This window comes from Manis pentadactyla, chromosome 3, assembly GCF_030020395.1.
Source record: "Manis pentadactyla isolate mManPen7 chromosome 3, mManPen7.hap1, whole genome shotgun sequence".
In the NCBI taxonomy this organism is placed as follows: domain Eukaryota; kingdom Metazoa; phylum Chordata; class Mammalia; order Pholidota; family Manidae; genus Manis; species Manis pentadactyla.
The window spans coordinates 134,695,282-134,767,198 of record NC_080021.1 but is presented as its reverse complement, the minus strand read 5'-3'; the positions used below and the strand labels follow the sequence as shown (position 1 = coordinate 134,767,198).

Genomic DNA, 71,917 nt, shown 5'->3' with positions numbered 1-71,917 from the left:
CTGACTTTGGCATCCTATCCAAAAAACCATTGCTGATGCAATGTCATGAAGTTTTCCCCCAAGTTTTCTTCTAAGAGCTTTATAGTTTTAGCTCTTATATTTAGGTCTTCAATCCATTTTTTGGCTAATTTTTGCATATGGTGTAAGGTAAGGATCCAACTTCATTCTTTGTATGTGGATTTCCAGTTTTCCCAGCACTGTTTGTTCAAAAGACTATCCTTTCCACATTAGATGGCCTTGGAACCCTTGTTGAAAATCATTTGACCACATATGGAAAAGTTTACTCTCAGGGCTCTCTATTCTATACAATGTTTGCCTTTTACAGTGACAAATCATAACATTTGTGTTGAAGAAACGAAAGTGGTGTGCTCTACTCCAAAAGAGAAATCACTCTCCCCAATAATTATAATGAACTTCCATTGTGAGAAAACACATTTTTAATTATTTATTTTCCTTTTCAGAAATTTTTTTTCAACAAGCATAGGTTCACAGGAGATTGCAAAAGTAATACCAAAGTCCCATGTACGTCATCAGTTTTACATGCACTTGTGTGTGTGTGTGTGTGTGTGTGTGTGTGTGTCTATGCTCTTTTAGTAACAGTTCTGCTACCGTAAGTATTCTTTACACCACCTCTTTATAGCCAGTCCATCCCCCTCCCTCTTCTTCTACTCCCTAACCTCTGGCAACCCTTAATCTCATCTCCATCTCTATGATTTTGTCTTTTCAAAAATGTTGTAATCATACAGTATTAAACTTTTTCCCACTCAGCACTATACCCTTGCAATCCATCTCACTTGTTACATGTAGCAATAGTGCTTTTTTTATTGCTGGGTGGAATTCCATGGTATGAATGTTCCAGAACATTTAATCATTGATCCATTGAAGGACATTTGGATTGTTTACAATTTTTGGTAATTACAAATAAAGTTAATATGAACATTCCGGTACATGTTTTTGTGTCGACATAAATTTTAATTTCTCTGGGATAAATGCCCAGGGGTGTGATGACTATACCATACGGTATGTTTAGTTTTATAAGAAACTGCTCAACAATTTTCCAGCATGGCTATACTATTTGACACCCCCCAAGAATGTCTGAGAGAAAGCCAGTTTCTCTGCACCACAACCAGCATTGGGTATTGTCATTGTTCTTTATTTTGTCACTAGCAGAACACACCTGTTCTACTAGGTGTGTAGTAATATCTCATTGTGGTTTTTCAGGAATGGTTTATAATTTGCTGTATATCAGTTCAACTACTTTGCATTACATCTCCTTCCTCTCAGTCCGACTTTTTTTTTTTAGATAATTATTTTTTATTGAAGGGTAGTTGACACACAGTATTACATTAGTTTCAGGTGTACAACACAGTGATTCAACATTTATATACATGATAATTCTAGGTACCAGCTATCATCATACCAAGTTGTTACAATATTTTGACTATATTCCTTATGCTATACATTACATCCCAGTTACTTATTTATTTTACCATTGGAAGTGTGTACTTTTTTTGTGTGTGTGTGAGGGCATCTCTCATATTTATTGATCAAATGGTTGTTAACAACAATAAAATTCTGTATAGGGGAGTCAATGCTCAATGCACAATCATTAATACACTCCAAGCCTAATTTTCGTCAGTCTCCAATCTTCTGAGGCATAACAAACAAGTCCTTACATGTAGAACAAATTCTTACATAATGAATAAGTTACATAGTGAACAGTACAAGGGCAGTCATCACAGACACTTTCTCATGCATTATGAACTCTAAACAGTCAGTTCAAATATGAATACTCATTTGGTTTTTATACTTGATTTATATGTGGATACCACATTTCTCTCTTTATTATTATTATTTTTAATAAAATGCTGAAGTGGTAGGTAGATACAAGATAAAGGTAGAAAACATAGTTTAGTGTTGTAAGAGAGCAAATGTAGATGATCAGATGTGTGCCTGTAGACTATGTGTTAATCCAAGCTAGACAAGGGCAATAAAACATCCACGTATGCAGAAGATTTCTCTCAGAACAGGGGGGGTGAGGTTCTAAGCCTCACCTCTGTTGATCCCCAATTTCTCACCTGATGGCCCCCCCCCTGCGATTGTGCCTGTCTTAGGTTGTTCCTCCCTTGAGGAATCTTACCGTCTCTGGCTAACCAGTCATCTTCCGGGGCTATACAGGGAAATGTGAAGTTGGTAAGTGAGAGGGAAGCCTTATTGTTTGAAAAGGTTAGCTTTTTACTTCTTTGCATATTTATGCCCTGTGGCTTCTATGCCCAGCATTTGTCTTGAGGTGTCTTTACCACTTGGAAGAATTATGATACTCGGTAAATTCGATATGAGGCACGAATTCTATTTAAGGGTTGTAGTTAGGAAGGAAGAAGAAAAGCTCTAGAAGTAGCAGGCGGAAGAAAACATGGGAAGATTGATTATTTCTTTGACATATCTTCTTGTAGAGTAACTTCAGCATGTATAGGTTTTAAACTACTAATTAAATTGCGCACACACATTAACATAATAGGAGTACAGTTATGTAACCAAAGCATACCTGTAATTACCAGCCATCTCCAGTGAAACCAAGAAAACTAGTTAGGCACCTTAGGCATTTGTGAAAACTTATCTATGATATGGTGGATATTGTCCAACTGAACTTGAACAGTCTGAGAGAAATCACACAAATTAAAACAGACCATTCCTGGGGACTGTTCACATCCCACATGTTCTTTTAACAGTAAATAGTCTGTAGTTGTAAGATTTTAGAGAGCTACAATTTGCAGTTCTCCTAATTCTTGGTTGAGTTCCAACAGTATAGATCCAGTCAAATTTGTTGTTTTACTATATGCACAGGCCAGCTTAGATATCTCCTTCTTCATTCCCATGGCAAGTCCATCAGTCCCACTTTTAACAGAGAAACTCTTTCCACATTCCCTTCCCTTCCTCATTACACCTCATGGACTGAAGAATGGAGACAAGTGTCCCCATGTTCCCATGGACTGCACTGTCCTAAGGAAGCCCCAGTTACTGCCCTTCCTCTGCTTTCACTGTTGGCCTTGTAGTCAGTAGGGAACGAGAGAAAAAAGCAGCCGACCAGAGGTCTTGGAGGGGCAATCTGTTCTCTGGACCTGTGTTTATTCATTGTCCAGATCAGGTTATCTCACTTTCTGCTGCTTGGAGAGGGAAATGGAAATGTGGTCCCTTTAGTTTAAGCCTCCTGGAGGGGAAACACAAGGCAGCCTACTGCCTTTTCCCTACACACTGTCAGATAACCCCTTCAGAACTCTTCAAAGACAATTTGCACATTACAAAGACCTTTGAAGTTAGAAGGGGTCCTGAGCAAGACCCTCAATAAACATCGATTGTGTGCCTACTGTGTACCCTGCTCCAGGAGGGGTGCTGGGCTAGGATCCACATACTGGTAAGCTGGGTTCTCTGTGGAGTGTCAGTGGTTATGAGAAGTGGACAAGGCACTTTTTCAGAGAGGAACAAGTAACTGTTGGGACTCACAAGGACCCCACAGCTCACTGCCCAGAAACTGGGGAACTCACCCAGAGCTTCTCAAGCTGGGAGGCTGAGAGTCATGTGGGATGCCTGCAAAGAACACAGTTCCTGGATCCCACTCCCGACAGACTGAATAAGACCTTCTAGAGGAAGAACCCAGAGAGCTGTGTTTTAAAACAAACTATCCATTTGTGCTGTGAACTGAATTGTGTCCCCCCAGATTCATGTGCTGAAGCCCTACACCCCAGTGTGATGGTGTTTGGAGATGCAGCTTTTGGGAGACAATTAGGTCTAGATGAGGTTGTGAGGTTGGGGCTCTCGTGATGGGATTACTGCCCTTTATGAAAAGAGATACCAGACATGCTCCTGCACAGATAAGCGGCACGTGAGGACAGAGCAAGAAGGCAGCCATCTGCCAGCAGAGCAGAGGCCTCTGGAGGAACCATACCTGCCCCATACCTTGACCTCAGACTTCCAGCCTCCAGAGCTGACATAGTGAGAAGGCTGCCATCTGCAAGCCTTCTTACAGACAAACACAGTGTGCTTCTTAGAATCAGTCCATCAACCTAATCCAGCCCTCTCATTGGACAGGCAAGGCCCCTGAAGCATGGTGAGGTTAGCACCTCATCTGGAGTCCCCATACATAGTTCCTGGACCTGTCACGAGTCAGTCCACGTTCTCTGAGTTTTAGAACAGTGCCTGCTCCACCAACTTAAAGATGACAAGTGGGTTTATCTGCGTGTCAGCTCTCATTGGTGGCTGGTGGCGGCCAAAAGGATTGTGTCAGGAAGGATTCTGAGGACCGGTCCAGGCTCAGCTGATGTGGCACCATGACTGGCAGGGAGAGTGAAGGAGGAGGAAGCACCATGGCATCCGTGGGAAACCTGAACTTAGAATCCAGGCTGAATACAGGCTCTTGTCCTGAAGCTCACCAGGACAGTGCATCTCTCAGCATGTGGTCCATGGCATCAGCAGCCTCTCCGCGAGCTGTTAGAGATGCAAAGTCTCGGGTCCTACCGAGCCTTAGTGGACCAGACCTCTGCACGTGGGGTTCACGTCTGTCCCGAGGCTTGTGCACACCACAGTTTGAGAAGCCCTGCACTGGACAACAGGGACAACAAATCAGTGTCTCTGGGTGGTATCAGCAGAGGATTATGAACTTACAAGCGCTTTGCAGATGTAAACTGGTCTCCCTCTTCTCAGCAGGAGGCCTATTTCCCGGGGCTCACTCTGCACGTTGGTGGAGGAGTGCCTGCTCTCCCCAGCTACCCTGGGCTGAGTGTTTAGCAGGGCACCTCCCCATCTACTCATCTGCTTGCCTGCAGAACAAATAGAATCCCTCAAGAGACCTCTGGTGAATGCCAGGCTGTTTCTTGCAGCCCTCGTCCCTCATAACCAATGAAAAAATGCCAGGACTGTGTATTTTTAGCTCAGGACATGTGTACTTGCCTCCTTGAAGCCCACCTCCTAACCACGTGGCCATAATTGTGCAACTTCTGCCCACCCACCTTTATTACAACCCCTTCCATTTTCTGTGAAGTAATGTGTTTGGAAGCCTGAGTGAATAGAGACAGTAAGCATTTGATTGCTTACATTATTTTGGTTCAAACATGGCTCAAAGCCCAGGACTAATTTACTTATTTTTGTGTAGTACATTTCTATTTCACTTGGGAATTCGCCACCCCCATCCTCTCTTCCAGCTGCTCCCCCTTCACCCACACACCCCCTTCACCACTCTTCTACACCAGCCTGCCCCTCTTGTGTGGCGGAAAGTTTGTGTAAAGATGCTCCATCAGCAGCCTCCATGCCAGAGACTGGGTTGCAGGCCTTGGCTCACCCATCCTTTCCCCTGCCCACCCCAGCCTCAGATGTGACAGGCAGAGACCACAGGCCACCAGGCAGCAAAGGCATGCACTTTCCACCAGCCAGGTGGCCTCCCCTTTCTGGGTCACACCGAACCCTGTGCGTGTGGGTCTGGGCTCCTACAAAGGGGGAGCCCTTTTCCCAGGAGCCACCACACCCAGACATAAAGATAGGGGCAGGTCTTTGCTCACCGTCGCCCTGGGGAGGAAAGCCAGCAGGCTGGACCTGGCAGAATCAAAATCTTATTGCCAGTCTCCTGAGCCGAGCTGTCCCCTGCCTGCCCCCACCCCCATTTGCAAAAACAGCCTGTTATGCATGTGGGATGGAAACTGTGTCCTGGCAAAACACAGAAAGTAAATATTTAAAGGGAAAAAAAGCACACACAAGGAAACAAAATGCCTTGTGTTTATGTTTCCGTGCTCTGCTGCCAAGTACCTCCCAGCCTCTGGCGGCTGGTGGCCGGTGCGCCATATGGCTGGAGACCCAGGGATGCAACCTCACCACGGTTGTGAAAAACATGAGTCCATCTGGTCTGCCCTTTCTCTCCCTGCATTTGTTGTTCGTTTGTTAGTTTCTCACATCCCTCGCCGCCGACTGCTGTCAGTGTGTTTACAGGTTTTAGGTTTCTGATGGAATCTGGGACCCCCTGCCACCAGAGCCTGCTGCAGACTGCCTCCAGGACGAAGCAAGCAGAGCCCTGGGACATGTGTGACCCACACGAAGCTCCTATTTTGATGCTTCAATGATGAATAGTTTCCTCCCAAAATTCAAGCCAAAGGAAGTGATTTTGTATGTGAACCACACCTTAGCATCCTCCTGGGATACTGCTGACCCAGAAGCTTGAAGGGGTGTCCTGGCCGAGCATGGGCTGGAGCCCCAGACAGTGTTGGAGGTGGGGCTGGAAGGAGCTGGAATGATGGGGGTCCAGACCACCTAAGCAAAGCCTTGTCCCCATCACACACCAGGAAGGAACTGGACCCCTAACTTTTCATTTTGAGGGTACTGCAATAAATTGTCTTAAGAAATGAAATTAAACTATCCTCCACAAGGTCTGGCGTTTCCTTACCCCAGTTCTGAGGGAGGAAGCGCAGAACCGACATGATGACTGGGGGAGACAAGGCCATGTACAGGAAGCCTTTCCTGCTGAAGCTCGCTGAGCAGATGGACCATGGTTTGCATGTCCAGATCAGCTTCCAAGCCTTGCAGCCATAACCTTTTCCCCCTGCCTGGTGACACTTCTAGAGACAGAGCCACATGGAGAAAACTCTGTTCTTACTTCTCACTCGGTTCTATACAGTTCACACTGGGATTCTGTTAGGCTCTGGCCCTAGAGCACATTTAGTTGGCTGTGGGAAATTATTTAGCAGGATTCATAGGTGCCTTTTGGCTGTATGTATACAGGTAGGCTAAGGGACCAACAGATGTGTTCGTTTCAAAGACAAGGGAAGACATAATACAAAACTCAACACATGTATTTTTTTGCGGCTTCTAGCCTGGGTTCACAGAGAGGTTGTCACTATCCTGATTTAGAAGTTTCCAGATTTGGAATGATACCAGCTCCCTTTCTTTATCATAATAGATCATGCCTTGAAGTTGCCTGATTATTGGAGCAAAGGGCTTTAGGGACCTTAAGAAGTCATTTCGCCTCCCCAATCCCACCCTCACCCCTGGCCCTTTGGGTATTAACTTTCAGCTTGGACTTTTATAGTTCCCCTGATTTGATAAAATGTCCTGATGTGTCACAGTAGATCTAGAGTTACTTGCATAAATGATTGCTGTTCATGTGACCAAAGACACTGGCCATTAACTCTTGGGCATGTCCTAGTAAATACCAGGTAAATACCCAGTAAATACTTGTCCCATCACATGCCAGGAAGGAACTGGACCCCTAACTTTTCAGGTAACATCATGGGTCAACCCCACCAGCATAGCTGTGTAAGAACAGAACACACCCCAGAAGAGAATGAGCCCAGAATGAGAGACACATAAAAGAAAACTCAGAAGAATTGTCCCCAGGTCTGAGAGGAAAGCCCCCTTTGACCCAGCCAGGAAGCAGAATCCTCTGGACTCACAAAGAGACAAGCGATCTTAATTGTGAATCAAATAAAACTGAAGAGGAGCATGACATTCTTTTGAAAAATGATAACATCATTTGAAGCCTACACACTTTCTTCAGTTAACTGGTCTGACCGTAACTCACAGGTTTTGATATGAAGTCATTTTCTTTTCCTCAATTTTGCAATAATTTACCACTTTAAAAATGCCACTCTTCCTTATAGGTACCACCAGACTATTCCCCCAAAGTGGTTGCCAGTTCAGAAGATGTGAGGGACAAGCCCCCACACCTTCCCTGGCTCTGACTTGCATCACTATTTTTATTTTATGCCAGCCTGACTAGCAAACCCCCGGATCTCCTTAGTGCTGCATAACATTCCCTCAACTGCTGGTGATGTTGGCCATATTTTCAGATTTTGATAGTCATTTTTATTTCACCTTCCGTGAATTGCCTACTTTTTCTTTTTTGCTTAATACTTTGTAAAAGGTTCTCAATATTAGAGAGATTAATACTCTATCCCATTGTGCTTCAATACTTTCTCTAGTGCTATCGTCTCTCTGTCAATATTTTTTGCATTGTCTCTGGCCATGCAAAAACACTTAATTTTTATTTAGTCAGATTTGTCAAACTTTTTCCCTCAGACATTTGGGTTTCCCAGCTTACTTAAAAAGGACTCCCCTCCTAGAAGTTAAAAACCATCATCCCAAATTCCTGATTAGAATGGCATTAAATTAGGTATCAATTTAGGAAGTTGTGTGTTTATGATGTTGTTTGTCTTGCTCCACAGCAGAGTTCAGCAAGTTATGGCCTGGGGGCCAAGTCCCGCTCATGGCCAGTTCTCCTAAATCACATTTGGCACACAACCACACTCATTTATCTACATGCTGTGTTCTGCAGCTTTTGCACCATAGCAGCAGAGAGGCACGGTTGTACCAGGAACCTTGTGGCCCATATCACCTAAAATAATCAATCACTACCTGGCTCCTTACCCAAGAACCTGCCAGCCCTTACACTGTAGGATCTCTGACTGTCTCTCCATTTCTTCAGAACCTATTTTATTTATTTCAACAATGCTTTATAATTTTTCCTCATCTTTAAAAGGGGGTCATCATCTTGCCACTGTGAAGATTAGTTAATTAACATGAAATGTTAGCACAGTGTCTGGCTCCTAAAAATCTCTCAGGAAAATAGACACCATTCTGAATCCCTGGACACTACAGACTTTGTTTTTAAGTCATCCGCTGGATTATTACTTTTCTTGATTGTAATATTAATACACGTTTTTTCTAGAGATTTTGGAAAAGAAATCAGAGGAGGAAAATTTTTTTAATTAGGAACTCCTCTGACCCCCTACCCAGAGAAACCAGTGTGACAACAGTGACATATATCTGTGTGGTGGAGTTCCTGTGGGCACGTGTCCAAGCATCAGGTGCTAACAGTTCCATGATACTGGAGCACTGCGTCACATTTCTTTCTAAATCAAATCTCAGTCAGGCTGAGCCTTGTGCAAAGGCCACAGTCGGTGACTTCAGGGCTCCATCCTGTGCCTTAAACTGGCTCAGTTAAATAGGACCTGGGCCACGGTGCTTCCTGGGATGGGGCAGGCCCGCTCCTCGCTGCAGGTGGTCACCACTGTCACAAGGCACTGCCAGCTAAAGCTGCTACAGTAACCGGCCAGGCCCTCAGAGCCCGCCTCCCTGCTCTCCACCTGCTGTTCCCCGAAGACCCTTGCTGTCAATCCAAAGCTACAGCCCGGTGACTCCCCCACCCCGCCACCCAGCCACCCAGGCAGCCACCCACCCGGGATCATGCCTTGGAGCAAGGTGCCAACCTCTCACAAAGCCTCAGGCTGCCTGCCAACCAGCCTCTCAGCTGGACACCCTGCCCCTCTCCACCTGGAGGCACAGATGTCCCTTCCAGCTTCTCCTTCAAACACTGAGCCCCTTTCAACAGAGATCCAGGTTTTAAAAGACTTTTAAACGTTAAATTCCCCTGTGGAAGGGCCTCACCTCAAGAGGAAGAAGGGAGGTGGCTTCTGTGTGTCCCTGATGCATCTGCAAGAACCAACATAAAGAGACACTAGTTGATTTTCAACTTGAGATGATTATCTAACAGTTCTGCAGCCCTACGGTTATTTAATGAACATAATGTAGGCATAGTTCCATGTCCTTACATAATCTTTAAAATATTATTTTAAAATATTATTTTTAAATAGTTCCATGTCCTTACATGACCTTTAAAATATTATTTTTAAATAGTTCCATGTCCTTACATGACCTTTAAAATATTATTTTAATGGATATATATGTATGCACATATAAATATACACATATGCAATAGTTTCCACTAAAATGCAGAAAGCTCCTGCATTTGGGCTCCACCTTGCATTTTTGCCAAAATCTACTGTTCAGCTTGGGCCCTGGCCTTGGGAAGGCCAAAGAGCTAAACCATGACATGAACATTGTTTCTGGCACCCCAGACCTGGGTGTGGCCAGTGACTGGGCGAGCACTCAGATTCTCGCCGTGTCCAATCACCAGAATATGGGGTAACATGAACCAAGCATGGTGCCCTTGGAGTTAATTTCTAGTGTCTTCTTATTTACTTTAAGATCTAGGTTCACATTCTGAATGTAACATGGAGTAAAGTCTCTTTTTGTGTTTTATATGTTGAAATTCTGTCAGTCAATATATAAATAAATAATAACCAATCAAGAGTAAAATGATGGAATAAACAATATAGATTGTGAAAAAATATAAATTTCATAAGTGAAAGCAATTATTTACAAATTTCCAATGATTAAACAGGAAAATAAATGGATAATACCATAACTGGTAAATATTAAGAGAGCTTTTTAGCTAACTAATTTTAAGGAAAAACACTGTTCCTTTTTAGAACCAATAATCACTAATAAAAATTCAACAATATAAGGAAAAAACCATTAGATTTTACTATAATTCTAATATTTAGAGAATTATTTGGCATGAGAACATTACTAACATTAAACATTAAACAGCAAACTTAAAGAACAATACTTAATTTTTGATTATTTAATTTCACATAGGCCATGAGACTTTCAAGGAAAGTTCCTATTTAGGAATTTATGAGGATGAATTTAAGGCAGGATTTCATATTTGTCACCCCAAAATTTCTTACAGAGGAAAACAAATCTAAGATCATGTCCATCAACCTACACGGCCTCATAAAGAATCATTAATCTGGATATAATAAAGAATAAAAATTAACAGAGAAAAGAAAATGCTACAGGTAGAAGAGGACCCAAAAGCATATATTTTCTCTAGACAAATGTCAAAACAACAGACTCAACATAAATTCTTTTAGAAGATAATTCCTTATGGTTTGGGATCTAGGGAAACAAAAAGCTTGTCAAGGCATTGTGCTAGTGAAAACTGTGTTCACTAGATGGATAAAGGACTTTGTGATCTATTCAAGTAATTGGATACAAAGTTCCCTCCAGGGAACATTATAAGAGCTTTTCTCCTGAATTATATTCTGCTGTGTGATGCGAAACTTACAAAAGTAGCACAATATGTGACTTTGGTGAAATATCAGACTGCACATTCAGAGCACATGTCTGAGGAGAAGCTTCCTGAAGCAGGCCAGGGACCAGGGCGACAGCAGGCACCCTGATAGGGGCTCAGTGGTGTCGGCTGAATAAGTGAGTTGGTTGACAAATTCTATATGGCTGAGCACTGAACGCACTTGCAATATGTTGGTCTTATGGATTACTTTGCAAAGAACTTTCTTCATTAGAAAGCTGTGAGGTCCTATTTAATTTTCCTCTTCAAAAAATGTTCTAGAAGTGGAATTTTGGCATCAAAAAGTCTGAGCATTTTTATGCTTTCTTATGCCTATTGTTGCGTCTTCCAGAAAAAAAACATTTACACCATCAGCCATGAGTGCCTCAGCAGACCTCGGGTAGTAGTATCATGTTTCCAAAGGTCTTCACTAATATGATAGGGGCACATTGTATCTCTTTTTGTTTCACATTTCTGTGGTTTAAGAACAAACACCAAAAACTGCAGAGCATCAAAACAACCACTGAACTGACCGCTCTTCCCTTAGTAGAGCCCCTATGATCGTGGGTTTGCAGTGAGGACGCATTAAGCATGCAGCAGACGCGTCTTTAAACCCTCCGGCACTCAGCCTGCTGAAATGTTTGTACCATGAGGCAACAGGGAACTGAGACCCACCAGGGAGCAGCAGATGCTTATCCCCCAAATGTTCACTGAGCAAAGAGTGAATAAACTCTAGAGATCTTCAAGCTGCCTTGTTTGAACAAGATACTCAAACAAGCTGGAGCCACCCACACTTTAACTTTGTCTCTTCCCCCACTTTTTCGCTGCCAAGCATGGATAGTGGAATTTGCAAATTTGAACTCACACATGATGTGGCTGATCTTTGATACCTTCTGAGTTGCTGTCATGTCTCATGGGTGTCGTATTATCACATTCATCCTCTGAAACAATCTTGCCAGGTAGTTGCATCTCTGTGCTGTAATTATAGGAACTGAGGTTTAAGAAAAGGGCCTGAGCTCCAAGATGAGTGAGCGCACGGGCTGGAATTCACCCCGAGTTCTGCCTGACTCCCGAACCCCTCCTCTTCCATCCCTGTACCACGTGGGGCACTACTATCAGCCCCAAGAACTCATGTTTCCTCATGACTCCCCTTGAAAATGGAAAGCCCGTGGTTCTCTCCAACTTGAGATCTAAGAAATCTATTGAAATTCATTTTGATGACAAGGCTACATGTGGTACTCTTTCACACTGTTCTATGACAGTGGAGAGCAGGTGGGGCTGTAAGGGAATCAAAGTGGTCTGAGGTTTCCAGTGCAGCCATCGCAGCGGATCACAAAAGGAAGCTGACAGTCGCTTGTTCTCCTCCAGATCTCCTCAGGTGTTCAGCTCCGGGTCCCCACCACATCATGGGGACAGAGCTGCATCTCCCACATCTACAGCCCAGGCTGTATCCACATTCCCACTTGAACATGATGGAAAGAGCAGTCATGTGTTTATTCTCTCCAGCTGGACCTTCCCCACAGGGGACGGGCTTCCTGGGTGACAATCACTTAGACGCCATCCTTGTGTGGTTATTTCTGTCCAGCCCTCGCTGGCCCTTGCAACTAAAGAGGCTGTTATGGAATGGCCCTGATATTCAAACTGAAAAGCAGGTGGTCTCGCCAGCTCTCCAGCAGAATCCCAGCCTACAGGGGAAAGAAAATGAGTGGTGTGGTCCAGTCTCCACCAAGTAAGAAAAGACACAGGTGTTGGAGTTGCTGCTCATTTCTTAAGTTAGAAGGGAAGGACCCCCCCAACCCCCTGTGATCTGTAGTCTAATTCCAGAAAAGCCATTTTTGATTATGTGACCCTGGGAAATTTCCTTAACACACCAGGCTATTTATTCTTGTGAAGATCACAGAATATATATGTCCTGGCCCAAGGAGATTATGAAGCCTCACACAAATGTCCATTACAGTACATTACTCATCAGAGCACTTCCCCATCCAACTTTTGTTCTGTGTGTTTGACTTGTCTTGTTTCTTTTTTTATCCTTACGTTTTCTCAACTAACTCCCCCACCCCCAGTTAGAATCTAAGTGCCATGAAGGCAGGGATTGGGATCTTTTATTAATTATTGTATCCCTGGAGCTCAGGAAAAGGCCAGGCACAGAGCCAGCACTCAGTAAGTATAGCCAGCACTCAAATATTTGTTGACTGAATGAACTAAATGATGATAATCCCTCTGGGGAATCACCAGTGGGATCCCATAAAACTTTATTCCCTAGAAAACCTTAAGAGAGAGGCAGGCAGGGACCGATCCAAATAAGTTCAACAGAAATACTGCCTGGAGGACAAGGGCAGAACCAAGAGACTCCGACAGTTACTTTGAGTCCTGATTCTATGTTTATGGTTCCCTAATTAGCAGTGGTTCTAGTGGTGCAGACCACTGCGACATTCAGGTCAGGCTTCGAAGGTGACCATCACCTTCCTTTAAAATGTATAGAACTCTGGCTCAGAAAATCTTAAAAACTTGTTATAGACTGATCCCCTCTTCACCTGTCCCAGGGGGGAAATTGCGCTCACTGATCAAAGACTGAGCTACTCTAATACACCCGCAGACCCTAAGCGGCCCAGGCCTTTCCCAGATAGCCTTCAACTGGATGGGCTGGCGAAGGCCTTTCCTGGACCAGGGTGACTAGCCACCCGTGGAATCTGGGACTGCAATATTTAGTCAGCATTCAGCTTGGACATTCTGTCCCCTCTTCCTCCCTCCAGGAAAACATATGGTGAGAGCTGCTTTTTTTGGAGCAAACCCTTAAGGGAAAACAAATTTTTCATCTTTAAAAAGTTCCAGTAAACCCTTCGAGCTGATTTCTAAGGAAATCACTTCAAAGCTTAATTTTGCTGTTCCCATCAGAGTGATCACTTCTGTTGGGAAGAAGGTGCAGCTGACAAGGGTTTGGGGACAGTAGCAAGTGTCAGCTGGAGGCCCTGGCACGCATGTGTGTGTGCACACGTTACATGTGCGTGCAAACTGATGCACGCAGTACGCTATTGGTCACTGAATGCAACCCCTCAAGAACAGTCCATTCACTTTTCCAAAAATGGCCAAATGATGACATGTTGACAGCCCAGCTAGGCGGCGACTGGTGAAATTTCTGGCACTGAAGACACCAATTGCTGATGGCTCCAGGCTTCCTCAGTGCCTCTGAACACTGAAAGGGCTCTGTGTGCATCTGGAGGGGCAGAGAGTGGGCATGCAGAGGCAGAGGGAAGACAGGTGGGTTCTGTGCTCTTGGCTTTCTTTGCGTCTCTTAACAAAGGCAGGCGTGAGGCCCCAGCAGCGGAAGCCAAAAGGCCGCCCTGAAGGAAACATGTTTGTGATCCATGCAAATGTTAATTGTGCTGCAGCAGAATCAGGCTCCCTTCTACCCCACAGGAAAACCCTGTTGCTCTTTTTATCTACAGTGCTTCATGCAGGAGTTAATTTTTCTCCAGAAAAGGATGGTAGTTTAAATAACACTGTTTTCTTGTTCTTTCCCCAAATGCCTGCAATGCCCAGACTCACTCAGAGAGGAGGAAATTCCGTCAGCTTTCAAAAGCTAAGGCTTCTGCTCATGAGTCCAGTGTGCCCAGCTCTGGGAGATGAGCTGGGTGTCACCCCTCAGTCACTGCCTGCTGCCACGCTCAGCCCGGTTCTCTCTGGAAGCCCCATCTGCTAGGAAGTGCAGCTCTTGTCGAAGGAGAAGCCTGGATTGCTGGGCTGGTGGCTCCCTAGGTCCATGGGTGGGGAAGGGTGTTGGGTGCTGCAAGCCTTGGGAGCTGAAGAGAAAGGTCCATGTATTTAGCAATCCATCTCAAGCCCCAAGAGGAAGCACTCAGTAAGTGATCGTTCAATTTTATCGTAAGACATTAAACATTTTGGCCTTTCTCATAGTTTTCCCCCAAATAAAAACACTGCTGTTTTCCAAATAAAATATAGAACCAGAGGTCAGAGAGGGGAAGGTGCGTGTGTGTGCATGCACATGTGTGCATGCATGTGTGCATGTGTGTGTACATGTCTGTGCATGCATGTGCTTGTGTGTGTGTACTGTGTGTGCATGCATGTGTCTGTGTGTGTGCTACATGTGTGTATGTACTGTGAGCATGCACACACATGTGAGTTTGTCCTCGACATGGCTTTTGAGAAAGCCCAGGAATGTCCAAGGTCTACACTCAGTCGTCTGCCTCAGGTAACACGGGCATGTCGTTTGCTCCTTTATCTACTTGTCCAGGGTTTCTCAGGTAGCTGGTCTGGCAGGGACCTTCAGCAGATCAAATGCACAATCACAAACCTGTGGGGCCCTCTGTGAGAATCCCAAAGAAGTGCCCTGAGGGCAGACACAGGCACATAGGCCCTGCCCTGCGGTGGGGGCCTATATATTCACTGAAATTGTGCATATATACAGCACTCACCAATTTGAAGTTGAGCTGAGGAAGGGAGAAAATACACTTTTCCCTTAGCTTGGAATGCTCCTGGCAAGGATGACTCCACTGGCGCATTTCAAAGAATTCCAAAAACAAAAAATTGATCTTTAGTTACCAAAACAGCTGTGGTCTTCTTCAGAGTTTCCTGGCTCAGGAATCAGTGTCTGCCTGGCTTTCTCTTTGTACCTGTCTTGTATCCATCACCTAACACTTAGCAGAACTCTGGTACCCCCATCTAACATCCCCAGGCTACCCCCATCTAACACCCCCAGGCTAACAGTTAACAGAACTCTGGTATACAGAAAGTGCTTGCTAGGTGCGAGGCACTGGCTGAATGGCCTCGCTGACCCAGCCCTCTCAGAGGATGTGAACATTTCCCTGTGGACTACTTTCCTTGCCAGATTCCTTGACCCTTTTGCTTCAGAGGACCACATGCGGGGGTGGCTCTCTGAGATGCATCTCGGTTTTCATGAAAAGCCACAAATAAGAGCAATGACATGGTCTTCACACCACATACTTAGCAGAGCCCAGACCATCCACACTCCCAAACAGCAGGGGGAAAATTACATTAAAACAACAGACCTAGAGTGAGTCAAGTTCATTTCACCTTGGCAAGACTTCTGAAGATGCAGTCAGCAGAGAAATAAATGTCTCTAAGGCAAGAAGTCCTGGCAGTGAGTCAGCCACAACTCAGGAGCCTTGTCTCTACCGCTGCGCACAGCCTCTGCCTCGGGAGCCTTCAACACGATTGTAGTAGGTGTTTGCTGCGGTTTCCTCTCCAAAAAAATTAAGTTTGGATATGAAGGGACTAAAATACAAAGACATCTATTGGCTGCAGTAAATAGGTTCCTCTTCTGCTTAGAGCAGGTCTCTAATTATTAAGTTGTTGATAGAAATCACTTCAATAAAGGTGGCTTTTCCAACAAGCCCATCTGCGGGGAGGCAAGCACAGACATTGGTACCTGAGCTATATTAAGCCCTGAGCACACTGCTTATCATAGCTTTAAATTTTAAGCCACACTGAAATCTGACTCACCACTTCAAGGTTATACAAATTTGGGGGCCACCTAACATCATTGTGCATAGAGAAGCAACTCTTTTCTTCCCTTGGGAATGAAGCCTTATTTTCGTAGTATGCTTAAGACTTCAATTGCTAAATATGCTGGTTTAGTGTTTTAGATAGAAATGGCTACCCAGCGATCATCTCTTGGCCCATTGTCCAGCCTCTCCCTAGCCTCCCCCTCCCCCTGTGGTCAGCATGGACAGAGAGGTTGCTCACACCACTGACACCCGCGGGGCCCTGAATAAATGTTCCAGGGCATCTTCTGGTATGAACTCTCCCTGAGAAACACAAGAAGGCTGGGGACTGTGTTGGCAAGACCACTGCTGACGGGATGGGCCAGCACCTTGGACCAGGGGAGCTTCATCCTGGGGTGCTGGCGAAGCAAGAGGGCCACAAGTGAAGTATACCCACAACATGCAGACATTGTCTCCAGCAGGTATGAGCTCACTGAGATGTCCAGGATGAAGCCAGAAGGTGCAAGTAGCCTGACTCTCAGGTGGGATTGTCTATCTATCCTCAGAAACCTCTGACAACTAGTGAGAATGGCAGAGAGAAAGGCAGAGAGAAGTCAAGCACAAGCAAGAGAGAGAAAGGAAGGTTGGACGGGAGGAAGGGAGGGAGGGACATACAGGAAGCGATGGGTGATCCCATTTTCTCTGTCTCATGTTATCTTCATACAGCCTGCTCCCCAAAAGATGCTCTCTCCCTTTTTGCATCTTCTTGTTCATAATGGCGTGTTTAGAATACATTTTCCTATAGCTCTTGAGCTTAAGTCTACATGTTTGATCTAAGGCCTCACCTATACAGATTGGGCAGGTCCATTTCCAAGAAAAGAATTAGATGAAATCCAGGGAAACATCTAAGAAGGAAGTTAAGGAAGAAGTCTTTATTGCACATAAATGGAGGGCAGAAATTCCTAGCAGAATTTTTGTAGATTTCTTGAAAACCCGTAATGCTTTCATCGTTTATTATTTTTGTTGATCCCCGTCTATTCCCAACAGTTACAAGATAACAAATCTTGAAACAGCAACAATGGCAAAAGGATTATGGGATCTACTTTGGAGGGGAGAGAGATATGTCTTATCTTGTTGCTCTTCTGTCCAAGCAAGAGAGAGAACCCTGGGAAAAAAGCAGATGAGGCAGATTGGAAAGAAAGGAAACCCCCTAAATCCTCTGGGAGAAAAATAAGCAAAAAGAGTTGATTCAGCTTAGGAAATCTACCTCCATGAAGTCACTTGCCTCCTGACATCAAGTCATAGAAACTTTCCGATGGATTTTGTTGAATGCTGAGTGTGCACTGGACTCTTCAGAGCTGGGCCCCTCACACCTCAGTCTTCAGGACAGCCGACGGCTCTCCGAAGTGACGCCAACATGCCTTCCTTCCCCAGAACACTGAGAATTTTCAATGAAAGCTACGAATTTCTAACTGCCACTATCAACCAGCTGTCTGTCTTTCCTTCCCCACTTGTACACATTAGCTAAATGCCTCATCCTCATAAAATAACAGTAGTAATAATGATAACAATCACAGTAATAGTAGCCAACGTTTGGGAGCATTTGATAGGTGCTAGGCACTGTTTTTCGTGCTCTGTGTGTATTAAATCACACCTCACCATGCCTGTGGAGGAAGGACTGCTCTGATTGCCACATGATACATAGATGAGGAAATTGATGCTCAAAATGTCTCAGCTACTTAGCAGGGGAACCTGATATGCTCACAGCAGTGATTCTGAGCCCCTAAGCTGGTAAATGCAGTGCATCTATGTGCTAAGCCTCCCCCACAGATTACAGACTCCAGGTTGGGTTTCCTGCATACTGGACCACCCACAGACCAGTGCCTCCAAAGTGCTGAATCCACAGACTCCTTTTTTTCAAGCAAAATCTTGCACAGAAGCCCCGAATGTACATTAAATAGACAAAATGGGGTTCCTTAATTGGATTAGGAGGGGATACAAGGATTCTTGCCCCTCCCCTTCTCCAATCAGCCCTTCCTGGGGTCCCAGAAAGTTCCCCAAGGCTTCTGTGGAACAGTCGGAAAGCCCCTGGACCAGTCTCTAGCTGGTCTCCTTCTACTAGAAAAGTTGCCAATGCCAGAGTTTCTTTCCTGCTTGCTTCCAAAGCCCCAAGGTTTCCTGTTGCTTCTAGGGTAAGTTTCAAAATCGTGCCCTGAGATTTTCAGGTTTTCCCAACCCTGTTCATACTGCACGTGCCCAGGAGTTCCCTCTGTGCTCCCATTCCGGCTGGCTGGCCTGACCTCCTGGCCATCCCCAGTCACCATGCTCTGAGCCATGTGGAGGGACCTCTATTTTCTTCTCCACCTCTGCAAATTCTAACAGCAGAAACGGAGAGGCGTGCAGCTCCTCTGTAAAGCCTGAGACTCTGGTCCTGCTCATCTCAGGACAGTTGGTGCTCACTGAGGCCCTGCCGCTCCCGTGGTAATTAGTGACAGTCTCTACTGCCAAAGCAGAGTCCCAAACAGTGACTTAGACAAGGTACAAGTTTATTTCCATTGCAAGAATTCATTGAGCGCATGCACCCTGGGCTGATATGACAGTCCCACAGAGCAGGACCCAGGCTCCTTGCCTCTTATTGCTCTGTTGCGCCCACTGGAGGCCATGGCTCACCACAGCACGTCTGGGCTCCACCAGGAGGGGGTGGAGAGGACACATCCTTCCTTTGAAAGGCATCACCCTCTACATATCCCACTGACAAGATGAGAATGGGCATTTGGAGAACAACTAGCCATCTCTTTCACATTAACCATTGCAAGGAAAGAGGGTGGAGGGGCATTTTCTCTCATCTCCCTTCTAAATTCCTAGAATAAAAGGACCCTGTTCCACATATTGTATACCCCACAATGCCTGTCTAACCTCAGCATCTTTCTGTATACCTTCAACGTACTCGGTAAATATTTAAGAAGGAATATATAGGCACAGGTATTAATGAATGAGAAAACAGATACAGGGAGATTTTTGGAAACTGAAGATAATGTTGAATTTCTTAATATCAGTGCTGAATTGAAAGTTTCCAGCTAGTGGGTCCTAAATCTAAAACAGTTTTATGTAGTTACTTTTAGAAAAGTTATCTAAGAGAATATCTGAACGGGTGAGTTTTTCAAACTGCCTTCCTCCTGCCCTCCCAACACACACTCACACATCCAACTGACTCAAACACAGTCTGAGAAACTACTTCATTGATACTCATGTCTCCTTCCTATGATAGCTAACACAAAATTAATGAAAGGCTTGGAAAGCTGGAGTTTAAGACACAAAAGTGTATGACCAAACTACCTTCACAGGTCCTGCTCTGTGGTGGTAAGATCTTAGATGATTCATTGGGCTTTACCAGATGACAAGAACTTTGACAGTGTTTTGACCTAGGTGATGTTCCTATGTTCAGGAGCAGGCATTTTTGTCTATCTTCTTTTTCAACAGAATTTATGGTCAAATATTTATTTTAAGAAGCTTTACGGCAGTGATAGTTAAGGGACAGTAACTCCATGTACCCTACTTGCTAGCTGTAGAACGTTGCATCTGTTCGGACTTCCTCAGCCCTGCATGAAGCCTGGGAACTAACAACAGGCTTGAAAACGATGAAAGCAGCTTCTCTATTGTACCTACTCTGGGCCAGATATTGTGCTATCACAGGGATCCCCAATCCTGTAACAATTCTATATAGATAAGAACACTGAGGCTCAAATGGAGTGACCATTATAAGTCCTTTAGAAATGGATTCAAATTAAGCCCATTTTTATCCAAACTCCTTTGCTTTTCCAAATACAGAGAAATAGAATGAATAGTTGCCATTGTTCTTCTCCATGTGTGCATGACATGGAGTCTCTGCAGCTGTTTACAAGATGGCACCAACTTGTGCTGAGGGCAGTCGTATGCACATCCTTTGGCACCATCAAAGCAGTTACAAAGAGTGCATCCACAGAGGCCGCACCAACGAGCTTGCCCAGAAAGACCCCCTGCTGGCTGAATCTCAGGAGACTCCGAGAACCCGTGGGGGTGCCTGCTCCTGCCAAGGCCCTGGTGGGACAAAGCAGAATCAAGATGGTGACCCAGAGCAGACACAGAAGGAGGCACGTCCTCTAGGGGAGCTTCGCTGCCCTCCCACCCACTCCTTGAGGCCACGCTTCCCTCCAGGAGGCCCTCCGTTCTCCCACCTGCCTTCCCCTTTGCCCTGGCCTGGGTTCTCGCACAGGAGTCTAGGCTTCTTGTGCACAACAGGTGAAGGCAACCCGCTCCTCACTGGCTGTCCCTGCAACGGAGTAGTAACAAAGCTATTCTGTTCCTTCAATTTGATGCTTCTGGCAGGGGAGGGACTGCTCCTCAAGCAGAGGGGCCTGGCGAGGGCCAGCCACACACAGCAGGAGTTGGGAGCGTGCCAGCCCTTGGGCTCCTCCACGGCGCTCAAGGAAGTAGTAGGGGATTTTCACTTTCCCTCACTGCAGAAAAATCACCCGATCACCTTCAAATGACCAGGCCGGGAGACATTAGTTCACAGGCTCACATGCAAGAAAACATGCTAGGATTTAGCTCCCCCTGATGCCAGGTCTGCAGAGCAGGCCACGGGCCAGCACATCCTGCAGACTCAGGTGGCTCGTGTCTGCAGCGCACTCCTCCGTGGAAAGGACTCCTGCACAGACCTCCATCATGCTGGCTCTCCAGCTGATCTTTGTCCTGAAGTCTTTCTCAAGAAGCTTCTTTCTCTCTGTCCTAGCCCAGAGTTGCTCAACAGTGGCACAATCGACATGTTAGCCTGGATGATTCTGTGTTGTTCAGGCTGTCCTGTGTAGCACAGGACATCTAGGAACATCTCTGGCTTCCACTCACTAGATGCTCGTGAGACCCTGCCCCCAGTGTGACAACCCATAGTATCTCCAGACTTCATCCAGTGTCCCTGGGGAAGCAAAACCGCCCAGTTTGAGAACCACTGGGTCAAGGCTTATCCAGTTCTGATGAGCTTAAACTGCTCTTCTCTGGGGCAGTAGGCACACCCGATCCCATCAGGGTGTCCAACCTAACCTTCAGATACTAAAATCCCTGCATGTCTGTAAACACCTGCAATACAGATGCCCTGAGCTTTCCAGCTATTTGCGTTCCCACTTCCCCACTGATATGCACATTGCCGCAGTCGAAGTGTCCTTCCTGGAATGACAAGACTAGCCTTCCCCGGGCCTTGCGGCAGATGGCGCACTCTCTTACTCCCCTGCCCGGCAGCACTGCCCTTGCTGCTCCAGATGGACGCCCAGATTACCCCAGGGCAGGGTGTTCCCTAAGCCAGCATAGAAGGGGAGGGGATAGACACGTTCAGTGGTCTTAACCAGCAGCTTTGAGGAATTGCAAGGGAAAACAGGCATTAGATATTTGTCCTCACTGCCCCTAAGCACCACGGCCATGCCTCTGTAAGGGAGAATCCTCTCCCTGTTTCTTTCCTCAGCCACTAGCCTAGCACACTGTCACTTGCATGTCCTACCTCCTTGCCCCACCAACCCCCACCACCAGGGTGGTCAGAAATCTCTGCAGAGATGCCCCTACTCCAGAGAAGACCAGCAGTTCTCCTCCATTAAACAGAATGTGGAACATTCTGGTCTGATATGCACACCAGCTGCCTTTGGACGCCTCCTCTGGCAGGAAAGACTCCCACAAAGATGAAGAGGCATTTGCCCAGCAGTTTTCTCATCTCAGTCGTTGCCGTGTCTCAAGCTTCACGAAACCACAGTCAGAAAGCCACCCACCCTGCCCAGTGTTCAGGACCCTGTTCCTTCTCAGCATCACACCAGTTCCCAGAATCAAAGCTGACAGCCTTAAAACAACTTCCAGCTTTAATTATTCTTCCACACTCCAAGGCTAAGAAGCCAGTTTTGATCTTTGTCCCATAGACCATCCTGGTGGGGGACACAGATCATATGAGCAGCAGGTACTCATTGCCAATCCAGGAACATCCCTACTCTGCTGCTTCCAAAGAGCAAGTTAGAGCTGGAGGCTTGTCAGGGATGGTTTTCAAACTTCTCCCAGCATCACAACCCTTTCGTCGCACAGTCTGTGGAGGCTCCAAGTGGGGCCACACTGGCTGACACAGGCCCTGGAGCCCCTGGACACACCTTAAGCATGGATGGCCTGAAGTGTGATCAGAATAGCAATGCCCTCAGAGCTTGGTATCAAGAAGTCTGGTCTCGAAGGCTAAAGAAAAGGAGGCAAGAGGTCATGCCCCCACCTGCATGACTCAAGTCAGATTTCAAGTTCACCACAAGGAAAGAGAATCAAGTGTCTGGCAGGTGGAGGAGGACTGCCCTGGCTGGTGCACAAGGAGGCAGGAGGGAGCCCTGAGGAAGAGCCCACAGTCTACAGGGTAAGGGTAGCTCATCTAGTTTATCAGGCATGACTCGCTAGGAGGTTTGGCCTCCCTAGGCCGGGGTTTCCGACCCTGCACACTGGCATTCGGGGCCGGCTGACTGTCACAGGCTGTCCTGCTCACCGTGGGATGTAGCTATGCCCTTGGCCTCCACCCACTAGAGGTCAGGAGCACCTCCATCCCATGGTGTGCAAGCCATGACCACTGGAAATGTCTCCGTTGTCACATGACCACTCGGGAGCAAAAGCACCTTCAGTCAGGGCCACCAGGGTCTGCGGAGCGCACAGGGCTAAAACCTATGGGAGGTGAAAAGCCTGAAATCCATTGTCTGGTCCTCCAGAAACTTAACATCCAGCTGGAAGGAGAAGTAAGCATGCCAGACCACACAGGGAAACATTTAAACAGCAACAGATCAGGTTAGGGAGTCAAAGTGGAATGTAATCAGGATCTTATATAACACTGTCACACTGTATTTTCTTGAAATTATATATCTGTCTTCCTTAATGTAACATGGAAATGCCACAAATGTGGATGCTGCTTTGTTTTTGACCACAGACATCCCTCCCCCAGTGTCTGACACATAGTAAGTGGTCAGTACATGTCAAGGGACAGCTTTGTGTTGAGCCAGACTGGTCGGGAGGGGGGCATTGACCCAGACCTTGTCCAGGTGGCTTCAGACACTGGTTGTGGTGGGCTGGGCCCCTCAAGCACTTGGCTGCATGTGGTCAGGGAGTTCTGGGGTAATTTAATGTAAAAAATATGTATCTTCAGTCTCGAGACAGAGTGTGTGTGTGTGTGTGTGTGTGTGTGTGTGTGTGTGTGTATGAGTGTGTGAGTGTGTGTATGAGAGAGTGTGTGTATGAGTGTGTGAGTGTAAGAAAGTGTGTGAGTGTGTGTGTATGAGAGAGAGTGTGTGTGTAAGCCCCGCAGTGTGAAGGAACTCTGTGGGCAGGCAGACTCCGGAGGCAATCTCAGAGGAGACATTTTCTTTAAGTCCCAGCCATCTTCTCCTTCGTTCCCCGCCTTCGTGCCTTCAAGCCCCTCAGAGAGGCAGGTGGAGGGCAAATCCCGTGACAAATGAGGGGGCCCCTGCTGGGACAGACGGGCTGTGCGTGCGGCAGGGGCAGAGGTGAGCGCGCCGCGGGAAGGCAGAGGGAATATGCCCACCGGACCGGCCTGCGCAGGCACTCCCGTGCTCGGTATAAGACACACTGAGCCGTCCCAGCCGCGCACAGGACAAACAGGAGCCCTGGCCCCGCTCGGGGAGCCCCAGGCCCAGCCCCACTCCCGCTCTCCCTGCCGGGTGCTCGGTGCCCGGAGAAGTGCCCCCGCTGGCTGGGCCCCCTTCCCGGTGTCTGACCCTGCAGGCTGTGGGGCAGGGCCCCGGGCGGCATTTCTAGCAAGTCTCCGGCGGGGCAGCCGCTGCAAGCCCATGGGCCACCCTTTGGGGAGCCTGGACTCCAGCCCCAGGAGTGGGCGGCCGAGCAGCGTTCGGGGCGGCGGGAGCCCGGGAAAGACCCCAAGGGAGCATCCGGAAAAGCCCGGCGCGGGCCGCAGCTCCTCCCGGGGCCTCGGGACAAAGACGGGGCTTCCCGTTCTCCCGGACTGCCCGCGGGGCACGGCCGCCCGCAGCGCTCCTGCCCCAGGGACACACACGGCGGCCGGGGCCGGGGCAGCTCCGAGGCCGCGGAAGGGAGCGCAGGCCGCTCCGAACGCGCCAGGGACGCCCGCCGAGCCCTCCTTCCTCCCCGGGTGTAAGCCTCCTTTTTTCCCCGCTTTCAGAGTTTTCATTCTTATCTGCAGTGGTGATAAAACAAAGCAGATAACTATGTAACTTATTCATTATGTAAGAATTTGTTCTCCATGTAAGAACTTGTTTGTTATGCCTCAGAAGATTGGAGACTGACGAAAATTAGGCTTGGGGTGGATTAATGATTGTGCATTGAGCATTGACTCCCCTATACAGAATTTTATTGTCGTTAACAACCATTTGATCAATAAATATGAGAGATGCCCTCACAAAAAAAAAAAAAAAAAAAAAAAAAAGGACAGACTTCCAATGGTAAAATAAATAAGTAACCGGGATGTAATGTATAGCATAAGGAATATAGTCAAGATACTGTAACAGCCTGGTAGGGTGATAGCTGGAACCTAGAATTATGTATATAAATGTTCTAGCACTGTGTTGTACACTTGAAACTAATGTAATGTAATACTGTGCGTCAACTACCCTTCAATAAAAAATAATTATTAAAAAAAAAAACAAAGCAGATAAAAAGGTTCCGGAAAAAAGGAAAGAAAATGTAAGCTTTCTCCCTCGGAAGGGAAAAAAGGGTTGAATAAACAGAATGTCACTGGAAAGACACACAAACAAGACCACTCGGAAAGAACCAGATGGGCGTCCAAATCGCCTTGGGCTGCGGGGCCAGGCCGCCTGGGAAGCAGCGGGGGTCGGCAGGGCCTGGCCTAGGGTGTCTGTGGGGTGGACAGGTGGGCAGGCCAGCTCAGGAGCCTGTGACAACGTGGGCCATCTGGGAAACCTCGAACCTCTCTGATGAAACAAAATAAAGCAAGCCCTTTGTTATCCTCCATTCGTTCTAGCATGTCCTGTGTCATTCTTTCTTTCCTGACAGGTCACCAAGGTCTTGACTAAGGACCTGCTGACCAGACTTTTCCCTATTGCAAAGCTGAGGGAGGGCTGGGTGTTTGTTTTTGTTTTCATTTTTCTAAAGCTTTCCCAGACTTAGCTGAATGGCCATGTGCACAGTTAGATGGGCCAGTTTGGCTAGCCTCTTCTCCTTATCTATTTAATTTGTCCTTTACCCACTAAATCAACTATGTTTTTAAAAATGATATCTGACTGATATCCAAATTCCTCCACTAATTCCCAACAGCAGTGTGGGTGAAATTGTAGTATTTCCAGAATATCTCGCCTAGCTTTAGCACACCTGCGTATCAACAGGCGCTCAAGGGTGGAGAGAAGTTTGGTTTCAGTGCATTTGCATCATTCCTCAGGGGTGGAGAGAAGTTCATCTCCATATCAATGGATAATTACCTGGGCAACGGAGGGCTTACCTGTATCTGAGAGGTGAGGGGAGGGCCGGTTTTGCTTCTGCCACAGCAGGAGAAAGAGAGATGGGCCGGACTGCGGTTTGTAAGCAGTAAACGGATTTTAAACTTTATTTCTCGTTTGACTGATTTTGGTTTTTAGAGGTATTTTGCCCTGGAATTTCCTCTCCCTGGACATACAAGCAGGGTGATGCATGCTCCACAGATTGAAAGGGAAAACATTTGTCTTATAAGCCATTTTTTTCCCATTCTTTCAGGAGAAATTCTATTTTTTAAAGCAGAATTCTGAAAGCACTTCAGGTTCACAGCAAAACTGAGAGGTGCAGAGATTTCCCATCCACCTCCTATCCCCATACATGCACAGCCTCCCCCACTATCAACCACCCGCACCAGAGTGGTGCCCTTGTTACAATCACTGAACCTACAATGACCCACCATTATCCTGGGCCCAGAGCCCACAGGTCACAGCAGATTTCACTCCGGGTGTGGTACGTTCTATGTATGGGTTTGGACACAAGTATAATGACAAGCCTCCCCATTATAGTATGATACAGAGTCATTTCACACCTAAACTTCTGCTGTGCTCACCTAGATAACTTCCATGTTTCAAAGAGAATCAAGTTGAGTGTATGAGGTATCACCTTTTGACATCTATATGCCACTCAACTACTGGGAGAGAAATTTCTTCTGTCCAGTATTTCTTTAACTTTGAAAGGTTTGAGGAAGGGCAGAGCTACTTCAATACTGGAATAAGCACTGTTGAAATTTCCCCAAAGGAAAGTCTGAAACACATGCCACCCATATAATTTGGGATGGAAATGCAGATCCGGGTCATCAGTGGAAGCTCAGGACTGCTGGTCTACCGGGCCCACCCAGTTCTGAGAAAGGTGGCCCAGGGTCCTCAGTGTCCCACCTGATGGCACGTCCTTCCCTGCTGTGGACTCCCAGGTCCACCTCCAGAGCCTCCTCTGGCAGCACTTTTGACTGGTAACTTCAAAAAGATGAGATAGGAGGCCGCACCCAAGACAGTAACAGGGTGAGAGCCAACAATAAGCTACCCAGCATGGACTGGGTTCTCCTGGGCACAGGTGAAAACAGGCCAAGCAAAAGGTGTGTGTCACCTAGTGGGCACGATGAGGTCGGAAGGCAGAAATCTGGTCCACTGCCATTGACCGCCCGGATCCAGGGCAGATGGCACTCTACCTTGCAAACCTCAGCATCCAGCCTGCAAAAGGGAAGAGGCAGAAGGCTTAGCTTGTTGTGAGAATTTGGAAAGCCAGAATCTACCAAGTTCCTCTGCATGGTATGTGTTTTAATAAATGTTCATAATGAATGTTTATAAAGCAACTCTACTCCTTTCTTGTCTCTCCTCTATAGAAGAAACCGGGTGTGTGAAATAAGGTTAGAGGACCACCTGACAGTGGAGACATCCCACCAGAATTTAAATGTTTGATATAAAATAAGAACAGAAGGGGAGGAGGGAAGAAGGCAGAGAAGCAGGAGGGCAAGAAACAGAACCCAAAACTACACTGGCCAAACTTCAGTGACAAAGGCATCCTCAGCCATGCCCTCGGTGTTTGTGGAGGAATGCCAAGGAGCATTATCTTCTGGGATCAAAACTCCATTGCAGGCTGCAGTAGGAACTAGAGCAAAGAGCAAAACTCTACATCAAGCCTCTTAAACTTGTTCACAGCAAAATTACACCATGACATCATGGCTTACCAATTCCAGAATTTCCTAATATGTGGCCTAGCTTCAAAGGACATGGTGACATTTCATCAAAACATAAATTCATCATTTCCTCCATGTGGCCTCCTTTTATTGGTTTGGCAAATCTAAAGGATTTTTCTGAGCAAGAGTTTGTCAGACACACTTTATGATCTCTACCACATAAGAACAAAGCCACCAAAACCATGCCCAGCTGCGCCATCCGCTTATCTGTGTCCCATTCCTAGAACAGTCACTCTTTGTTTTTAAGGTTGCTTCAGAAACACCTGGAGGGCTTCTTAGGACAGGCCCTGGGCCCACTCCCAGGGTTTTGGGTCCGGCAGGTCATGGGTGGGCCTCTGAGTCATGTGTTTCTCACAAGTTTCTGGATGATGCTGAGGCTGCTCTTCCGGGGACCACCTCTGATCCCCACCGGCCTCAAACAAGACCCAGTGTGCAGCAAGACCTCAATAAACACATGCTGCTTGCATGGAAAGGCAGCTTCTTGGACTGCCTGCCTGCTAGTGAACAGTGGGTGAGGCTTAGTGCTTGGGGTTGCATTGCAGGGTTTCTGGAACTCAAGAAGAATCTTGAAGGTCATTCAACCACAGCAGAGGCAGAGGTTTCCTTAGGGCCAGGTTTTATTCATCAAATCTGCTCAATGCCTAAAAGAAAAGCAAACCTTCCAATAGGTTTTCAGTTCACCCTGTCCCCCTTGCCCAAGGTGAGTCAGCCCCGAGTACTTCTCCAGGGTTGTCATCTTATTGTTCTGATTATCTTTCCAACAACAGCTCCAGAACAGGGCTGTGTGGGTCTTCACAGCCAAACTTGCATTCATTCTAATTTTAGGCAAGTTTCCTTGACTCCTCTATTTAAGGAACAAGGAACTGAGGCAGCCAACTGAGACTTTGCTGCTCATCCAAAAGCTATGCTCAGAACTGGTGGCTCTCAAGCCTGTGATGGGATTATCTGCCTATATATGGCCAACAGCTCTTTCAATAGTTGGCCTGCTGACTGTCGAGTACACACAAGTTTGATTACCTGCCGAGTACAACCAGGCAGCCTGATTTTATGATAAAACACAAGGTGCCCCATTTAGATTCACGAGTGATAGAGATCCCACTGTGACATTCCTCTGGGTATTCAGATAAAGGCACCATGTCTCAGCCTGCCCAGGCAAGAGGAGAGCTCTATCATCTCTCAAAATATGTTAATATTAAGCAGTTGCCCCCACTGATTGGGCTGGACCACTTCCAGCAAGGAAACAGTGCTGAACTATTGATTTTCCAAGCCCCTATGATTCTCAAAGTCCACTAGGCAGAGGCTGAAGGAAGGAGTGGTCGAGGGCGATGCATGAGGGTCTCCTTTGACCTACATTGGATCTGACTGTGCCATTCAAGGAGCAGATCTTTGACGTTCTGAAAAGAACCTGAAAGCCTCAATGGTCAGGAAAGGAGAATAGGTTTAAACTTGGTAGAAAGTCAGAGATTGATCTTCCACCAGGCCAGGGGTGGCTGAGAAATGGCTGCTGTAAACAGAATACCTCTTTTGGTTACACTCAGGTAGCATATGATTAACATATTCAGGGAAGATAAGCCCATCAAGAGCTGAGGAGAAGAGTGTGTCCTTCATGGAAGAGAACCTATAGCTTTCATATTCCATAAATAAATACATTTCATCAATGAACCTAATAAGCTACAACTCTAACTGCAATAGAGTAACAAGATAAAGAGTCTAAAACATGGAATTGGATTATTTAGAGCCTTATTCTTCTTAGGTACATCAAGAGGTAAATTCCTACTCCATGACCAGCTTTGTGCCCTTGGGAATTCACTTCACCTCTCTGAGCCTCAGCTCCCCTGTCAGTCAAAGGAGGGGACTGGATTCAGATCTTCTACAGGCCCTCCCCCATCACAGTCCATGACTTTCAGGAGCTATACCATTGTCTGAAGGACAATAGTAAATCACAAGAGGGCACATGAGGGGGTGGATAGTAATGACATAAATGACCACAGAACTCCCTCCTTAATTCACATTGTTTCAAAATAATAATTTCAGCCTTGATAAAGGAAATCTCCTAAACATCCAGTTCAAGGTGCAGAGCCTATCTAAGAGGGCAAAGGCAAAAGGCAGCTGTCCCCATTAGGGTGACACCTTTGCCTCCATTGCCCACGTCCAGCAGCTGTCTGTCTGTTTTAAAGATGATCATTCTGACATGGTGCAGCAGAACCTAATGGGTGAAGAGCGGAGATCAGGGACTTCAGCTGACAGAGTGACACTAATGATAAACTGACACATTACAGAAAGTTTGCCTTTCATATTTTAATAAACTAGGTCTTGTCTGTAGTGGAAACCACCTCTTCCCAGCAAGTGAAAGTCAACACATTATGCCCCAGAGCTGCTCAACAACAGAGGTTAGGATGTGATAGTAACAATGTCAGAGTTGTCAGCTCAGTCTCTGCACGGCCGTGCCCATCTGCTTTTTTCACCACTGCATAGCTGTGCCTGCACAGAATAGACCCCCAACGTGTAGCTGTTGAATGAATGCATTACCTGTTTTACAAGACTGCCCACAGTGTACTTGAATCTCCAGTGCTCAAGAAATAAGATAACTTGAGTGGCTAACAGAGTTGAAACCTTTCTGAAGGATGAGAAGAAAATGTAAGTTCCATTTAAATAACATCTATGGACTGTGTCTATGGCATTTTTAGACTAAAGAAAATGGAGGGTAAGTAGGGTCTTGCCTGAGGAGGATTGCCCCTGGGCAAGTTCATTCTGGATTCGGTGAGATCGAGAAGGTTGGGGGTAAAACGGTTTATACTAAAATTTATTCTCAGGGTGGCAGGTCGAGTGCTGGAATCAAGTCTGCCTCTGGGGCAGTAGCAGGCAGCAAGCCCATCTCAGTCTCTGCCTCTGGGCAGAGCACTGGGCTGAGCTCTTTATATAGTAACACTGACAATAACAGCTTATTGCCCACGGGAGTGGAAGCATCAGCCTAGCAGTAGGCCAATTACATCATCAAGTAGATTAGGGTCAGGGGAGGATTCTGGCCATAGGAACTTCCATTTTCCCTGTAGTAGCTAACTCAATCCATGAAAGAAAAGGAGCCCTTAGAATTCTTGGAATGTGGAGATAACTAATCAATTCTTTTCTGAAGCAGTCAGTGAAAGATTACCCAAGGACATTTGAGGATCCCTCAGAATTTTAAGAGCTGCAAGCTTTGCAAATCTATAGTATTGAAAGTGAAAGGAAGACCTAGAGATTCTTCATTTTAAACAACATAGGAAAATGAAGGGGGAAGTAGTAATTGAGATCTGCACCCAAGTGCTTGTACTCCTTTAAATCTTGCTCTAAGATACATTAAACTCTAATTTAAAAGGCATTTAAACATTCTTTTAAGTGCCAATATTGGTAAACATTATGGTTTTAGTACATTTTATTTGATTAATTTTTTAAAAAGTTTAACTAAATGGAAAAATGCTCAGTGTGCTATCACCTCAGTCAACCTGGACTATGGGAAGCCCCATCCTTGGACCACAAAACTTGGTGCAGGAACCCCATTCATGTGCACCAACACACACAGGAAAATAAAGGTCTCTCCTGAACAGGTCTTATAAAACTAAGGATGGTGAGAAATGTCCCCAGAGCTTCAACATGGCTTTGAAACTCCCATCTAAACTCTTATCTTCTTGGCTCAGTAAAGAAGTCACATTCTCAAGGCAAGTATAAGATATGATTCAAATAAACATCTACTGAGTTTCCGGGTTTACCTAGTATTTGCTGAATGTCTACTGTGTACATAGAACTTGAGCATTTCTGGGGAAACAAAGATGACCAACACATGGATCCTGATCCTCAGGAAAGTTACAGCTGCCAGACAAAAACACATGTGCACAGACAGTATCAAAGGCACGAGTAATGAGAATTCTTCTATATTCAGAACCATCTTCTTCATACTCAGAAGATGGCTTCTAGATGGGAGGCTCAGGGATGAAGCATAGAGATGCTGTCACTTAAGCAGGATCTTGAGAAGCAGTTAGGGAAAGGGGCAGTGACACATGCAAATGGAGTTTATTGGTTAAAACCAGAAATCACAAACTGCAGCCCATGGCCAAGTCCAGCTAGCATGTGTTTTGTTTGGCCCAAGCAATGTTTTTCTAAAAATCTCAATCAGTCACCAGCATTTCAAAACTGAGATTGCACACTTATTTCTGGATTTTGCGACCTCTCTTGAAAAGATCAGATGTTAACACTGAGTCCACAACCCACGTGGTAATAAGAGTCAGCTGGAGCTCTGCAGCAGCTGCTCACTTCAGTAAGGGCATCACACGCTCCATGCAGCCGACCGCCTCATCCTTAACACATCCTATGGGTCCCATGTGGGAGATTGTCTTGTGACTCCTGATTTTAAATGTGAGTGTGGGTCAGACCAGTGATAAGCTGGTAAGAGTTTAACAACAGACTTTCTAAGGGAAAAAATGCCCTGAATATAGCATTTGCCAATTTCTGTGGTGTAAATACTCTCACCGTGGCCAATTTCAAGCTACCAGCATTACGCCAATAAAAGTGGAATTGGAAAGAGATGCACACAGTGGACTCTCACAAGCTGCTACCACCCAGCCCGGCTCCCTGCTCAGTCACAGACCTGACTTCAAAGGCAGGCTCTCCCGAGGAAGTTTCTTATCTTGGAAACACCAATGTCTTCCTGTGTTAACAAGGGGAAACAATTGCTGCGTCCAGTGCTATTGCGAGGTTTAAATGATTTCCCCAGGTCTTCCTATTCAGCAGCTTGCAAGTGTGACTGACCTCCTGCTTAATCCCTGAGCTGAGTATTCTTTGTCAATGCTGCATTTTTTTTTTAATTTCTGAAATTTGGTTTCTTTTTCTAAAGCGTTCTGTAATTTTAACATAATATCTTGTTTTTGCCTTATGTGGGGTCGTTACTTCCCTCATTGCTTTATTGGAGGTGCTCGAGTTATTCCTGTCCTTTATTTGTGTTATTAGGGTGCAATATGTCTGGGAGTTCCCTCTGCACACACACTCTGTTTCCCAAGCAGGGCTTGTTTTCTACTGCAGTGGGAGGTCTGGCACGAGGGGTCCTCTTCAGGAGCTTTCCAGTAGGTGAGCCATTACCTTTCTAGCCCTCTGATGCTGACTCACCGGTCAGGATCCCCACCATGCCTGAGAAATGTGGCACCAACTGCACAAGGCCCCCTGGGACTTACATTTTCGCAGAAGGTTCTTTTTCCTGCCAAGCCTGGAATGCAGAGCCCTTCCTTGCCACATTCCCAAGCAGGGAATAGAACTTCCCTCCAGTGGTGACAGTCCTTAGAGACCATGGCTTCATGCAGTGGCTCACTTCCAGCTCCCACCAGGCCTGCACCTACGGTCTGCACCCCTGAGGGGCATTCTTGACTCCCAGGCTCTCATTGGCTCTGGACTTAGCTTTGCTTCTGGAACCAGAGACTTCCTTCCAGACTTTTGGGTTCACTATGAATTTCTGAGTTGACTTGATGTCTGTGAGGAGTACATGAGATCTTGTAGGTGAAGAACTAGGACAGCTCCTGGCCCACACTAGGTGCTCCTAAATGGGGCTTAGCCTCATGGAGGCAGGAAAGGTTGCAGTGTTATCTGGTTGACAGGAGCACACGGCCATGAAGGGCGCCAAGGATGAATCTGAAAAGGGGGGTTCCATACATATCATGGGTTGTGAGGGAGGCCATGCTCAGACTGTATAGCACAGCCTCCGTCTAAACAATGAGTTAAGGCTACAGCCTTAGACAAGGACATGGTGAAGGGCTCTGAGCAGATGGAGGACAAGAGTGCTGCTTTGAGAATTTGGTTCTGGAGGCAAAATCAAGATTAATTAGGAGCCTCTTGTCACAGTAAAAGGAAGAGGCTCTGGCATCTGAGTAAGGGGGCTGGGTGTGGGGACCGAAATGATGGACAAGATGCAGGACCAATACTGAAGCCAGACAAGCTGTGGACTGTCAACAGGAGCACACACATATAGAAGGGCACAGAAGTGTGAGAACACTGAGAATTTGCTTAATGGTATTTTGGCTGAAGTCCAATCAGTAGATGAAAACTGGAGCTGAGGCTGGTGAGGAAGCTAATGCTACCTAGGGCTCAGCATCGTCTTGGGGTAAGAGGCAGCCCCACTGGGCAGCCCTTCCACTGGCCTCTTTAGGTCTGTCCCCTGTCCTTCACCGACCTGGTCCTCCTGGGAGACTGACCTACAGCCCACCATATTTCCCACCTTTAGAGTTCCTGTTGGGTTTGAGTAATAGGGGGCCCAGCAGGACTTAGAAGGAGGGAGAAGCATGAGAGCTGGCATTTATTCAGCCTTCTCCCCAGGCCACTGCAGGCTGACTGCAGCCCACAATGCAGCCTCCTGTCTAGAAGGCTCTCTGGTCTCTGGTAACAGCCCCTTCCCCCAGTCATTCAGTAACTAGGCTCAGGTCCTGCACTGTCCCTGTGGTCTACCTGCAATGTGCCCACAGCTTTGTCAATAGCCCCTGTCAAGCTTTTCAAACTAGGAAGAGCCACAGAAATCGTTCTGACCAGCAACAGAAAGCAGGTTGGTAGCAAAGGAGAGACTAGGTAAGTAGAACACAGGTGTGCTGACTCTCCTTCCAGAGGACTCCATCCCACCCATGAGCCCTGGACCCCACAGTGGTGGTATTATCCTTCACAAGCCAGGGGGAGCCCACTGTGTGTGTGCACCTACACACACATGCACATACACACAGATAGATATACACTCACACATCACACACACATAGACATAGACACACAGACACACACACATGTAGACATAGGCACCAACACAGACACACACACAGACATGCACAGACATACACACAGACACACGGACACAGATACATACACACAGACGTAGAAACACACAGACTCACACAAACACAGACACACACAGATACACTCGTGCCATGGGATTCGGGTACAGTCAGGTCAAAGAGGTTATAAAAAGCCTTCCTGGGTAAATGAGACTTGGGAGCACACAGAGCTGTGCTGAGAAGGAGAACGTCAGCCACACCGCTTGCCCCCTGGTGCCGAGAGGCTCACAGACCTAAGGCAGCCAGGGCACCTCAGGCCCTTCCTGTGCCGGCTGGCCACGCCCCCCATCCCATCCCGTCCTGCCCACCCCTCCAACCCCCAAGTCACTGCAGGCAAGCGCAGGGTAGGTGGCTGTGATAACCATGCAGCCCAGATCCCAGATAGGGACACACACTTCACCACAGATCTACTGGTGAGGGAATGGGGATGGGGTTCCAGGTACAAAAGGCAGTTTGTTAAATGTTGTTCGAGCGCTCATATTCTGGACATCTCAGTGGTTTATGGGGGAAGGAGAATAAAACATGGGATACTGGGATTGTACCCAAAAATTCAGGACCTGCGGGAGGCAGGACCCAGGGGAGTTGCAAAGGGGAAAGGAGGTGTTAAAACAAGGCTAGAAGAATCCTGTTTTTTTTTAAAACCTTAGAGATAGTTCTGTACCTAATTGTGTCTCATTACATACCCTTCCCAGGGCTGACACTGTCCAGAATATTCTGCCATCAGAATTTCCGTTCCACCCACATGCTTTCAGGCATCCTGAGAGTCCGAGATCTGCCTGCACGTGGGAAATCCTAGCAGAATAAGGAGCAGCCCAAGAATTTGAGGGCAAATTTATTTTTTAAGTTAAAACACATGAAAGATTATATTCCACATACAGTGACACATCCCCCTTCTGGATGCCCACTGTCCTTCACTTTTGTGACCAGCTCTGTCTGGGTGACTTCTCGGCTCCCCCAGAAGTCAGAAGCCGACCTGGAGACTGGGACCCAAGTGCAGGACTCCAGCAGGGAGGGCGGTGGGGGGACACAGGGAAGCTAGTAACCACTGAGTCTTCAAGTGGGCCACTGAAGCGAAGGCCCCTGGGCAGCCCAAAGACATGGGGCAGCCCCACCCCAAAGCATCCCCCAGGACCAGGGATTGGAGGCATTTCTGAGTCCTGTGGAGCCACTCCCAGGGTGTGTCTGTTTTTGGGCACTTCTTGTGGGCCACGGGCGGACTGCGAGGTTTGCCGTCACTGGGGGACAGGTTTGGGAGGCAATGCGCCCTTCAACACGGGTGCAGAGGCTGGTAGGTGGAGGCTGGCCATAATGCCCTATTTCCAGAAAAACATCCCTGACAGAGAGAATGTTCTGAACATGGGATATGAGCACCCAGCCATAGACTGGCCCCTCTTCACCTTTGGCCCCCCAGCTGAACCAGAGCACTGTGCCTGGGGCCCAGGCAGGGGTACATCAGCCTGGCTAGAGGCCCTGGGTCACCACAGGAAGGGGCAGAGAAAGGTGACACAGACCAGAGCCTCCAGAAACTTCCTACTGACCAAGACCGCTTCCTTGAAGCTCCAGTTACTGAAGCCTTCCCTTCCTTTCAGGCTCTCACAGCAGTGTTCAATGAAGGGCAAGAACGCCCACCTGACTGGACCTCATGGCGTCCGCATGGACCCAGTGCCAAGGTTGGGCACAGACATGTCCTCAAGCGGAGTGTCAGACTTCAGCCAAAGCTTGGACCGCAGCCAGGCAGGCATTTGGCTCAGAGGAATGTCTTCACTAGACATCGTAAACCTGCTTTTCCCAAGGCCTTCTTGATAGGAGGGAAAGGAAAGGACAAAGGGCAGAAAATGGCCAAATGGAAAGAAAGGCAGAGAGGCTGAGACAGACCAACCACCACAGAGCTCATTCTCCTCCGAGATTGCCCCTGAGGGGCTCCTGAGGGGCCCTGAAGCTCAGCTGGAGGGAAGCACCCTTTTGTGGTAAAAACTATTGTTCAGGAACGTTTTATGACTTCACAGCTCTTTAACAAGAGGAATTTTAACAAGGGAAGTTTCCATCAAGGTTTCTTTATGAAGTGGGCAAACTGAGTTCACGCTATTCCTCCCCCACAGGGATGTTTTCTCGTCATCTTCCCTATTTTTTAAAAAGAGAGAGAGAGAGAAATAGGGAGTTAGTTTACTGAAGGACAATGTTAAAGGGAGAGAGAGTGGAATCACACGTGAGGCCCGGGATCTCCCAAGCCCAGGACCCGGAGACCCATGGTGAGGCAGGCCCCTCAGCTTTTCCACAGCCCTTGCTGCAGGAACTAATTATTCTTCCTCATTTAAATGTTTTTGGGAACAGGATTTGAAAAAACAGAGGTTTTTCAGGATTAAAGGGACCCAAGCCCTTACATCAGGAAACTGAAATCCCTCAGTGGCCCCCAGAAAAACAAGAGGCTCAAGGAGCTCTGTAGACTCCCGAGGCCACGGCCCAGCCCTCCACTGTGGCGCCTCCCTGGAGTCCTGAAAATGTTAGCACTTCCCTCAAGAATCTGTAGGAAAACGGCCCGTCCACTGGGTGGGTCAGTGGCAGAAGGCAAAGTCTGCGCTTGGGTCTGTGATGTCTCTGTGACAGAAAGCAAGCCACACCTGCCTCTCAGAGCCCCGGGATCTCCACCTGTAAATGAAGTCATGGTGCTGATCCCATCTCAATAAATACACGAAAATCGAAAATCATTGCAGAGGAAAAGCTCTTAGCAAAACTTTTTATTCAATTAAGAAATGACAGCTACTCACCTCAGGACCGTCTGCAGGCTCAAGGTCACATCATGCCAAGTGGGAAATTGTCCTGTACAGTGGAATCCTTTCAAAGCTTATTTTTGGTCCTCGAGTCTATACAGATATTGTGGGCTCCCCAGAAACATGCAGACCACTGCCAGTGGCCACAGCATGGCACAGCAGAGGTCTAGGGGCGACCTTGCATAAGACACCCTAACTCTGAAAGGCTGCAGAGTAAATAGTTGGTAAAGCAGTTTCCCCATCTGCCTCTGGGTTCACCCACCCTGGGGCCCTTCATGACCTGTGACACCCAGTGAGCACCCACAGTGGGGGACTGTCTCGTGGGGCCTCGTAAGGATCTACTCCATGAGCCAGTTACTGCTCAGGAAAGGAGGTTAGTTGGTTCCCTAGCTGAGAAGTGGGGAGCTGGACGCATGTAGAAATGACTACAGAAGAACCGACAGAAAAGAAGACGGAGGCAATAGACTGAGCCAGCTGAACTTCTCGGAGCATGAATATCCCAGGCAGGTGGGTCCCCTGGTCGGCAGAGCAGGACTTGGAAGTGTAACATCACAGTGTCCCCAGCCACCCGTCTGTCCCCTTCCCACAAACAGCCACGCAGAGCAGGATTTCCGGTCACATGGCTCTGTTCAGACAACACGCATCCGTATGTACCCCACAGAGTACAAAGAAATATAGGCCCAACCTGCCTTCTCGGACTTGTTATCTAGTTGGGTAGATAAAGAAAACACATCATATCAGCCTGTAAACAGTCAATAATCAGACTAAGAATTCAGAGTAATCAAGAAAGGCTTCATAAAAGAGGGGTCATGGGCTGAGCTTGAAAGAAGGGCAGAAACCCAGCCCTGGGAGACTGTTCCAGGCAGAGGGAGTGGCTCACACGGAGGCTTGGAGGAGAGGGGCAGGAGGCAGGCTGCCACTGAGGGGAGGTGGACCCCTGGTGACCACAGAGGCCAGCCAGCTGCAGGACAGTCATCAGCACTGGGGAGTCCTCATGGTAGAAAAACGGCTGAGCTCTTCCTCACCTCCTACCCTCAACCCTTCCTGCCCTCAGGAGAAGAGCTACTGTCCCAGTATTCCCAGAAAGGATCCAGACAGTTCCCTTTGCCTGCGTCACACACCCAGCGCTCAGTAACACTCTCCACCTGGGACCTGGGGTGACAGCAGCTCACCAGGAAGCCACTGGAGATCCTGATGCAGCTGCTCCAAAGAGGAGGACAGAGTGGCCACAGCTGCAGCGGAAGGCATCTGTCGCTCCACATCCCAGAGACCCTGGGCATGCACATCTCGCCTGCATTTTAAGAAGAATGTACTGTGGGTTTCACTTGGTTTCCAAAGCATTTTCCTCATAAGGACAGGAACTGATGCTGCCATGGGGACAATTTATAGCAGGTGCTTCTCTTGAGCCCTCTGGTCTCCTCTCTTTCTAATTAATCACAATGTCACAAACCACACTACACCTTAATGTCACAAAATAGAAGCATCCACAGTGGAGTTTCTCGGCCTTGTCACTGTTGACATGTTTAGCCAGATCATCCTTTGTCACAGAGGCGGCCCTTGGAGGCGTAGGATGTTAATAGCCTCCACGGCCAGTTGCACACTGTGACAATCAAAAATGTCTCCAAACATTGCCAAATGACCCATGGGGTAAAACCACTCCGTTTAGGAACCCCTGTTCTTTGGAAGCTCCTATCTGAAGGCAGCCATTGCCACCCAGCCAGGAGCATGAGGTCCAAGGACAAGCTGTGCATAGGGGTCAGGACATGAGCTCAGGGGACAACCAGACCAGACCCTGGCTGGAATCAGTACCTGTGCGACCTTGGGCAGGTCAGTCCTCCTGCTCTCACCTGTAGCACGAGGATGCCCTCATCCAAAGGTACTTATCAACACCAGGAGGTGTTTTCCTGGCACTGCAATAAAAACAGAGAAATTTTTTAGATTGTGTGTTTCATGAGAATATTCCCAGGGGCAGGGAATGTTTGCCTGTTTGTTTTCTCTTTTTCTTTTTAAATCAGAGCCCCACTTTGGAAGAGCAACAAAGAAAACTTCTCTGCAGACTGTTCTGGTGGTTAGACCTCCTTGAGTTTTCCCTCTTCAAAGAGTTTCCTTCTTCCTTGTCCCTTAAAAAGGAGTGGCCAGTGGAGATGAAAGTCAAAACCCTGCTGGTCAGCTGAAGGCCATGGGAGGCTGCAGGGCCGTGGAGCAGAGAGGCTGCCTCTCACTCCAGGGCTGCCACGGGCTTGCCTGAGATCACAGCCCCACCGGGCTGCTGGCCCCCCGTGTGTGATCAAGGCCTCGGGTTGCTCCTCTGGGAAAAGGGCTATCAGGATGGCAAATTTGCCTTCAGTAACTGACCCTCGGCCGTGTAAGGCACAGGCATGCTCCAAAATGCCACTTTTTTCCTTTGCTTTGTGACGCCTCCCCCCCTTTCTAAGTGACGCTCTGTTAACCTCCACAGCCCTTCACTGCCATCTTGAAAATACCCAGTGGCACCGATCAGGAACTTTTGGGCTTCCCAACATGACACGGAAATCTGGAAAACCGGACGTGGCAACCGCACTCTAATTTTATGACTCTGACTTTATTGCCAGCACAGAGGCAATAAAGAGAAATAATAAACGAAACAGCATGCAGATCTCCAGAGACAGCAGCCAGACCCAATCTGCCCCAGGCTGCATGAGGTGCTAACCTTGCTGGGCAGCCGCTCCCTCTATCCAGGGAGGGGAACGAGATGCTCCCCCACCTTCCAGGCAGCCTCACAAAAAGGTGCTGCCTTCTGGGAGGCAGTGCCCAAGTCAGCAGCGGGTGATCCAGCCACAGAAACGTGAAAGCAAATGAAAAAGATGGGGATTCTCCAAATCATGACCTGGTGAACAGGATATTCAAACAGATAAAAATGAAAGTTAACTATTTGCGGTATGTGTTAATTCACAGTACAACTGTGTTAAGTGAATTGATTATCAAATTGCTATTAGTAATTTTAAGAATTTGTTTCACTAAGTTTTTACAAGAAGGAGAAAACATCCATGATATCCTCATACAAACCCTTTGTGAAGAGCATTTGGTAAATTCAATTTCCATCTTTGGGTTTCAGTTCCCTGATTTGTGGAATTATATGAATCACAAAAAGAGCAACAAAAATCTAAGGTCTCAGTATCTACGAACAATTAGCAATCAACTGATATCTCTGTTTTTTAGGTTTCAGAGTTCTTTCTTTAAGATGTTCTGCCTACATCAAAGCTATTTATATCCACATATCAATACCAATGTGTATTTTACAGGGACAGGATAAATGTAGACTCAAGAAATGGGAAATCCACGTTATTGATTTCAATGTCTTAAAATTTCATGCAATCCTCTAGGTATCAACACTGCTAACTATTAAATATTCCACCAGAAAGAAAAAATAATAAACTCATAGAAAAAGGGATCAGATTTGTGGTTACCAAAGGTGGGGAGTTGGGAGGGGGGTATAGAAGAAAGGTACAAACTTCCGGTCACAAGATAAATAAGTACTAGGGATGTAAAGAGCATGATGGCTACAGTTAACCCTGTTGTATGATATAAAGGGAAGGTGTCAAGAGAGTAAATCCTAAGACTCCTCATCTCGAGGAAAGAAATTGTTTCATTTCTTTGCTTTCTCTTTTTATTTAATCTGTGTGAGATAATGGATACTAACTAAATTTACTGCAATGATGATTTCACAAACTATGTAAGTCAGACCATTGTGCTGCACACCTTAAACTTATCCAGTGATGTGTGTCAGTTATACCTCAATAAAGCTGGAAAAAATATCTGAGTGGTTCCAACTTGGAATCAGAGAACAACAGAAAATTGAGATAAAACTAATAGAAATACATGCACACACATACATATGTGAATATTCTTGAAAAGCTAATCTAATAGCCATACTATTTAACAGTTAGTAACAAAGTATAAGAGAGATTAAATATGAGAAGACCGAAGCATAGCCACTGAATTCTGGAAAGTGGAAATCTGCAGTTCCATTATTAGTCCCCACCTGCTGGTAGCTCCTCATTCTCGTTAGGGGTTTGGCAGAGTGACAGGTGACTGTTTGTCACGGACGGTGACAGGGACTCAGACTGAAGGACCTCCTACGGCTACTGGATGATCACTGGGCAAAAACTGTGTGGCCCCTCGGCTCACCTCTTGGCCATCTTGCCTGTGTCCCCAGGCTCCTCGCCTTTGGAAATGAGGATGAGACCCCACGGCCAAATTAAGAGCCAGTTATAAAATATAAATGAAGTGAAGGGAACCCAGACCACACTGCCCCCAGAACAGCCATGAGGAATCTTCATGAGACATCTGCCCAAGAGCCGGATGCCCTACCCGCATTATCATTTTGCCAAAGAGGTTTTTCTCTTTTCTTTGGAGTTTTCTTAAACATTCATTTGTGTACTCATTTTGGGAAAAGCGAAAACAGAGGTCACCCTTCTAGCCCAGAGGCCTGGGACCAACACAACTTTTTCCTTTCACAAACTTCATTATGAATAAAGACTACAAATTTTGATATCTTTCATTTGGAAGCATCCCTACATTTCTGTCTCAGAATGGAATCAGTTCTCAAAACCAAGATGGCGCGGAAGCAGAACCAGGTGGGGTCTCAGCAGCTCTGGAGTGAGCATTCTGCTGTTTCTGATTTGTGACCTAAGACATTAGCCTTCAACAGCAGCGAGGGGCTTTTAAACACACAGAGCTGCATTTTCCTAGAAAGTCCATTAGGAAATGATCCTTGGAGGCCTTTGCCAGAGAGCCCTCCTGACTAGCCAGAGCCACAGGGTAGGCTGGTGCCCTCCTTGGGCCCTGGTCATACCCCTCATGTCAGCCAGGGTTGAAGGACCAGGCTTACTCAGACAGAATGCTGGTGCCCCAAACTTTAGAGCACTGGAGTCTATAGTAAGGAGACCTGGGGATCCCCCCAGGCCTTGTGTAGCCATCCATTCTATTCCTTATGCATCCTTGAGAGGAAATACAGGCTGCAGACGTCTCTCCTCTGAATTCTCCACTCCTTCCCTACTCCCAAGTGTTTATCTAGGACACTGTGGGACCCAAAGGCAGATCCCGCTCGGGCCTACCTAAAATGCAGCCCCTCCCCACTTTGGATTTACCTGTAAGGTGAGACCCTCTGTTTCAGGCTGTGTTGACCCATCCTGCCTCCCTGCACTCTGGTTCCAGGTAACAGTGGGAGACTCTGTTTCCCTGGTGTTGAGTCTAACAAAGGGTCGCACTCTCTAGGACCCCAGCACAGCCTCTGCCCCAAGGATGGGGAGAAGAAGAGAGGCAGGGCCTGTGGCAACAGGGCCTTGTTCCACTAACAGCAGGTCCTTAAAAACCCTCCAAAACCTAGTGGCTTAAAACAACAGCTGTTTTACAGTTTCTCATGATCTTACGAGTGGGCAGGGCTCAGCAGAGCCATTCTTCTCACTCACAAGGCAGCCACGAAGGTCACTCTGCTGCGCCAAGGGGCGGACGGCGGCATTGTCCTGTCCTGCACCAAAGGCTGGGCTCGCCTGGGGCTGTCACCCAGGTGGCCTCTGCGGCCTGGCCCACTCAGGAGAGCTGGACTCCCCTCACGGCAGCTTGGCCCCCGGGAGTGCCTCTCCAGCCGCACTGCTGTTCTGTGACCAGCCTCCGCAGCCCCGGCACCCGTCCACCGTGCTGGAAGCACTCAGAACCTGCCCAGACTCACAGGCTGGGGACGTGGATCCCACTGCCACCCCACCCACCCCCGTGTGAGGAGGTGCGTCTAGAATCTGCGAGAGGCCTCGTCTGCTGCCCTCTGGAGCTGCTCCCCCAGAACCCTGGGTTCTCTGGTTTCCTATGTGACTGCAGCATCCAGAGCTACCTAGCCTCTTTCCCCTGGAAGGCCCCTGGAAGGGCCCTGCTTCCCACCCAAGCACTACCTGTGGGTGTGTACCACCAGAGACTTGCACCAGGCTCTTTGTCAGAAGGGCAGTTTGGCAGAGCTTGTCCAAACCCCTCTCAGCACGTGCTAATGAAATGAGTCTCTTATTCCCCAGACTGAACACCTCCATGACTTCCCATCGCACACAGAATAAACTCACCCTCCTTACCTCAAACTCCCACAGGCCCCAGCTGGCCTGACCCTGCCCTCCTCACCCAGCTGTCTTTCTTGTTACTCTTCCCCACTTGTCCTGCGAGCCACACTGGCCTTTGTTTTCTCCACTCACCAGGCTCGCTGTCCCCTCGAGGCCTCTGCACCCCCTGCTGCTCCTGCGAGGCATCCCCATTCTTCACCTGGCCATCTCCTGTGAATCTTTCAGGTCCCTACCACATGTCATGAGCTCAGGCTGCTCCTCGCCACCTATTTTATTTACGCCTTTACCTGCATCACCCTGTTTACTGACATCACACAGATTTACAATGACCCCGTTTACTCAAGCTGATCTAAATGACAGCAGTGTGCCTGCATTCCTCGCATTCAGCTCAGGTCCTGACACATGGATGGCACTCACCAAATACTGGCTGAATGAATGAATGAAAACAAAATGACATTCTTCCCCTGGTGGGCTTCTCAACCCCACTGTCAGGGCAGTCGCCTTTGGCTCAGTGTGAGGTTCCACAGAACTGGATCAGTCTCCACCCCAAAATCCCTCAGAGGGAGCTCATCCAACCTGCTTTGCCTGAGCTTAGGCAGTTGGGATACTTGGTGGAGCCTTAGGAACAGGGTACACATGTCCCAGGAAACGTCTGGACAGCCACTCGCACACTGATACTCCTTACCTCAGCCAATAGTAAATCTAGCCTTTGCTGACAACGCACGCACCACATTGGCCAAGGGATCCCATTGCCAAGGAGGCTGATTAACCTTCTACCCCTCCCAAGGGGCCGTAGAGCAGGGCCAGCCTGGCTGCACCTACTCACACTTACTCTGTCGGGGCAGGTCACCCACCATCTGTTTCTCAGCTTTCTCAGCTACAGGAACATAAAATGAGAATTAAAACACATGTAAAAGGCTTAGAATATTGCATGGCCCCTAGTAGGTGGTCAGTATCAACTGACTGTTAGCCTGATTTTCAAAGCTGTCCACAACCCACCTCCACACACACTGATAAAAACCTTCTGTCCCTTGCCCTTAGCTGATCCTCTCCCCGAGCCATGCTGGTCTTCTCACAGCCTGAGAGAGCCCCATGTCATTTCTAAAATCCATGTTGTATGTAGCCCCTGCTGGGAATATGTCTCCCGCATACCTAAGCAGACTCCTCTGGCCACTCACATGCCCAAGTCCCACTTTCTTTTCCTCCCTGAACCAGCTCAAACTCCAACCCCTCCAGACCAGGAGTTCTCACCTTCCCGCAATGCAGAGTACGCACAGGTCATTGATCAGTTAATCATGTGGCATCCATTGGTTTCAAATCATTTCAATCTTTTCTTGTCACTCAGATTTTCCTATGCTGAGGTCCTATCTTCTCAGCTGAACTAAGTCTCCTTGAGAACATTGCCACCGAGCTTCCACAGAGAGGGCACCCGGATCGTTATCCTGGAATCACCATGATTGCTGCCTGGCATTTCCCTGGCACATTTTAGACACACTAGACAAGCAGCCTTAGTAAAATTTACAACCCATTAAAACTTTCAAATCCAATCAGGTTATCTTTAAATAGCCAATCTCCCAGAATCCTCTTCAGAGGAGAGAAGGGAAAAACGTACTACATTCACAGTTAATTTCTAGACTGTGGGACCTACACTTACCTGATTTTAAAAATTAAAGCTAAAAGGGTTCCTATGATTGTATGAAGTGAAGAGTTCATACCTCCCAACAGTCTGACTCTATAAAAAGAAATACTCACACCCTCAAGGGGAGGATTCAACAGCTGGACGGCCAGCCAAACTCTAAAAAAGAAGCGTCAATGGGCTGCTTGACTGAGGGAATATCTCTCTCTTGAGGACAAAGAGGCTTATAGGTAACAGAAGCGTCACTGGAGCATTCTGAGACCAAATGTGACTGGTAAACTGGGGCAACTGCCTCAGCATATAACCAGTTCTGTTTGTATTTCTTTTCTTTTCCAGAAATGCTTTTAAAATTTTAGAACTGCTAAATTCAGTGTCCCTGTGATCACTGCTTGCCCAGCACCATTACAACTTATTCTAAGGCATCCTGGAAGGTCACTGGAGGCTTCTTTTACATGCTAGCTCTTCTCAAAATTAATCCACAGTCAGAATCCTGCTGTGTGGACTGTGATCACAAGCTAGGAGCCCTGTTGTAAAGACACCCTGCAGACTAGAACTCATCAAACCTTTCTAAGTACTCACGGTAATTGGGAGTCTTCTGTCCTTATACGCAATACGTCCCCGGGCCTCCCATATACTTCTTCCTCAATATCTTTGAGTAAAGGTCAGAACCATCTTGAAAGGGAGCTTCAGCATCTGTGCCTCTGCCTCCATCATCAGCAAGCTTTTAATTCTGTAGTGGCCATCTGCTGTTTTCGCCAATCCAAAAATACCAATGGGCCCCAATGAAAACAATCTGGAAGAAGACTTCTCTTTCCAACCAAAGGACCAGGAAAGGGGCAGCCCATCAAGGCAGGAAACTCTACTTATGGTGTCTGACTGGCTCTACTTCGGTCAACCACCCCAGAAAAAGCTGAGACCCCTAAACACCTCTGCCAAAAAGGCTGGAGAGCTTAGACTTCAGTCGTCTCCAAACTGTAACAAGGCACCCAAACCTCTTGCCAGGGCGGTGTGAGAGAGGCCGAGTGGGGAGCAGGGACCCAAACCCCTGGGCAGTGTCAAGCCTCTCCCCACACCCCCGGGGCCCCTGCGATGTCTGCGGAGACGGTGTGGGGGCCTCTCCTCCACCCGCACCTGCACTAACGAGGCACCTGTCCTGCCCACACAGGAGTGTCAGCAGGGCTTTCCCATGGCTCTGCACTAACAAGGCCACCCCCACAGTCCCTGGGCCCTGTGGGGAGCAGGCACAAGGCCACCCTCCCTGTCCCAGCCAGGGTGGTATCAATGGAGGCCTAGTGGGGAGCCTAAATTTTGAAATGTAAAAGTGGTTTATCCTGCAAGAGACTTGCGGCCCCAGCTGGTAAGCACACAGCTCTGATGAGGGGAGAGGGCAGGTGATATACCAACCAGGCCACAGGACTATTTTCTCAGTGTGAGCCTTTCTTCCTATCTTACCAGACTCATTCCCATGGCTGGAACAGCCCCAAACATAGGCGCCACTGCAAAATGACTCCAGGTATCTGGGTTTCAGAAAGTGTACCTGTGAGGAGGGGATTGTCAGGGTCTCAGCTTCCCCTTTCTCCAGCTGGCTTGTCCATTCACCAAATCCATCATTCACCAAACCCAATGTCCACCAAACCCAACATTCACCAAACCCAATGTTCACTGAATCCAAAATCCATGACTACTGATGCCCACGGAGTTGGGATTTTATTTTAAGCATGATGGAAACCACTATAGGGTTTTAAGTGGGAGTTAGATTTGATTTATGATTTTTAGATTTGTCTCCTTTTAGAGCACTGTGGATGATGGATTTGGGAAAAGGGGAGTGTGTAAGCACAGGCAGTAATCAGGAAATAGACAAGATCAGCTTAAACAAAGGGGACAGAAACAATGGGGAGGGATCGGTGGGAGGCACGTCTTTGGGAAGAGCTAGAGGACTTGCTGCTGGGTTGGACATGGGGTGTGAGAGGAAGAAAGGACCCAAGTGTTTCTCAGCAAAGCAGCTGGTTGGAAGGTAGAGCTGTCAACCAAGCTGGGCAAGACCAGAGTAGGAAAGGGGTTGGAGGTGAGAACGGTGTTGTGTTTCAGATGTACAAAGGCTGACGTGCCTCTTAAACATGCATACTTTCAAAGAGAAAGCAAACACTGTCAACTGGGTGCGCCCTCATGTTCCCACTTCTGATCTGGGATACGGAAGCATCCATCTGTCTCTTCCTGTCACCATGGAGGGATCCCGAGTTTGAGGAACCAAGCCCCCCATCCTCATGCTTCACATGCTCAAGGACCTGTCTTCAGAGAACCTTCTCCTCCTCCAGGCTTTAGAAAACTACCCTCTCCTGGTTTGACTCTAACTCCCTCAGTCCATTTTGTTGGCTTCCTCTATTGAATCTCTAAGCCTTAGAGAGGGTGATGACTAGCCTTGACTCTCTACTCTTCTCCATTCACATCCCAGCCTCAAATATCATCCAGTTTCATAATTTCAAATGCCATTTATTCCCTGGTGACTCTCAAATTCTTATCTCTATCCCCAACCTTCCTCTGACTTCCAGACTCATATTCCAGCTACCTGTATCTGAGGCAAGAGGAAGCATGTGACGGGAAGCAGCAGGCTCACCAGATGAGCACAGCAGGGAGGTTAGGCACGGGACCATTTGATGTTTAAAGTGAAGCCAACCATCCCTACCTTCTGATTTTCTCCAGCTGCTCAGAGATCACAACACAAGATACAGAAGACTGGGTCCAACCGATCTTGGGGTCTTCAAGCAGAATATTCCTGTTACAAAGACTGGGCAAATCAAAGCCTAGTGGCTTAAAAGGACAGCAACTTCGTTATGTTTCCCAGGTTGTGAATTCAGTCAGGGCTCAGCTGGATAATTTTTCTGCTCCTCACGGCATTGATGAAGGTCACTCACTGGTCTGGAGCATCCAAGACAGCTTCACTCACATGTCTGGCACCTGGCAGGGTTGCTGGAAGGCTGGGTTCACTGATATTATTGATTTAAGAGCCTGCATGTGGCTTTTCCAGCAAGGACCTTTGGGTAATTGGACTCCCTATTGGTTAAGTGGCTTCCCCAGAATGAGGATCCCAAGAGAACTAGGGGGCAGCTGCATGGTCATTTCAAGCTAGCTTGGCAATTCACTGGGTGTTACATCCACTGCATCCTTTTAGTTACAGTCAGGTCAAGAACCAGTCCAGATTCAAGGGCAGGGAGTTTGACTCCAGCTCTCAATGGGCAGTGACAAGGTCACATTGCAGAATCGCACATGGAAGGTCCACATAGGTTGGAAAATTTAATACAACCCACTTCCCAGAGCATCCCAGAGGGACAGCAAGGGGGTGGCAATGCATATGACCATGAAATGTAAGTGGGTAATGAGCTGACACCTGTGAGCAGGCTTATTAATAGGCAGAAAGTATAGGTTTGATGGACCAGGAATCTTGATGAGATGAAGGCATCTTGGGAGCAAGGAGACTGGGCAAGAAGGGATCATCAGAGGATGGGATGCTGGGAAATGGGATTTGGATAAGGAAGGACAAGATCCAGGAGTGACCCTGGGGCTGGGTGGTTGAAGTAGAGGGAAAGAACATTTGTGACATTCGTGGAGAATGTCACCCCGGCCGGGTGAGGCACCTGTGCCGATTCTGCAGTCCCCAAGTGAGGATGACCAGTGGGGAGGGGACACAGGCACAGGGCTGCAGCGAGCAGGAGCCTGAGGCTGGTGGAGCCCCGTCTCCTCTGCAGGAGAGCCAGGGGTGCAGAGCCACGGGGCTGGGTCTCACAGGGGCAGGATCTGTGCAGGAAGAGGGACAGAGGCCTCGGAGAAGCAGAAATGGGGACCGGGGGACCCCCAAGTGGTGCCCTCCACCCACCCTGAGGGGCCAGAGCACTAGAGAATGAGCTGCCTCCACCCCGGCAGGTGGGGGCTGTGCCAGCAGGTGCCCACAAAGGCACAATGCCACGGTGGCACTCAGAGGGGACTGGGTGGGGGCGGGTACCCAGCTTGTCCCAGACCATGAGCCCCCAGGCACAGGGCACGCTCTGGGGAGAAGGCTGGGAGGTGGGGGTTGAGGATGACTGAAGAGGCTGAGGAAAGGATGGGAGGAAGCCCTGACTGCTTTCCCCGAGGACCCCCCTTTGGGAAGGTGCTCCCTGAGGCCGTCCAGCAGTGCAGGCGTGATGTGGTGGGGGTCACCCCCTCAGGCCTCACTCCTGAGCTCTCCCCCATTCCCTGCCTCAGTCTCTCTTCTTCCTTGGGAAGAGCTGCCCTCCCTTCTGGGCCCCTCAGGGCGTCTAGGACGGAGGTGCAGGAGTGCGCTGGGGCATGGCGGCAGCTTTCTGTATGCTCTGTTGACATCCAAAGAAGCAGGGAAGCAGGCCCTGCTTCAGCAACAATCGCTTTCCGTCCCAAGATGCCGCTCTCTTACCCGTCTGAGAGATGCATGTTCCTCCAGTCAGGGTGATGGCGGCCGCCTTTCTTATGGAATAATAAGCTGGGCATCACTTTGCTGGGGAAACTCCCATGCTCTGCCAGCCCTGGTTACTTCATGAAGTGTCCTGTATTAACTGTCTGTTCATTCATTTATTCATTCATTCACTCAACCAATGTTTAATGAGCACCTATGAGGAGCCAGGCCCAGTTCTGACCCTAGGGATACTGCAGTGAACAAAATGCGAAGAATAAAAACCAGAGTAAAATCTCTGTCCTGATGGAGTTTATATTCTAATGGGGGGAGATGGAAAGTACTACAAAATAAAATGATAAAGTCTCATAGCAAGGAAAACATGTTAGCAGGTGACAAGTGGTAAGGAGAACAATGCTGGGCAGTGTCAGGAATACTGGCGCAGGAGCAGGGGGGCTGGGGAAGCTCCCATGAGGAGTCACCCTTGGAGCAAAGCCTACAGGCTGTGATCCCTCAACCCCATTCCTGTGACCCTCAGTTTGTCTCCTGGCCTCAGCCTGGGGCAGGGGAGACATGTCCACTCAGCACCTCATGCCCCTGAACCAGGTCCTGGCTGGCCCACCAAATGCAGTACCCTGAGTTCTCTACTTTGTGGATTCGCCACCTCAGACTCCTCTCCCTGCCCCAGAGCCCTGTTAATCCCTCCTGCCCCCTTCTTACCAGCCAGCCCCTTTGCTCTTGGCCCCAGGACCCATGGGCAGATGTGTAACTGATGTCTGAACGCAGGGTCCATGCAAGACAGAGAAAGGAGAAACCCTCCTTCTCCAGGCTTCCAGGGGCCCCAAGCTTTCTCCATCTGCAGCACCCGCCCTCCGGCTGCCAGAACCCCAGCAGAAGCTTCCTTCTGTTGCTAACATTCATTTTCTCATGTGTATTCAGTGTTTCTCATCTTGCCTTATTTTTGCTCCCATTCGTACTGGCTTTTCCCTTCTCTCTGCCTCTCTGTCTCTCATGGATAACTGCTAATCACAGGCATCAGGGAGACAGGACATTGATGGATCCTGATTTCTCCTAATCTCTTGCTCTTTTTCTGACATGCCAGACAAGTCACTTCAACCTCCTTTGGCTCCACCCAGCTGAGAAGGTGGGAGGATGAGCAATACTTCCCCACAAACCTGAAATAACACCAACTCCAACAAAACCCTCTTGGCTAGTACAGTTTACCAAAGAGAAAGAGCATCTTGCATCAACCACTGACACAAAGGGGCTGCCTTGTGCAAAGCTGACCTCCATCTCCAGGGAGAAGAAAAGTCACCAGAAGAAACTAGAACATGTCGGAGGGAGCAAGACCAGCTCTTAGGGAGCCAAGCTGAAACAGCCAGAGTGTGCAAGGGAGAAAAGAGGGGGAAGTAATAGCCACAGGAGGAAAAGTGAAAGATGAGAGAGACTGAGTGACATTAGAAAGTGAACATTAATGACAGAAGGAAGATGAAGAAAAAAAGGTGAAAAGAGTCGGGGATAAATGCATCATTTTTTCCTTTGGCAACTGTGGTGTGTCACATGCAGAGCAAACTAGGCTTGTACTCGCTGCTACTAGGAGGGTAGCTCCCAGGGGTCTCCTCACTGGGCTCATTTATACAGTAGCTCAATATTAATCCCCAAGAAAGATGCTGAGGTTAAGCAGTGAAAGGGAGAGACCCGTGGGCATAGCACACTGCTGGTCACGTTCCTCAGCATAGCGATTGACACGCACCTTCACACACATGAACACAGGAGTGTGCCTGTGCCCACTGTGTACCCTTTAAAGGACTGTATATGCTTTTTTTACATCATACACAGTACCTGTTAAACTAAACATAGAGATGGAGGAAAGATATAGATAAAATATTTTAAGCCCCTGAAAAAACTCATGGATGTTTTCTGTGCTTCATACAAGGATCAACATGGGAGGTGGGAGGTTTCCTACAAAGGAAATCTCTCTCAAAACCCCACACCCACCATATTACCTCCATATCTCAACAGAAGAGACCACACGATACCCCAGGTGCATCAGTCCCAGCTTCCTTCCTTTGATCCTCCTGGAGGCAAATCTTGGCTTGTAGACGTATTACATAAAATAAAACGATGGAAATTTTCTCAGGGTGTGGGCATGTTGTATGGCATAACACACACTTGCTGTCTACAGCGAGTATCTTCAGAACAGACTACCACTGTGCCTGTTCCTTTTCAAAGTATCTATTTGTGGTTTCTTCATGTCTCAAGCATCATGCAAGTGTCAGTGTCCTAAATCCTGCTTTTCTATGAGCATTTTCATGGGTTGTGATCCGGACAGAAGCCTGGTGACTCCTCATCTGTGTCAACATCTCTATTTTGCTAGCAATCTAAAGTCTCTCTCAAAACTAGTATTTTCTTTTCATTACTGGCTAAACGTGGCTCTGCATGTTCAATGGTGAATGAAGAGTCATGAAGTGGTGAAGCTTGCTCCCTTAGGATGGTTTCAGACTAAGGGAGCATGTAACGGCTTTTTCCCCGTACTAGCCCACAGTGGTATCACTCAGCCAGACGGCAGGCCCACCAAGGACACGATAGGCAGGCAATGTGCTGAGCTGAGAAGAGCCTTTCCAGTGAGGAAAATCACTCCCTGCAGAATTCAGGGTCAGTGACCAGTGTTAACACAGACTCAAAATGAATGGTCTGGGAAAGCACACAGCAGGCTGGCCTTGCTTCTGGGTGTCCCCCCAGTCTTTCCTGTTTTTTCTAAGCAGCAATTCACCCCATTCTCTGACAGTGTTTTACTTGGCTGTGCTGTCAAGGCACACGGGCCCTGGATGTTCCCGCTGAGGCTGCCCTTGGGAGTACAAGCTCCCTGCATTGCCCCAAACAAGGTTCGTGGGAACCTTGCGGCATTTACCCTGGAGAAGCTTGGCCCTTTCCACCCATGAAGATTCCTTCCCATCAGGCATGTGTGCAGCCCACCACAGCTGCTTAACCCAAGCAGTTGTAATTCACCCCAAATCCAGGCGAGGCAGGCTGCATGGCCAGCAAGAACCACAGATGTAAAATGATCCCTTAGAGTCACCTAAACTAGAAATGTCAGTCCCTGGGGGTTCTGTGAGAGCTTCAGAAAAGAAAAGCAAGGGGTACAGGTTTTTCCTCTGCCTCAGACACTAGTGTCAGTAATTACAAGTGGACCCATGCCACCCCCTACCTGCTCTTGGTCCCCCATTACTCTGCTGAAGTCGGGCCCCTTATAAACTCTCAGCTGGCCTATCGCATCACCTTTCTAACTGGCCCCCCTACCTTGAGCATCTCTGCTTCTAACATGCCCTACTAAGGCCTCATGAGCGGCTTCAGCTGGTCCACCCCCAGTACACAGCCTTCCCCTAAATCCTCGCCTGGCACTTCATCTCCATGCCCTCCTTCCCAGTCATCTTCACATCTCACACAAGCTACAACTTCTGAGCTGAGACCTAAGTGACCCCAGGGAGTCAATCAAGCAGGGCACTAACCAGTGCATCCGGGCAGTGGGGAAAGCTTGTGCAAAGTCCCCGAGGCTAGGCTGAGTCTGGGAAAGGTCAGAGAGCTGCAAGAGGAGGGGGTACGGCTGCTCAACATGGGGCGGGAATGAGAGCCAAAGAGCAGCTGGTGCACACCACCGAGAAAAGCCTGCCTCCTTAGTCTTCGGAGGGCCCCTCGGCTGATTCTGAAATGGCCTAGAGTATAGTGGAATATCCCAGGGGCTGTGCATGGAGAGAGGAACAGGACAGGGTGGGGATGGGGCAAGAGTGGAGGAGGGCTGTTGTCACAGTCTGGGGGACGTGCGAGCAGCTTCCATATGACTGGCGACTGTGAAGGTGAAGAGAGGTGAACACGCTGATGGGCGCTGGAGGCGGGAGGAAAGGGTCTCTGGTGGAGCAGCCGTGTGAGGGCAGGGTGGCCTGAGGGGGGAGGAGGAGGAAGTCAAAACCGAGTCCCAGGCTTCTGCCCGGAGCAGAGGGAGAGGGTGGTGGCTTTTACCGAGATCGTGAACGTTGGTAGAGAAACAAGCTTCTGAACAAGACCCCTGGGTTTGGTTTTAGACGTGGAAGGTTTGAGATACTCCTAAGCCATCCAAATGGAGACATCCAGACAGCAGTCTGCTGAGAAGGAGAGTGGGCTGGAGATGAGTGCTGGAGTCATCGATGTGCGAGAGGTCCTTCAGGCCAGGACAGTGAGCGGGAAGCAGGGGGACTGGGACCCTCACACCCAACCAGTGACCCTGCCCGCAATGCAGCAGGCTGCTGGCTCCCGCATGCCCGTGCCCTCGCACAAGCCCCCCCATCTCCTACCAACCGCTGAGAAATTCTATAAGCTGTCTTTTCCAGCATTCTGTAAGCATTTTAAGGGCATATGAAAAAAGATCAATTTTGAAATCCAAAGTAGTATAATGGGAAGGGTCCAGTCTTGCAAACCCAAAATGGTTCCCAGGTGCTGGCATGATTTCTAGGCCCTTCAGCCCACCCAGGAGCTGCACAGTGGCCAGTCAGCCGAGGACCAGCCAGCTCTGGCCTGGGAAGATCTCACAGCATCTGATAGCAGTGCCCGAACTTCCTGCCCCTCCCCTGACAAAAATCTCTCCACACCCCCAGACCTCAGAAGAGACTCTGCATGACAATCACAAGCTAAAGCTGGAGAGAGGAGCCTTGGCTGGAAGGATGTGCTGAAAGCCAGCAGAGAGAGATTGATGTGGGGAGCGGGGCTGCCTGAGGCACGTGTTCGCCATCTGTCAGGCGGAGGGAGCCCTGCCAGCCATACATGATTATTCAGTGCTAAAGGAATATTCTTGAATTTGACTGACACCCCGGGCAGCCTCTGCCAAGACAGTTGAGCTCTGGGGTCCAGATGGGCTGCAGGGGCCTCCGCTCTCCTGAGGAAGATGCCTCCGGAGGGCTGGGCCACCCAGGGGATGCAGACGTGCTCTGCAGGGCCCAGGAGGGTGTGTGGCTTGGCGCAGGCTGGGCAGGCCTAGGCCTGAGCCAGGACTTCTTCTATGTGTGGTTCAGCTTCAAAGACAAGGGTGGAACTGGAAGAAAATTACCCCTGCTCTACATGATCCTTTGGGGAATAGTGATGCCAGGCTGGCAGGGTGCTTCCTGAAATGAAATGATCAACTTTAGGCTTTTCCTGAAAATCTGTGTATAGAGATAAGTCTTGTCCATGAATTTCAGGCCAAGAATGGACAGAAAGCCCCTTTACAGTGCTGATCCTGCTGACTCCATGGAATACCCTAGTTTCTATTCCTGAAGTGACCCTCCTCCAGCAAGAACTAGGTATTCCCTTTCCATGGAACACACAAATGGCCAAGTGACCCTCTTTGGTCAATGAAATTCAGACAGAAGAGAAATGTGCCAGCTCCAGACTGAAGCTTTTGAAGCCAGTGTGTGGCTGCCTACCTCTTCCAGCTCTATCGCAGCAGGAAGACAGAGGTGCTCCTCAGCCCTGGGCCCCAGAGCATGGCTAACCTGGAGCAGAGCAGCAGCCAGCTCGTCATAGTGCCACAGTGAGGCAGAAACAAGCCCTTCTTTTTAAACCACTGAGATTTGGAGTTTGTTTTTGCAGCAAACCTGACTTATCCTGACTGCCAGGTTCTCCAGCCCAAACGGCCACACACCCTTTAAGGGGTCAGAAGTTTCCTCTGGCAGTTGGAATAATCCTTTTTTGAAGCAACTAAATTTAGAGGGAAAACTGGAGGAGCAGTTTAATTAAAGCTCATTAGGTTTTTACAACAGAGAGTAGCCCCAGGCCAGGGATCACAGGACGGTTGCTTAAGAGGCACTGCAGGTGTGATAGAAAAAAACAACAGCTGGAGACCCAGGGCAGAAATCAAGCCTCAAACTTCTCTAAGACTGACCGACTGACCGACTGACCGGCAATGGCGTAAAGCTGCAGGAGACGGTGTTTAGGGCGGGCAAGGGGCTGGGCAGAATGTGCTCATCTGTTCTTTAAACATCTTCCTTCTTTACACACGTGTGGGCTCTTTTTTCTCACCAAACCATATCTTCAACACTTTGATCTTGGTGTTTGATCTAATCACTCTGGAGGTGATTTGGTACAAATCAAATTTTAACAGTACTGCCTGTTTTGTTTAATGAAGAAAAAAGGATTCCACTCCTCTGAATCAATTCCAAGCTTATCGGTGAGTCTTGCAGGTGTGAGAATTACCGGCAGCCTCAGAGCCCTTGCTGAGAACACCAAGACTGGCCTGCAGCCAGGACAGGTCCCATGCATTTCCCAGGACATTTCCAGTTTGGCTGCTGGGAGCTCAACATCTTTCTCGTGAGCTGGTCCCCTGAGATGCCTGAAATGGCCTCAGAACTGAACTTCACATTTTTCATTGTGTACCCATCACCAAAAGAGCAGGCTTACCCATATCTAAAGATGCTCTGAAAACCTGCATCTGATTTAGTGTTCAGCTAACAACTCAGCACTCCTGATGGGTTGAAATCACGTGAACTGGGGGCCCACGTGCTGTTTCCACAGCACCCGTGGCTACGTGTGTCAAACGGCCATCCTCCCGCCACAAGAAGAGGGTTCTTCCAGTGCACTCGAGATGCCAGCCGGGGGTGCACGGTGTGTCTCTCCACCCCGAGACAGCATTCTGTGGACCAGGCCAGGATGGCCCATGTGAGTGTCAAGTGGCTCTGGAATAAGGAGATGTTTGCCTTGCCATAAAATTATCATCTGGCAACATAGCCTTTTCATTTCTTCTTCTTTTCATTTCCTTCTTTTCCTTCCTTCCCAGTATTGGCATCCGAGGCCATTGCATGACCTCCTGCTCCCATGTTTACCCCATACATGCCCCCCCCACACCCTCCTGCCCTCTCAGCTGGGAGCTGCTGGGCCCTGGTCTTGTTATTTTTGCCCACAAATAAGCCTCAGGTCACAACAACAAAGACAAAATGTGCTAGTAGTGAAATGAAAGCAGTTAATACAGCATAGGAAGGAGACCCTTAGAGGTAGAAAGTACGCCCTGTCACCACACCTTGAAACACCTTAGACTGGAGCACAAATAGATGGAAGGACAGAGAAGGAGGCAGCTTCTGAAGTACACAGAGTGCACACAGTAACAGCCTGTGGACAGGTTTCATAAGCTAAGCTCCCACCCCCGCCCCGAGGCATGCGGGATCCCACAGGGAGATACCGCAGCTGGGACGCCTGTGTGGTTTTTACTGAAAGGGTCTGGGCCTTAATTCATCCCTCTGCACCCTTGGCAGTTAAAGCAGTGGGGCTTTATGAGTTTAATACAACAGGAGGTGGGGGTCCCCATTTCTGCCCCTGTATCTCCCCATCCCTCAGGTCCCTCAATTGCTTTGCTGCGGGGCAGAACCCTGAGTGGGGGCTGGCAGAAGGCACCTCTATGATGGGAACTGGTTTGGGGTATCACTTGGTTTAAGTTCAACCTGTGGGTTGTGTCTCAAGGAAATGCTAGGCAAATCTCCCCCTAAAATCATCCTGACCTGCTTGTCCAGCTTTTCATCAGGGCCACTCCTCCGGGGCTTCTGGTCTGTACTACACATGTCATCCCAGGACATGCAAAGCTTGTGTGGGTCAAAGGTCAAATCAAAGACACACACCAGCAAGAATGTGGAGAAAAGGGAACCCTACTGCCCTGTGGTGGGAATGTAAGTTGGTGCAGCCACTGTGGAAAGCAGTATAGAGGTTCCTCAAAAAACTAAAAATAGAAATAGCATATGACCCAGTAATTCCACTTCCAGGAATTGACCAGAAGAAAACAAAGTCCCTGATTCAGAAAGATATATGCACCCCTATGTTTATTGCTGTATTATTTACAATAGCCAAGATATGGAATAAACTAAAGTGTCCATCAACAGATGAAGGCATGTAGAAGAGGTGGTACATATACACAATGGAATATTATTCAGCCATAAAAAAGAAAGAAATCCTGCCATTTGCAACAACATGGATGGATCTAGAGGGTATTATGCTCAGTGAAATAAGCCTGGTCAGAAAAAGACAAATACCATATGATTTCACTTATTTGTGGAATCTAAAAACAAAACAAAACAAAACAAAATAGAAGTAGACTCATAGACACTGAGAAAGGACTGGTGGTTTACCTTGGGGTAGGGGTTAGGGTGGATGGGAGATTGAGGGAGAAAAGGGGCACAAAAATTCCCAACATAGTATCGTTTGGTCACAGGGATGGTAGCAAAGCACGGAGAACATAGCTGATAGTTCTGTACATCTTCCTATGTTGACAGTAACTGTCCTAGTGGGGATGAGGGCTTAATAATATGGGTAACTGCTGAACCACTGTGTTGTATACTTGAAACCAGTATAAGATTGTATAACAACCATAGTTTAACTAAAAAAACAAAAACAGACAAATGAAGACACACACATACACACACACACACAGGACACGGCCTCTGGCCAGCAGTAGAGAGCCCACTAGTTAGAGCAGAGGGTCCTGGGAACAGAAGGCCAGGCTGTGTGCCCTGGGGCCCGTTAAGTGGTTTTTCTTTCTCTTTTCTGTAAAATGGGCACAGGAGAAACCCCCTCTTGGGCTTGATGTAACATAAAAATGACATGAGGGATGTCCCATGCTCAGAGCCAGCCAGAGCCCAGCCCTGAGGAAGGGCTCCGTGAGCAGTTTTCATTCTTAAATGTGGACTTTGAGAGGAGGATGTAAGCAGGCCCCAGAAAGGCACCTCAGCCCTCCTTCTCCTGTGTCTGCTGGGGCCCAGGGGCCAGGAGGACCAGCAGCCCGCGGGCCTCCTGACGGCCAGGGCCTGGCAGTCACTGCACCCTGGAGTTAGGGCATCTGCCCATTAACTGTGAGAAAGGATGTTTTCTCACTCATCACCTGGGTCCCGGCGGCTGCTGTCATTCCAGAGCAGCAACTGTCCGTGGGACTCACAGCCTGTGCTGGAAATGTCCTCCGCCTGCGAGTCCTACATGACAGCCCCCGGCCACAGGTGACATGGAGCGCGTGAAAGGTGCTTGGTATGACAGAAGAACTGCAATATAAACGTCTTTTAGTTTACTTCATTTTAATTGTTACCTTGCTGGCTAAAGGTTACCATGCCGGACAGGTTGTTCTAAAGGCTCATACATAAATTCTGATAAATAAAATGTCTTATTATTTCTTACTTCTTTTTCTGGTTCCAGTTTTGGCTTTTTCATATTTGTACATCTTTGGCTGATCCCCATGTTTCTAATAGTTTAGATTTTATTTTTCCCCTGCTGCCTTTTGTACGTCCTTTTGGGGCTTTTATTTTCTATTTCAACTTCTCTATTGATGTCTTTGCTTTTTTTTAAGTTTTAGAAGCTCTTCTTATTGTCTGGTTTGTTTTTCTTAACTGTCTATTTTTAAAGGGTCCTATACTTGATATATGGGTGCATTATATCCAGTATTTCTCAGAGGTTTTTGTTGGCCTTTTTCTAACTTCTCTGGTGTTCTGTGCTTTTTCTCTTCTTCCCCTAGGGCTCTTTTACTCTGACTCTGTCATGTTAATGATGTTCCTTAAAAGTCTGATGATCCAGGGCTATTTGTTTTGTTTAAGACTAGGTGCTCAAGTCTGACTGAAAGCTTTGTGTGGGGCCAGACGTCTCAACCCTTGGGGCTTCCTTTGAGCCCTCAGGATGCCTGGTTGTTGAGTGCAGGTCCCTCACGTCAGGGTGGGGAGGCCTTCGTTCTGGGGCCATTTGGCTTAAGAGAAGATTCCTTCAGCCTCTTGCCTGTGATGGGGCAGGCACAGGGACAGGGCTGCGTCTGCCTCTGGGGTTCTGAGGGCAAAACCACTTAATTCAGTAGCCAGGGCTCCTGCCCCTCAGTGTGAAGACTTCCACCACATCCCCCATTTCCAGCCAGTCCTGAGCCCTCTTCTCTTCCCTGCTGTGCAGGATGTTCCCAGCCCAGAGCTGACCAGGCACAATGTCTCATAAGATGGGCTCCAGCCCTTGTGGAGGGGGTGGTAGTTGCTGAGTGAATGGGCAATTCCTTCTGGACCCTCATCAAGCCTTGGCTGTTGGCTCCACCTCCACAGAACCTGGTGCCTTTGAGACTTGACAGGTTCTGCGTGACAAGTGACGCTTCTCACCTGTCTCCCCTCCCAGCACGTAGGACAGACACTGGGCGCCCTGCTCTCTCACTGTTTCTCTGGCAGCTCTCTGCCTTTCCGAAACTTTGTGAAACCTTCCACCTACCCACACCTTGACCTTTGTGGGCTGCTCCTTGTATCTCCTTTATTGTCACCTTCCTGAGCTTTCCTTGGAGGGACGGGCATAAAACACATGTGGCCTAATGAGAAGTCTCCTCTGATCAAATTCAAGTTCTCTGCACAGCTTTTCTCCACCAGCTGGCCCCTCTTACCTACCCGCTCCTGCGTCCCCCTATTTACTCACGCAGTCCTTTAACTAGAGTTAAATGCAAGTGCCACACCCATGCCCAACTTTATTCTTTAGTTCACACTGCTTTTTCAGTTGGTACCCTTCCATATTTACCTGGAATGAATTTGACCTCAAATATCACTGCCTCTGCTCGGCATTCAATAATTGATTCAGCCCATGATAACATTTTTGTTCTCAAATTATTTTAACATCTATAGCTTATACTATATATTCTAACCCTAGTTATTCAGTTCTTCATGAATTCATTCCTTTACTTATTAGTTGGGAACTTGTTTCTGAAACTCTTTTAAGTGGTTTATTAGGGAGCATAAAATACAATACTGTTGCTAATACACACCAGAATGTGGGGAAAAGGGAAAAGCCAGAATAGAGCTGTAAGATGGGACCAAGAGAAGAGCGTGAACTGTCGTGTATCAAATTCTATACCTTAAAATCGGCTCCAAGTTTTCCAGCAGTTAATCTGAAGAGGAAAACTTGGTTGTTCATTCAAATGTGAGCCCCCGACAGGACAGAGCCTGCCTTGGGGGAGTTCGATCATCCGGCCTCTGTCTACTGCTCAGCAGACTCGTGACTGTTGGCACACTGCATTTTCGAGGAGACCCCATGTCACACAATGAACAGCCTCCATCTCAGGGCACCCTGACTATTACAGAAAGGTCATTAAACTTTCATAGCTAATATGGCAGAAAAAAATTACCACATTCTTTCAGCCAAAAATACTTGATCCCGTTGTTAAAAAAATAAGACACTGGGCTACCAGATTAACCCAGGATGGCATTTTCCAGAAATGGCAGGGTTGTCTCTCAGGCAGAGCTTAAGACTTTAATTATAGGCCCAGATGATCACTTGACATGAATCCCTAGTTTTCTCTGAATTTCTTCCTTGAAAAGAGTCATACCCACCCTGCCCACCATTCAGGACTAATATGGGACTCAACTGAACACTAAGAAAATTTTAATTACTCTACAAACACAATGTATTATTTGTCTTTGTATTGTCTGTGGTTTTTCCCAAGTCTAAATCTCCTTTGTAAGAAGCCGTTCTGTCAGACCTCACGTGGTTTGGAGGCGCCACACCCATGACATACTGCAAGGCCTGACAGCATGTGGGGCTGGTCTGTACCCTGAAACGCAGAGCCATCTCCCACCTGGCTCTGAGGGCCCTGAGCTCGGAACGCAGAAGCTGACACACAGACGCTCAGCAGAGGCAAACCCGGAGGAGGAGGCATTGCCGTGCAGGTGGAGCGCTTCTTTCCATGTACTCCAGCCCGTTAGACAATCACTGAGACCCTGCAGGCATGTGAAGTTACTCTCAGCTTACAGAGAGATTCAGTGAATCATTGTAGGGCCAGGTGAGTCCTGCACTTTATTCAGCACCTACCCCAGTCTAAAGAATTTGTCTAATCAGGGACTGTGGTGAGAAGTGGGAAGAGCAAGGGAATTCTGTGTCCTCCATGATCTGTAACATACACACACACACACACACACACACACACACACACACACACACACTCTACAGAGGACCGTCATAGTTCAGGGACTCTAGAAACAACCCTGACAGGCACAAAATAGTAATAATAAAGTGAAAGCCCCCCTTCTGGGCATGTTCTTTAAACCTGGCTTAAAGCTGGATTGAAAGATAATCTGTGGAATCTTTGTTTAAAACTTTGGAATATCAAGTCGTTTAGAGTCTGATTCATGTCCCAGGAAAAGGACATTTTCTTTCTTGGGCTTTGTCTAAAATCCTTCAGAGTAGAAGCCCCTTTCTTCCCAAACAAGCCACTTGAGACATCTCAGGGTGGGAGGGCAGTAAGAAAAGAAAGCTGTTTTCCCAAGACTGCCAGCAGCCGAAATAGTAACACCCAAACTGTGGGGCACTTAGCAATTGCTCAGGTCAGGGATCACCATGATGCACAGCAGGACGTACAGGGAAGAAGGCAAAGGCACTTGGGGCAACATGCTTCTGCTGCACGGGCAATGCCTGCATGACTGCGAGGGTGCAAGGCCTGGGGTACAGGTGACCAGCCCAGGGGCCCCCCGCGTGGAGTTGCTAAGTCTTCTGGCACCATGGCTGGCTAGCATTTAAACCAGACCTCCCACTGAAAACAACCAAAACACTGGTAATTTTCTTAACCTTGTAAAAGCATCCAAGATCACTATCAGGCCAAATCTAAAGGAAACCAGAAACCCAAAGAGAGAGCAGTGACTTGAAGCTCTTTGGCCCTAAGGGCATTTGCTGACTTGGCACATTTGAGCTCCAATTTTTACAGCCCTGACGGCACTGGGGAAGATGACCCCAAGGGACCACCCAAGACGGGAAGCCTAATGTAAAAGTGTGACCCATGAGGTTTCCCCACCTGTCCCCAGGGAACAGCACAGAGAAGTTGCCTGAGCAGACAAGGGAGGAAAACCATCCCCAAAGAGATGCACCATGAGGCCACCCTCACCAGTTTGCAGCCAAGTACACAAAATCTCTGCTGTGACTTTAGTGAAGAGTATTCCAGTTGGACAGTGGCCTCAGGGACAGAAGGAACTACAGATGCTCCCTAAAGACTCTCCCTCAATCCAAGCCTCAAAGAATTCACACAAATAACTTTTTAAGGGTAATGAGCCACCCAGTAGAAATAACCAAGCCCCCCAGGAAAAAGGCATTCTCAGGGCAAAGGAGCAGAAACGAAGTCAGGTGCCAGGCTTTGTTCATAGCTTACGTGGCCTCTTATAGCAGAGCCACAAAGACCTGAGAACATTCTAGCCCAGCAGAGACCAGGGGATAGCCCCCAAGGCACAGGGACACACTGGTCAGCAGATGGCTTGGTTCCCTGAAATCTAAAGTCACTGGAAAGTCAGTATGTGCTTTAGGCGGCTTTTCTGCCCAGCCCTGGCTCCCCTGCTTATTCTCACTCCCACCTGATTCACAAGAGAAGCTGCACCCTTATTTGCAACCTCTGGCCCCTTCTGCTCCCTGAATGATTAGCCCCCCACCTTCACATAGTAGCCGTAGGGGCTGCTCTTAGTGCCCCCAAGTCTTGGAGGGCTCCCCTAGTTCATGATCCCCTCAAAATTAACCTGACCAAACTTCATTCCATGGAATCTAAGGATGAGCAAAAATTATTTTTATCTGTCACCAGATCTTTGCATTCTTCCTGAATAACCATTTTCCATTCGGTAACAGTGCCCATGACAACATGAGGTCTGGCTCACAGGCCCTCTAATCTCTTGACTCCTGTAACTTTCATGAACACAGGGCCACCATGCCAAGCACACCACCCATGACCTCCCAGGACCCAGCAAGGCACCCGGCCTCTCCTCCAGCCATCCCCCTGCAGCTCAGCACCCTCCCACGTCCCCACAGCCACTGAACCAGCAGTGTACTCCACGAGGCTGGACCTTCACAATTTGCCCCTTCACCTCTCTTCATCTTGATTTCTCTACCCAGCCTGAGTTCCTGACCTGTCCCCAGAACACCACTCCCATGGCGGGAATCTGTGTTAGGTTAGCTAACCTCTGAGCTGGGACCTGCATGCATGCAGCAGCGGTCATGCAAAACCTGGGGCAGGAACATTCCAGGCAGAACAGTGGGCAGTGCAAAGGCCCTGAGGTGGGGACAAGCTTAGCAGGTCCAAGAACGTAAAGGAGGCCAGTGCCCTGGATGGGGGAATGAGGGAGGTGGGGTGATGCTAATGAGCTGCAGTGGTGAGTAAATGTCTGTGGGTGAAAACAGCTCAGAGACTGGCACCGCCACAGGCTCCATAAAATTGTACAACGTTCCCTCCTCTGCTCAGTGGTATCCAAACACACCCAGGCTTTTTGCAGTGACAGTAGCAGTCATATGTGGCAGGTGATGTGGGGGAATCACCAGGACACAGTGCTGGGGTTCATCTTGAACCACGGAAAGCAGATGGAGCGCTTCAAGCCAGGGAACCGCTAGTCCTAATCATACAATCAAAAAGTAGTTTTGGCTTCTGTGTGGAAAATGAATTGTCAGGGAGTGAGACCCATTAGGAGGCCACTCCCATAGGAAGGTGGGTAGGGACAGTGGCTCAGGCTAGAGCAGCGGCCTTGTTGAGCTGGAGAGAAGTGAGAGGATGGCATTCTGTGGAGGCACACAGCTCATGGACTTGCTGATGAGCAATGTCTCAGTGTCCCACCCACATCTTCTGACCCTCTGGCTTTCCACAGACCATATATGCATCTCTGACCTGAGACTTCTCCCCCAGGACCTCAGAAGTCATCCTGCCCACGTGCCTGCTGCAGGCAGGAAGGCCTGGGGAGATGGCACACCCCTGCCACTCCCACTAATAGGCCTGAGTCACTCTCAGGTTTGGTCAGTGCCCCAGCTCCCTTGCACCTCAGTTGCTGATTCTGAGATGCGAGTGTACCTGAATTTCCCCACAGGACAGCACACCAGGCTTGCAGTGTGCAGCCTGGCCCCAAGCACTGCCCCAGGCTCTTCTGCAGTCATCCCGGGGTGATGAGGGCTCGGGCTTCTGCATGCTTGTCTTCGCCCCTCCTCTCCTCCTGGAAGGAGTGCCCAGGTGCTGAGTTCTGGGGGAGCTAAAGGCTTTACTACTTAAAATCTCCCTCTGCCCTGTGCCAGACATAAAATTTCAATTAAAATCGCACCTCTGCTTCAGGCAGTGCCCACAACATCCCCAAGGACTGGGAGGCCCCCGGGGAGGGGGGACACATGAGTGCATCAGCCCTAGGATGCACCATTTCTGGCTGCATTAGAGGATTCACAGCAAAAGAGAACAGCCCCAGTGAAAGCAAGAAGAATGAATACTCTATATGAAAATAGTGGTGACCGCTGTGTGGGGGCTGTGAAAAACTTTTTCTTCCTCCTCTTGACTACACTTCTCAGGTTATCTAAAATGCACAATGTGTACAAGAAATAGGATGTTCAGAAGATACTTATTAATTATGATGGGGAAAGCTACAACTTTACAGTGGAGAAACCTGGCAGACACCACTTCATCAAGTGGTAAATGTAACTTCTTCAGCAATGGTGCAAATGGATATTCTCTGCCTCTTAACAGGGTGCTGGGAAGAGCCCAGCACCACCCCCGGGGGATTCTGCCCTGTCAAATCACAGCAAGGACAGCAGACAAACCAAGATTCAGGGACTTCCTACAAAATAAGTGGCCTATGCTCCTCAAAAGTGTCTAGGTCATAAAAGACAAAACAGAGGAACCATTCCAGATGAGAGAGAGGAGGCCAGAGATGCACCGACCAGCCCTAGGGTGAGATCAAGAAAGGACGTCAGCAGGCACTGGGGGAATATGAACAAGGTCAGAGGTGACATAATAGTATTTCTCGGGGTCTGTTCCCTGACTTGATCCTGGACTGCAGTCATATTTTCAGGAAATACAGGCTAAAGCGCTGGGAAATAAAGGGCACCCTGTCTACAGTTCACTCTCAAGCCCTGTGATGGAGGCTGTCTGGGTAAAGGGTACCTGGGGAATCTTTGTATAATTTTTCCATGTTTTTGTAAGCCCACAATTATTTCAAAATAACATGTTAAAAAAATAAAATGTGTGTTAACTCTATAAGGAAAAAAAATTTTCAGGAAGAAAATGTGTCCATGTTCATAGCCTGCGCTACACGAACCCCTGGGATGGGTTTGCTATCCGAGAGGTTCCCAAGAGCCTGGGAAGAGCAAGAAATAAAAGCATTGCCGGTCCTCCCCAGCTGTCAGCGAGCCAGACACACACAAAGCTCGGCCTCCAGGGGCTTTAGGGAGAGATAAGTGCTAATAAGGCCTGCAGGTCATCTAAGTCAGCCCCAGGCCTCCCAGCTCGCTGAGCGGGCGGCCCTGCAGAGCTCCTCCGACAGAGGCCAGAGCACAGCAGCTCCTGTAAGTTGAAAGCTGCGGCTGACGCTCCCCTGGGGGACCAGCAGAGCTCCTCTGCGGGGAGCCCGCCAGGGTGGGGGACAGCAGGCAGCCCTTCCCAAAGACGCCAGGAGGTCCCGGCCAAAGCCTCCTTCAGGTTTACAGGGATGGCGTTCTGTCAGATCCCTTTAGGAAACTGAAGGAAACCAACATCACTCTTGGTAAAAAAAAAAAAAAAAAAAAAAAAAGAGCTAAAAAGCCCACAAGTGGCCCAAGCCTTGTCCCTCAAGCCCAGGGCAGAGTGGACCTGGGATAATATGTCATTTACCAGCCTTGGGTCAATGCCAGCGGGCCGGGTGACCCCTGATGCTGATTCTTGAAGGGCAAAGGTTAGGTTCCCCGGGACCACATTCTCCACAGCAGCCGTGAACGCGTTTCCAGGCCAGGCTGACCACACGGAGTGGTCCCAGCGCAGCGTTCCTTCGAGTCACTCTCCAGGGGCGGCCTGGGCCTGTTCCCTCCTGAAGCACAGGCTGGAGCTGGGTGACTGAGTGGGTCCTGGTCAGACTGACACCGGCTGGATCCCCAGGAGCAAACAGGGGGCGTAACCAACAGGTCCTGCTCTCTCCACTTAACTGGAGCCCCTCAGAACCCGGCCCCCTTTCCAACCTCTGAAAGAGGAAAGATTGAATGAAACCTTCCATATCCCGCTCGCGCTGCCAAAGGCGGACCAAAGGAACCCGCTGACTGACGGCCGCCGGGCTGGGCGCGGAGCCACACTGCCCCCGTGCGGCGGCCCCGGGCGCCCTTCCCTCCACGCCGAGCGCGGGGCGCTCGCTCCGCGGGTCCCAGCCGGCCTCACCGCAGAGGAACGGGCTTCTGGCTAATCCGAGGCTGGGAGGAACGTTCAGAGGGGAGCTAAAGCTGTAGGTTTAAGGTCTGGCTCTGGATCCCCGGGTGAAGCGGAGTTCCGTTCTCCTCCGCAAAGAGAGGAAAATAATCCAAAACTGTGTTGCTTCCATCAGACGGTGTAAGGATTACAGGAAGGTAATGTGTGTCCGACCACCCCTGCACACATATGCGCTCGCACACACACTCCTGCACGCACACACCACTACACACACGCACACCCTTGCACACCCCTACGTGCGCGCACACAAACGCGCGCACAAACGCACACGGGAGCACACGGGCGCGCACGGCAAGATAGTAGCTGTCCAATCTCAAGGGGATTTTAAGCGAACACTGACCCCCCCCCCCCCAACGCTCTCCAACACAGCGCAGCTTAGTTCTCAGGCTCCCCAGGAACTCTTGTTACATGGGGAGCCGTCTCCCACCCTCCCGCACGAGGCTACAGGACGCGGTGGGCCTGCCCAAATCCAAGCCCAGAAATGACCCAGCAGCCGCAGGGCAGGCCTGCGCCCTGCGAGGTGTCCAGCCCTAGCCTCTGCCAAGGGCCTGCCTTCCTCCACCTGCCTGTCACTGCTTCGCTGTGCCCCTCGGCTTCTGGCGGGGAGAGCCTGGGCCCCAGATGGGTGACCCACCCATCCCCATTCGCACGTTCACAGAGCACTGCCACGGGCCTCAGGCTCCCCATTTGCCATCCCCTCCCTCCCGGGAGAGAAACCTGGTCGCTCCGTTCATCTTAAAACCAGGCCACCCGGGCCACTGACCTGTGGGCGGGTCCGAGGGCAACACCTAAGACCAGGGAAACTGTTATTTTGCATAAAACATGCTTGTGCCTTGGAGCATAGTCATGACCCAAACAGTGGGGTGTTGGAGCCAAAGACCCAGGCAGAAGGTGTGGAGGGTGGAGGAGGCAACCCCTTCCTGGATGCTGACTGTAAGGTTTTTCCCTGCACCTTCCTTCAGTTCCAGGAGCTACAAAGGCACCCAGAAGTAGAGAGCAAAGCTTCGTGACCGCAGAGTATGGGGCTCGGCGGCACGTCCTCGAAGTTCTGCGAGGCTCTGGGGAGGCAGCGGGTGGTGCTCGCTCGGCGCGCGGGGCGGGCCTGCCTTCCATCGCCCCCTAAGCAGAGCAGCGCCTGGAGGACACAGCAGGTGTGCTCTCAAACCGGCGAGGTTGGTGAGCGGTGAGAGAGCGTTTTCTGCCTCCCTGACCCAGACCTAAACCCTCAGCCACTTACAGTTTGTACGTCCTCACCCCATAGAAGATTCCGATTAAGAACTACTTTTCCTAAATCCCGTTCTTTTCATCACTTTTTTGCTCACATAAAAAAATCAGCAAGCTCTTCTGTGCCCAAGCAGAGACTGACCTTAATTTCCAACTAGGTGTAAAAAGAGCACTGGAGCTGAGGCCACTAAGGTCATGAACCTGAGAGTGAGTACTCCTTAAATTTTGCAGCCAGGGTACCTCCTTGCCTTGCTCTAGTCCTAACCCTGCTTCTCAGCCTCCTTGACTACTGTAAATCTCCAGCAGACTTTCATAGCCCTGAGTACCTATTTTCCCTAGTGCTTGTCACAACTGTAATTCTACCTTTGTTTCCTTGGCGACTTGTCTGTCTGTCTCCCACACTGGACCATCAGCTCCAGGACAGCTTGCGTCGGATCTCCAGTGCCTTGTTATGTCTCACACAGTTACACCTTGGAGATATGCAGGGTCAGCTCTCCAGACCACCACGATAAAGCAATAATGTGAGTCAAATGAATTCTTTGGCTTCCCAGTGGATATAGAAATTATTTTTACACTATATGGTATAGTCTATTAAGTGTGAATAGCATTATGTCTAAAAAAGCAATGCACATACCTCAATTTAAAAATATTTTATTGCTAAAAAATGCTAACCATCATCTGAGCTTTCAGTGAGACAATCACTGATCACAGACACCATATAAATATAATAATAATGAAAAAGCTTGACATATTGTGAGAATTAGCAAAATGTGATACAAAAACATGAAGTGAGCAAATGCTGTTGGAAAAAAATTGGTGCTGAAAGATTTGCTGGATGCCAAGTTGCCACAAACCTTCAATTTGTAAAAACCACAGTATCTGTGAGGTGCAATAAATTGAAGCCCAATGAAATGACATATGCCTTTATATATTAGGCACACACACACACACACACACACACACACACACACACACCACAACTCATTGATTGGATGGAAGAAACAAAAGAAAAACTCAGCAAGATGACGCCTCCGAGGAGGGTCACAGTCACCAGACCGGGGCTCCCAGGAGAGTGGAGCCCCACTCAGTGATTCTAATAGCCCCCAAAGGGATGTTACCCAAAATGTCCTAGCCCAGGGAGGACGATCAGGCTCCATTTCCTCAGATATATTCCTCCACCCAGCACATGTTTGTCAAGCACGTACTGTAAGAACACAAAGTCCTGTGCAGGTAATCAAGCTGGGCAGGCTCAATTCCTGCCTTTGAGGGGAAAGACGCCCAGTGCAGCACTAAATGCTAAGGAGAGAGATGGCGTTTGTCAGGTGCCTGTCATGAGACAGGTACCAGAGTCATCCACGATGCCAAGTGCAAACCCTTTATCCTCATTCTGCAGATAAGGAACTAAGTATGAGAAAACTAAGTAATATTTAAAGCTCATACGTTTCTGACACTAAACCCCATATACTTTTTGCAGCTTCATATAAGAGAAGTGCCAAGTGACAGGAAGGTTCTAAGAGAGAAGACAGAACTTGAGATAGGCCTTGGTGTTAGGATTTCATCTGCCATAGATATTAGGGATGGCTGGGAAGAGATAAATAGCAGCCATGCATATGTAATGTTTGATCATGTCTCAGCCAGAGGTACTTCATTCCACAGCCGAACCTTCCCCAGCCTGCATCTCTGCCTCCACCCAGCTGGTCGGTGTCCCTGGAAGCATCGCCTGGATCAGTAGCAACCAAAGAACAGCCTCAGTCTGCTACAGGCTCTGTTCCTTCACCATCACTACAGAGTGAGTTAAAAAATGCAGATCCTGCAAAATTGTGAAGCAGACTGGAGTTTGGTGGGAAAACATGGTACAGCCACCTTGGAAAACAGGTTGGCAGTTTCTTAAGAAATTAAACAGACATGTATCATTTGGCCCAGCCACTCGACTCCTAGGTATTTACCCAAGAGAAATGAAAATATAACTCACACCGAGACTGGAACATGAATGTTCACAACAGTGTGAGGCTTCACTTGTAATAGACCCACACTGGAAACAATGCAAATGTCCTCAACAGGTGAACAGGTCAATCAGTCGTTGTGCAGCCAGTCTCTGGAATGCCACTCAGTGGTAGAAAGGAATGAGTTACACACACCACATGGATGTGCCTCTAACAATCATGCTGAGTGGAAGCAGCAGACCGAAAGAGAGTGCATACTGTGTGATTCCATTTAAATAAATTTCTAGGAAATGCAGACTGACCTATAGTGACAGAAAGTGGAGCAGTGGTCCCCTGGGGTTGGTACAGGCTGGGAGGGAGGGCTTGCCAAGGGCATGAGCTGGCAGGAGTGGGCATAGCAGGTTACCACAGCCTGGGGGACCTAAACAACAGTTCAGCAGGTAGTGATCAATATTGTGATCATGACTGATGGCAGTGACAGTTCAAAACTTATCAAATTATGCACTTTTAATATGGATCAGTTTATTGTATGTCAGCTTTACCTCAGGTAAGCTGTTAAAATAATAGGAGACATCAAATCCCTGGGCTGTACCCTTCTGGCAAATTCAGGCAGACGTGGGTAGAGCCTGCAAAGCTGTCTTTCCACTTGACCTAAAGACTCTAGGGCACGGTCAGGTTTGGAAACCAACCACTGAGTAGACCAAAGAGGAGAAGGCAGCAGCCTGAAGTCCACACCCAGCTCTGCCCTTCACACCCACGCGTTCTTGGACATGCTTGGAGACAGTAAACGCGACGTGCCCTGACAAGCGACTCCAAGCAGGGGAAACACCAGGAGGCAGCTGGGCGGAGTGAGCCTCTCACAAACACCATCTCCCCGTGTCCTAAGCCACCCTGGTAACTCACAGTGGTGCAGTAAATGATGCAGTAGCTCCAACTCCCACCAGATGACTGTCCCTAAAACTCTCTTGAATAGAAATTCTCTGCCATGAAGTCCTATCTCATCTTTAGGAATCAGCTCATGCCTCAGTCAGTGACTGACACACCTCCCATGACTCATGACCCAGTGGTTCCTGACCATAGACTTCTGGGAAATAAAACATCCTCCCTTATTTGGTCCATGTTGGGACCCCACCCACATTATCTCAGCCTTGCTGAGTATGAACCCGTGGACCACTGCAGATGCCTTCCAGCTACTGAAAACTGCCCCCAGTGCCCAGGCTGTTTGCCAGGGGCATCAGTAAAGTATGCTGCTGTCATGGGGCTGGTTGGTTCAAACACTTGGCCTAGAACTCAGGTGGCCTACTTACCTTCTCCAAGTTTCAGGTTTCTTGGCTATAAATTTAACCTAATGAGACTTTTGGGACTGGCTGCACCAAAGTGCTGACAGTGTTAATGTAGCTGCTCCCTCCCTCTCCTCCTACCTGTCACACTGTTGACATCTACTGACATCTCCTAATATGCATCCCTGGTTTTGTTTTATTTCTCTAGGAGAAGGCGGTAGTTTAGGTTCAGATCAGGCAAATGAAGCCCATTCCAGACTCCACCTACCTGTCAGTCTCTAAGCTTAGAATGAACTCACACACTCATATCATGGGCTAAGAAACAGGTTTACTGGGTGCCTGCTCAGCTGACATAACAAAACACCACAGACTAGAAATCATTTACACAGTCTGGAGGCTGGAAGCCCAGATCAAGGTGTCGGCAAGTCCGGTCTGTCCTGAGGCCTCTCTCTATGGTTTGCAAGTAGCCACCTTCTCTCGGTGCCCTCACATGGGCTCTTCCTCTGTGGGAGATCCTTGATGACTCTGTGTGTGTATTCAGATTTCCTCTTCATAGAGGACACCAGTCAGACTGGATTAGGACCCACCCTAACCACCCTATATTAATTTAATCACCACTTTAGAGAACTTAGCTTCAAACACGGTCACGTTCTGAAGTCCTGGGATTAGAACTTGCACACATGAAGCGTGAGGAGACACTGCCCAGCCCGTAGCACCAGGGAGGCTCAGCAGGAGAGATGAGCACCCTCCCCACGAGGTGGGCTCTGGGGCCCGGGCCCTCCGCTGGAGATGGATGGAGTGTGGGTCTGCATGCCAGGGGCAGGCCTCCAGCCCCTGTTGCCCTCTGCTATATGAAAACCCAAGAGGGACCAGACCAGCAAAGTCAAGTGCAAGCCATTTGGGCACCAGTCCGGATTTGGGTGTCAGCAGTTGAAGAGAATTATCTGTTAAAGCCACCTGAGCAACATACAGGGACC

The 71,917-nt window shown here is 48.4% G+C and overlaps 1 long non-coding RNA gene across 3 annotated transcripts; it reads right to left on the bottom strand.

Moving 5' to 3' along the window:
- Positions 1-27,246: 27,246 nt before the first annotated feature.
- LOC118922084 (uncharacterized) lies at positions 27,247-67,527 on the bottom strand. Of its 3 annotated transcripts, XR_008996477.1 has the most exons (6): positions 67,257-67,527; positions 44,032-44,180; positions 39,913-40,089; positions 39,071-39,133; positions 38,396-38,514; positions 27,247-28,263 (listed from the first exon to the last, which is right to left on the bottom strand). It is a non-coding gene; the product is annotated as an uncharacterized LOC118922084 (long non-coding RNA). The 3 variants fall into 3 exon arrangements; XR_008996476.1 differs by lacking the exon at positions 27,247-28,263 and having other exon boundaries at positions 36,716-38,514; XR_008996478.1 differs by lacking the exons at positions 27,247-28,263; positions 67,257-67,527 and adding an exon at positions 47,623-49,050 and having other exon boundaries at positions 36,716-38,514.
- Positions 67,528-71,917: the final 4,390 nt, after the last annotated feature.